This window comes from Arachis stenosperma, chromosome 8, assembly GCF_014773155.1.
Source record: "Arachis stenosperma cultivar V10309 chromosome 8, arast.V10309.gnm1.PFL2, whole genome shotgun sequence".
NCBI lineage: Eukaryota > Viridiplantae > Streptophyta > Magnoliopsida > Fabales > Fabaceae > Arachis > Arachis stenosperma.
The window spans coordinates 15281439-15353527 of NC_080384.1; the positions used below are offsets into that span (position 1 = coordinate 15281439).

The 72089-nt window shown below is 37.3% G+C and overlaps 2 protein-coding genes across 2 annotated transcripts; both read left to right on the forward strand.

Moving 5' to 3' along the window:
* The first annotated feature begins 40543 nt into the window (after positions 1-40543).
* On the forward strand, positions 40544-43674 carry LOC130945446 (heparanase-like protein 3). The gene is made up of 9 exons (XM_057874161.1): positions 40544-40588; positions 40678-40719; positions 40975-41131; positions 41375-41603; positions 41701-41892; positions 41998-42123; positions 42434-42547; positions 42624-42695; positions 43618-43674. Exons 1-7 carry the CDS (start codon positions 40544-40546, stop codon positions 42486-42488), a joined length of 846 nt encoding a protein of 281 aa, XP_057730144.1. The 3' UTR covers positions 42489-42547; positions 42624-42695; positions 43618-43674.
* A 5841-nt stretch (positions 43675-49515) lies between these two features.
* On the forward strand, positions 49516-51440 carry LOC130943963 (ethylene-responsive transcription factor RAP2-13). The gene has a single exon (XM_057872072.1). It carries the CDS (start codon positions 50080-50082, stop codon positions 51124-51126), a length of 1047 nt encoding a protein of 348 aa, XP_057728055.1. The 5' UTR covers positions 49516-50079; the 3' UTR covers positions 51127-51440.
* Positions 51441-72089: the final 20649 nt, after the last annotated feature.

Below are 72089 nucleotides of genomic sequence, written 5' to 3' on the forward strand. Positions count from 1 at the left end.
TTCCTTTCTAGTTATATTACTTGGCATGGCCATCTTAATCACTTTATAAAATTTATGATTCTGTTTCATCTCATCTAATTTTTTAAAAAATATGAAAAAAAAAGACGAGAATGAATTCTTGACTTAACTAAGAGATATAAATATAATCCAATACAATTGGTACTTTATAAATATGTTCGGTTGTTGAGTGCCGGACAGTTCTGGTGGATATTTGAGGGAGGTGAGAACTCTTCAATCGTGGCCATGCTGGGTTCGGATCTGTCGAGTAGCCGAGCTCTTGCTGCGGGAGAAAAGAGGGGGTGCCACCTGCAAAGACACTCCGACGCCCTAGTCAGTCAGTATACAGGTGGAGAAATGGTTAGGTGAAAAAGTGTGTCGTACCTTGGGGGAAGGGCAGGTCCTTCCCCATTTATACCGTGTCAGAGGTGGGCCCTTCAAGGACAGGCCCACCTTTCTCGAAGCTTCCTCACAGCTGCAGTGGAGAGCTGTCAGGGACGCGTGTCCGGGTCGTGTAGTGAACCGTATGTGCCCGACCGTTCGGGTCGGGTCATCCTTGGGTCGGGTTGACCCGCAAATGGCCTGGGCCAGGCCGTAACAATGCTCCCACGCGCCAATGGTAGTCGTGGGAGCTATCAATGGCGTGTTAATTCACGTTTCGTTCATCCTCGTCAGGTCGGCCGCTCGTGGGAGGGACGTGCCCCCTATGCGCGCGTCTCTTGGTTGCCCAAACAACCGTTTCGTCGCCTCGTTTTTCGCGCTGGGCATTGAATGCTCATAATGGGGTGAAAAACCCTGTTTGCAAAGACTATTTTGCCCCCAGGTTTTTCGCGCTTTCTGGGAGGCAGTTTTAAACAGTCAGTTTCATTTCTTTACCTTTTACACTTCTGCATACTCCCGTTTCTTCTATTTTCCTGCTCTCTTCTTCAAAAAGTTTCAAAGCGTTGTTGCAGTGCCCTCGTGCATTCTCTCTTCATCCTTTTTAGCTCTTACAACCAATTCAGGTAGTTCTTGAATCCTTCTCTTTTCTGCTTCGTTCTTACATGCTTGTTGTTTGTACTTGCTTATCATTTTTGCTGTCCTGCTTGGTTTTTGTTGTGATGTGGCCTTTCGATGCTGGTTAGATGTGTTAGGGGAGGGGTACCATTCCAGGATAGGTTTTGTTTGGGGCTTTTACATTTTTAACTGTGTTTAGTCTTAGTTGGGGAGTAGTGGGGGTAGTATCTGTATTCGCCCCGAGCACCCAACCTCTTAGACTGACTGGATGGTCCCCCCATGTAGGTATGGCTCGCACGACCTCCCGGGCTTCCCCTTCTCCCGCGGCGTACGATCCCTACGCCTGGGTCGTTTCCGACGTAAAGAACTCTCCTAACCAAATGGGCGAGGAGGAGCTCACCAAGTTCCGTCAAGCCGAGTACTTGTGCGGAGGGACCGATGAGGAAGCCACTTATGACGTCTTCGTCCCGGCTCCTCATGAGCGCTTGTACGAGCTCAATTTCAACGCTCCCCGAGTTGCTGATTGAATTTGGTTCTATAAATCCATGTTTACTCAAGTTGGGGTTCGTATTCCGTTTTCCGCCTTCCAAATGGCGCTTCTAGGTCGGGTTTCCGTGGCGCCGTCGCAGTTGCATCCAAACAGCTGGGCTTCAATCCGCTGTTTCGGGATGGTTTGTGAATACCTTGAGCTGCCGGTGTCTGTAGATGTTTTTCTTTTCTTTTTCAATCTTACAAACCCTTCGAAGGAGGGGAAACATAAGATGGGGTTCATGTCCTTCCGGTCAGCCCAAGGTCGGAGGATTTTTGGTTTATTTGAGGACTCCTATCACGGTTTTAAGGATAAATACTTCAAGGTCCGCCCTGTTAAAGGTCGTCATCCCTTTTGGTTGTCGTTGGAGGGGGCACGCCTTATCCCGACTTATTGGAGCTTCGGGGCAGGGTCCAATGCCTTTGTTAAAGTATCCTATAAGGGCATGTCTGCGGTGGACAGGAGGATTACCGATGTGTTGCTGGCAGTCTTTGGGAGGAATCACGTGAATCCTCACCTCCTCATGGGTGACCGGGAGGCCGGTCGTAACTATATTTGTGAGAAGTCTTTGCTTGTTTGTCTTTTAGCTTCTTCCTTTTCCTAATAACTCATTGTGACTAACCGACTTCTTTTTCTTTTTACAGTGGGAATGTCTGCCGAGATAACGGGTCTCCCTAACTTGTTCCAAACCTTCCTGTGTGCAAGTGACGACGAGGGAGGTAATGAGAAATCTGCTGCTGAGAAATCTGCTGCTCCCCCAGAGGACAAGGCCGCTTCGGAGCAAGGGGCTGTGGTCGGCGAGACCGGCACCCCGGCTCAGGGTGCCTCGGTTGAAGGTGACAAGGTGGTTCACGCTTCTCCCTTTCGCGAGGTGGTCGGCACTGGGGGTTCGACGTCTAACCCTGATGCCGATGACGAGGTTGAGGAGGTTCCTAGCCTCAAAAGGAAGAGGAAGACGTCCTCCAGTTCCGAGGGGGTTCTTACCGTTATGGAGAGGAATTTCGACGCCGGGAACTTTATAGATTCTCAGCTGATTCCTGGTACCGAGGAGCATTTTCATGAGTCATCCCTTGCTGGGCAAGTGAGGTGGATGTATCGCACCCTCTTGCGCGGCGCAGTGATAGCTTGGAAAGCCGAGTTCGAACTGTCCGGGATAGAGTCCCTTCGTAGAAGGTTGGAATCTGCTGGGAAGGCTAATAATGAGCTTAAAAGTGAAGTTGAAACTCTCCGGGAGCAGCTGACCCAATCTAATGAGAAGCTTGACGCCGCCAAGAAGAAAGCTACTGATGCCGAGAAGAAGGCCACCACCGCTGAGAAGAAGTTGGAAGAGTCAGACGCCACGGTTTCACGTCTTGTCGAGCGCGAAATGACTTTAGAGAGTCAGGTCGGCGCGGCACAGAAACGGGTGGCCGAGATGGAGAAGGAGAAGCAAGCTGCGGAGGCTGAACTGGCAGCGTTAAAAACAAAGTATAAAGACGTCGTCAAGCAGGGGAAGGGGGCGATCCTGGCGACCGAGGAGGCCCTTAAAGCTCAGGTCAAAATTGTTGCTCCTGATTTCGATACGTCGGCGATTGGCGTCTTCAAGGTGATCAAAGATGGCAAAATTGTTGACGTTCCTAGGAAATGAATCCTCTTCTTCTGTGTAAAACTTTTGGTTTAGCCGTTTCGTTTTGGCTTTTGTGAACAATTGACTTTTTGGGTCGTTTGCCCACTTTACCGTAGTTAATACTTTCTTATTTGCTTGGTTGTGTTATCGTTTTTATTAACCGTTATTGGTTTGTAGTCTCCGTTCGTTCTGACGCATTGACGATATTCCGGCTGAGCTGGGTTGTGGCTTTTTAGTGTAGCCGTTTGCTATTGCGGTAGTTGACGGGCTCCCGGGGTGATCAGTCCCGGGGCCGCGCCTCATTGTCGGGTTGCGATGAATTCGCCTGCGTAGTGGGTTGTCCAGAAAAGGCGAACAAAACAAAAGAGAGAAAATTTGCACGAGTATATCTTATTCGGTAATTGCATAAAAGGCCCATAGGACATAACGAAAAGTACAAATCCGCGAATTAACTACTTAGCTCGATTGGTCGGTATGTCGCCTCATGCACTAGGAGTAGAATCTTCTCAAATTGTTCGCGTTCCATGTTCTTGGGACTTCCTTGCCATTGAGTCTTTCTAACTTGAAAGCACCTTTGCCCATCACTTTTTTTATTCTGTAGGGGCCTTCCCAGTTTGCCGCCAGCTTGCCTACTCTAGGGGTCGGTAAGCCGATGTCGTTGCGCCTTAGGACGAGATCGTTCGGTTCAAACTCCCTTTTGAGCACTTTGGTGTTGTAGCGCATGGCCATTCTTTGTTTCAGCGCTGTTTCCGTCAAATGGGCCATTTCTCTGGCTTCATCTATTAGGTCCTTCTCCACGGCTTCCTCCACTCCTTTCAAAAGTAGCCGGGGGCTCGGTTCCCCGATCTCCACGGGTATTACCGCATCTAACCCGTATGTCAGTCGGAAAGGAGTCTCCTTAGTGGAGGATTGTTCGGATGTTCGGTAAGACCAGAGGACCGAGGCTAGCTCGTCGGCCCAAGCACCTTTTTTATTATCCAATCGCTTCTTGAGCCCTAACAGAATATTCTTGTTCGCGGACTGATGATTGGATTTTTGACGGTTTAGAATTCACAAATGAATTCTCGTTGCAAGTATAGTTTCTAAACCAATCACTAATCCTTTCATACAAAAAGTTGTTTGTCACTAAAACAAACCCCTAAATTTATAAACCGAAGTATTGAAACCTCGGGTCGTTCTCCCTAGGAATTACAATAAAGTGTCTTGTTATTGGTTGTGAGTTATTTTGGGGTTTTTGATAAGAAGCATGAAAGATAAATGGCAATGAAAATAAACTAACAACTATAAAAGGCTCTTGCCAAAGTATGAAAATTAGAAGTCCTATCCTAGTTATCCTTCTCAATTGTGATGAGAATTGTTCATTGCTACCACTTAGTTAACCCTTACTAAATAAAGGAAAGTCAAGTGGATGAATTGACTTGAGCCACAAGTCCTAGCCAACTCCCAAGGAAAGATTAGCTTTAGTGCACTCCAAACCAATTAGCAATCTCTCCAATTATCAATCAACAAAGGAATTAGATAACTCAAGTGTCACTAATTACTCTACCTAGGCCAAGAGGAACAAAATCTATACTATATCTAGAAGAGGCATTTCAACAAACACATAAAAGGCAATAAAAGTAAACAACATAAATTGCAAGAATTAAAGAGAGATCTAACTACAAAGGCAAGAGATCAACAATAGAAAGGCAAGGAAGAACAATTATTATGAATTACCTCTTATTGAATTGAAAGAAAATGGAAGGAACAATAGTAGATCTACAATAAAGTATAAGAACAATATAAAGAAAATTACAACAAAGGAGTAGAAGAATGATGAATGTAACAACAAAGAATTGAGAAGTAGAAGTAGAAGAGAACATGAATTAAAACCTAGATCTAAGAACTAAACCTAATCCTAATCCTAATTCTAGAGAGAAGTGAGAGCTTCTCTCTTTAGAAACTAACTTCTAACTACTAAACTAAGCTAATGATTAAAAGTTTGTAAAAGTATGTGAAGTATGTTCATTCCCCCTTCAATCCTTGGCTTAAATAGCATCAGAAATGAGTTGGATTGGGCCCACAAGGCTTTAGAATTCGCTGGCCACGTTTTGCTTTAAGTGAACCAGGTGGCAGCAACGGCGCGTGCGCGTACTATGCGCGTGCGCGCCACCATACGTGTAGTAACTATGGTAAATCTTATATCGTTTCGAAGCCCCGGATGTTAGCTTTCTAACCCAACTAGAACCGCATCATTTGGACCTCTGTAGCTCAAGTTATGGTCATTTAAGTGCGAAGAGGTCGACTTGACAGCTTTCCGGTTCTTTCATTTCTTCATGAGTTCTCCAACTTTTCATGCTTCTTTCTTCATTCCCTTGATTAATCTTTGCCTCCTAAACCTTAAATCACTTAACAAATATATCAAGGCATCTAATGGAATCAAGAAGAATTAGATTTAGCTATTTTGAGACCTAAAAAGCATGTTTTCACTCTTAAGCACAATTAAAGGAGAAGTTATAAAACCATGCTATTTCAATGGATAAATGTGGGTAAAAGGTTATAAAATCCCCTAAAATCAATACAAGATAAACCCTACAAATGGGGTTTATCAACCTCCCCACGCTTAAACCAAGCATGTCCTCATGCTAAAACCAAGAGAAAGCAAAGGGATCAACATTTATTCAATGAAAACTAACTAAATGCAATTTACCTATATGCAACTATCTACATGAATGCAATTGCTTGGTCAAAATAAATCATTTCCCAAGAAGCATATATGCACAAGGGCTAAGGACTAGCAAGTCTAATCCACAATTGAATCGAGTTATTAAATTTTACAAACTTGCATGAAGAGATGATTGTAGGTGGAAACATGTAATTGAACATCAAACCCTCACCGGATGTGTTTGCACTCTATTCGCTCAAGTGTTTATGGTTGATTCTCTCAATTCTCTCCTAATCATGCTTTCCAAGATTTGTTTTTCTTCTAACAATCAACATATATTTCATGCATGCATACAAGTATCATGAGGTCTTTTCTTTGGTTGTAATGGGGCTAGGGTCAAGGTAGGATGCATATTTGGTCAAGTGAGCTTGAAGTTTGAATCTTTAGTAAGCTTAAACTTTCCACTTAACCTATATAATAACCTATACAATTAAGTTCTACTCTAACTACCCATTTTTCTCACTTTTTCACATACTCATGCATCCTTTTCATTTCACAACACTTATGCATTGATTTTATTGAGCTTCACTTTAGGGCATTTTGTCCCCTTCTTATTATTTTTCTTCTTTTTCTTTCTTTTTTTTTTCTATTTTTTTTCTTTTCCATGTTATTTTTTTTCTTTTTTTTTCTTTTCTTTTTCTCATTTTTTTTATATACAAGAGCATCAATGCATAAGGTCTATACATTTAATCAATACATGAGTACGTACCCAATTCCCAATATTTCCAATAATAATACAAAACTACCCTTTTATTCACCCAATGTCCCAAGGTTCCCACACTTGAATGATACACACACACACTAGCCTAAGCCAATCAAAGATCCAAATTAAGAACATTTATTGTTTTTCACTTTAAGGCTTGTAATGTGCTAAATTAAGAACAAAGTGGGTTAAGCGTAGGCTCAAATTGGCTAACAATGGAATATAAAGGGTAAGGCTATTTGGGTAAGTGAGTTAATTGAAATGATGGCCTCAATCATATAAATGCATGAATACACAAAATAATGGACATAAAGAATCAAACAAATCAAAGATTACAATCATAAGAAGAGAATAATGCACACAAGAAGGAAAAATAAGTGGTTATAAGATGTAACCACACCAATAGGCTCAAGACTCACTTGCTCGTATTCTTAGCTCAAAAACATAATCCACAAGATATATAATTCAAGCAAGTTATATGAAAAGTTTTCACTCAAATCAATTGAGGTGCCCCATAGATAGAAATCTCGAAAAAATTTTCATTATTTTGACTAAGTTTATTGTGTATATATATGAAAAAATAAGAAAATGCAACAAAAATCCTAAAATCCTAGAATGAAATGCAAAAGTGTTGGGATTAGAAACTTGTCACCCAAAATCGCCGACCGGTCGGACGACCTCCCCATATTTAAAAGTTTGCACCGTCCTCGGTGCACTTAAAGATGAGCAAGGGGGTACGGCGACTCTCCGGATTGCTGCGTGTTCTTTCTTCCGCTTCCATGTTTGCTTGTGGTGCATTGTTCATGAAAAAAAAAACAAAAATATAACACCATAAGATGAGAAAATATAAAAGCAAGGAAGCATACATTGTTGGAATGAGGTAATTCACTAGAATGAGGTGAGTGAATTAGTGTGACATTGATGGCAAATAAGTGTGTGAATTCTAAATCAGGCGCCTTTTAGAACACACATTAGCACAAAAGTCATGTCACAAAAGAAGCATGTACATCACTTATCCTAGTGTGCTTGGGATGCGTTAGGTAAACTTGTAGGGTAAAACAAGCATTAAAGAAGCATGAAAGCATTCAAGTCAAACATATGGATGGATATAATCATGAAATACATTGCATTAAGGTAAATGCTCAACATCATCCATCAAGAGATTGCCTAATCAAAGAATACGGTTTAAATCACATGGTGGCCAAATCATGCAATTCAAAAGAATTACAAGCTCGAAGACAATTCTCATCACTTGGTATTTTTTTTCAAAAGGTAAGCATGAAAAACTCAAACCAAGAAGCAAAATATAACCTCAACAATAGAGTCCAACAAAGAATATTTAAAACAATTATGCTAAGATAGCATTCAATTAGTAATAAGCAGCAATGTATAGTAAGCAAAATCCATAATCCAACACTTATAATGGAAAGAGAGAAAAATGAAATAAAAACTAAACTAAAACTAACTAACTAACTACCCAAATAACTAATTAACTAACTGAAATAAATGGTTATCAATGGTGTTTGGAAGTGTTGGATGAGGTGTAGAAGAAGGGAAGAAGAAAGGGGAAGGAAAGAAATGGAAAGGGGAGAAGAAAAGAGAAGTGTTGAGAAAAGGGGATCCACGCGTACGCGCACATGGCGCGCGCGCGTCGATGGCTTATTTCGAGAGTGGCGCGTACGCGTCATGTGCGCGTACGCGCAAGTGGTGTTTGTGCCTTAGGCCTAATTTCGGCACAGTGCAGGCCTAACTCTCGGGTCAAGGTATGGAAGGTGGAACTTCTCAATCCACGCGTACGCACGCATGGCGCGCGCGCGTGGATGGTCAAAAACGCTTGATGCACGCGTACGCAGGCAGTGCGCGTACGCGTGGATGGTGCTCTGTTTTTCAAAAAATTTTGCTATGTTTTTGCACCAATCCAAGCATTCCAAACCTCCAAACAGCTACCAAAATACCATAAAACCTTATTTAACATACTAAACTACCAATTAAACTCATTAAAACAATCAAAACAAGAATTTAAACTAATTCTACCAATATGTACAAAAAGGTAAAATGAAACGAAGTTACCATGGTGGGGTGTCTCCCACCTAGCACTTTTGTTTATTGTCCTTAAGTTGGACTTATGGGGAGCTCCTCTCAAGGTGGCTTGTGCTTGTATTCATCTTGGAACTTCCACCAATGCTTGGACTTCCAATAAGCTCCATTATTCAAGATTAATATCTCCAAGCTTTGATGGAGTTCTTCACAAACCATGGGCTCCCAATGTTGATCCTCATGTGTTCCCGGATCCCATATTTTGTCTTCACACCCATCTCCAAGTTGATTATCATTAATCCATGTGGGTGGTGAGCAAGGTGAATTCTCAACAAAGTGACCAAACATCCTTCTAGACCCATGTACTTTAGTTATACACCAACATTTGCTATCAAGCTTTGGACATGTGACCATAATAAACCTAGAATGATGCTTCCAACCACTAACCATCTCCTTTTTACTCTTAAAGCCACTAATTTTTTTAAGTTGACCATCCGTCTCAAGCAAACCATATTCAAGGGGAATAACAAAGCTTAAGTATAAGGAATTTACCCACTTGAATGAGAGAATGGATGGTGGTGGCTTGGGAAGAGGTATCTCCACTGTGCTTGCAAGCTCTACTCCCTTGTTTGCTTCCTTGTCAATCTCCACCTCTTCATAAACTTCTTCATTCTCAATCCTTTGTTCATCAACTTCATCTAACTCTTCTCCATCACTCAAGTCATAAATGGGAGGTTAAGAGAAATCTACTTCCACATCATTTTCAAATTCATTGGGAGAAGGTTCTTCAAATTCAAAGGATTCTTCACCAAGAATATTGGATGCATGATCTTCATCACCAAGGGAACTCAATTCTTGCTTGATTCTCTCCAAGTCTTCATATGGGATATGCCTTAGAGGTTGTGCACATTCCTCCTCAACATCAACTTCAATCTTCTTGGAGGAGTTTTCTATAACTCTAGGTTCCCATGGAGGTTCCGCATCTCCTAGGTCTTCAACCATTTCTTCCTTTTCTTCAATAATCATAGGCTCCTCCAATTGTTCTAACACAAAGTAGCATTTCTCCTTTTCCTCCGGAGTTTCCAATCTCTCTTTCATGCTATGTTCCTCTTTAGATTCTCCACATGTAGCCATGGGAGTTCTTTGAGTGTCCAAAAGTTGGGATGCTAGCCGGTTTACCACCTCATCCAAGGCGGTCATGAATTGTTGCACATCCCTTATCATCTCCTCTTGTCCTTGAAGAAGAACACCGAGGGTTTCATCCATTAGAGGTTGGGGTGGATGGGAGGGTTCATCATATTGGAGAAAGGGTTCATTATAGGAAGGTGGTTCTTCTTGGTAAGGTGGTGATGTGTATTGAGGTGGTTCTTGGGAGTAGTAATCTTGGAATTGTGGTTCCATGTATGGCTCATATGGTTCAAAAGGAGGTTGATATGGTGGGTAAGGATCATGGTCATATGGAGGTGTTTGTTGAAAATAGGCTTGTGAGTGTGGTTGAGGGTCATGTTGAGGATATGACTCATAGGCATATGGTGGTGGTTCTTGAAAATCACAAGGAGATTCACCATAGCCATTGGATTGATATGCATCAAAAAATGGCTCTTCTTCATAGTGCATTGGTGGAGGTTGTTGCCATGAGGATTGATCATATGCATGTGGCTCCTCCCACCTTTGGTTATCCCATTCTTGATACACATCTTCATTATAGTCCTCATTTCCTACAACATGTTGATAACCAAACTCATAGCCAAGGTGAGAATTCATGATAGCAAGAGGAAATAAGAAACAAAAACTAATAAGAAATAATGAAACAAAATACTAAGACTAGCAAAAACTAACAAGCAATCCAAAAATCAAGTTATTCACAATATTCACATATATACAATAACCAATAACACAACACCATTGCAACTCCCCGGCAACGGCGCCATTTTGATGATTAGATTTTTGACGGTTTAGAATTCACAAATGAATTCTCGTTGCAAGTATAGTTTCTAAACCAATCACTAATCCTTTCATACAAAAAGTTGTTTGTCACTAAAACAAACCCCTAAATTTATAAACCGAAGTATTGAAACCTCGGGTCGTTCTCCCTAGGAATTACAATAAAGTGTCTTGTTATTGGTTGTGAGTTATTTTGGGGTTTTTGATAAGAAGCATGAAAGATAAATGGCAATGAAAATAAACTAACAACTATAAAAGGCTCATGGCAAGGTATGAAAATTAGAAGTCCTATCCTAGTTATCCTTCTCAATTGTGATGAGAATTGTTCATTGCTACCACTTAGTTAACCCTTACTAAATAAAGGAAAGTCAAGTGGATGAATTGACTTGAGCCACAAGTCCTAGCCAACTCCCAAGGAAAGACTAGCTTTAGTGCACTCCAAACCAATTAGCAATCTCTCCAATTATCAATCAACAAAGGAATTAGATAACTCAAGTGTCACTAATTACTCTACCTAGGCCAAGAGGAACAAAATCTATACTATATCTAGAAGAGGCATTTCAACAAACACATAAAAGGCAATAAAAGTAAACAACATAAATTGCAAGAATTAAAGAGAGATCTAACTACAAAGGCAAGAGATCAACAATAGAAAGGCAAGGAAGAACAATTATTATGAATTACCTCTTATTGAATTGAAAGAAAATGGAAGGAACAATAGTAGATCTACAACAAAGTATAAGAACAATATAAAGGAAATTACAACAAAGGAGTAGAAGAATGATGAATGTAACAACAAAGAATTGAGAAGTAGAAGTAGAAGAGAACATGAATTAAAACCTAGATCTAAGAACTAAACATAATCCTAATCCTAATTCTAGAGAGAAGTGAGAGCTTCTCTCTTTAGAAACTAACTTCTAACTACTAAACTAAGCTAATGATTAAAAGTTTGTAAAAGTATGTGAAGTATGTTCATTCCCCCTTCAATCCTTGACTTAAATAGCATAAAAAATGAGTTGGATTGGGCCCACAAGGCTTTAGAATTCGCTGGCCACGTTTTGCTTTAAGTGAACCAGGTAGCAGCAACGGCGCGTGCGCGTACTATGCGCGTGCGCGCCACCATACGTGTAGTAAATATGGCAAATCTTATATCGTTTTGAAGCCCCGGATGTTAGCTTTCTAACCCAACTAGAACCGCATCATTTGGACCTCTGTAGCTCAAGTTATGGTCGTTTAAGTGCGAAGAGGTCGGCTTGACAGCTTTCCGGTTCTTTCATTTCTTCATGAGTTCTCCAACTTTTCATGCTTCTTTCTTCATTCCCTTGATCTAATCTTTGCCTCCTAAATCTTAAATCACTTAACAAACATATCAAGGCATCTAATGGAATCAAGAAGAATTAGATTTAGCTATTTTGAGACCTAAAAAGCATATTTTCACTCTTAAGCACAATTAAAGGAGAAGTTATAAAACCATGCTATTTCAATGGATAAATGTGGGTAAAAGGTTATAAAATCCCCTAAAATCAATACAAGATAAACCCTACAAATGGGGTTTATCACGGACTCCACCTGTCTGTTTGTCTGGGGGTGCTCTACCGAGGAGAACTTCTGTCTTATGCCCAGGCCGGTGAGGAATTCCGTGAACCTTTTGTCGATAAACGGTGTACCATTGTCCGAGATAACGACTTCTGGAATCCCGAATCGCGTTATCACCTGCCTCCACATGAATTTCTTGCAATTGGATGAGGATATGCTGGCTAGCGGCTCGGCCTCTATCCATTTGGTGTAGTAATCAATGGCGACTATGAGATACTTGACTTGCCCGGGACCGACTGGGAAGGGCCCCAAGAGGTCGACTCCCCATTGCGAGAATGGTCAGGAGGACGTTAACAGGCTTAACTCGGAGGCTGGTGCCCTGTGGAAATTGGCGTTCTCTTGACGCTTGACACATTTTCTGACGAATTTTTTAGAGTCTGCCATCATTGACGGCCAGTAGTATTCAGCTCGGATTAACTTTCTTGCTAAGGCTTTGCCTCCTATGTGGTGTCCGCAGCAGCCTTCATAGACTTCCCTGAGGACGTAGTCCGTCTGGTCGGGGTGTAAGCACTTCAGTAGGGGCTGGTTGAGCCCTTTCTTGAATAGCTATCCTTGAATGACCGCGTATTTGGCTGCTTCCCTTCTCAGTTTCAAGGCATCCTTTTCATCGTCGGGGAGTTTGCCATTTTCTAGGAAGTTGGTGATGGGGTCTAGCCATGAAGAGCCCAGCCTTGACAGATGCAGGGTGACCGCTGGCTCCCTCGTCATGCCTTGGATGAGAGACCGGTTGCCTTCTCCCGGTTTGGTGCTGGCCAATTTTGATAGGAGATCCGCCCGTGTGTTCCTCTCTCTGGGCACGTGGTGGACCGTGACCTCCTCAAACCTTTGGCTTAAGTTCTTGAATTTTTCCAAGTACTTTTGTAATAATGAGTCTCTGGCCTGATAGCTCCTGTTTACCTGGGAGGTAACGACCTGCGAATCGCTGCATATTTCCAGCCTTGTTGCTCCGACTTCCGCTGCTAGGGTTAAGCCCCCTATGAGGGCTTCGTATTCTGCCTGGTTATTCGAAACGGGGAATTCGAACCTGATCGACTGCTCGTATACGACTCCGACCGGGCTTTCCAGAATGATCCTGGCGTCCCCGGACGTCTGGTTGGAGGCTCCGTCCACGTGGAGCTTCCACCGTGTGCTCGTTTCTTCGGTTGGATCTCCCGTTACTTCTACTAGAAAATCTGCCATCGCCTGCGCCTTGATGGCCTGCCGGGGTTCGTATCGTATGTCGTATTGGGAAAGCTCGATGGACCAGGTCATCATCCTTCCCGCCAAATCGGGTTTTTGGAGTACTTGTCGGATTCCCTGGTCCGTTCTTACGACAACCTGGTGACCTTGGAAGTATTGCTTTAACCTCCGTGAGGAGGTCAAGAGTGCTAGAGCTAGCTTTTCTAGTTTGCTGTACCTTAATTTTGCCCCTTGCAGGGCTCTGCTCATGAAATAGACTGGTTGTTGAGCCCTCCCTTCTTCTCGCACTAGAACTGCGGCCAGGGCTTCTCCTGTTATGGCAAGGTATAGATATAATGGCTCCCCGTCCTTTGGCTTCCCGAGCACAGGGGGTGCCGCCAGGATTTTCTTGAAGTGCCGAAAGGCTTCCTCGCATGCGGGTGTCCATTCGAACGCTATCCCTTTCTTCATGAGGTTAAAGAAGGGTAGGGCCTTTGTTGCCGACGCTCCGAGAAACCGGGATAACGAGGTCAGTCGCCCTGCCAACCTTTGGACGTCCTTGATACACTGGGCTCTTCATTTGGAGTATCGCTTGGCATTTCTCCGGGTTGGCTTCTACCCCTCTCTGAGTTATCATGAATCCTAGGAACTTTCCAGCTTCCATGGCGAAGGCACATTTGAGGGGATTCAGCCTCATGCCGTGTTGTCGGAGAGAAGCGAATACATTTGCTAGGTCATTCAGGAGGTCATCGGGTCGTGTTGTTTTCGCGAGGATGTCGTCCACATAAACTTCTACTGTCTTGCCTATGAGGTCGCGGAATATCTTGTTCATCAGCCTTTGATATGTTGCCCCTGCGTTTTTTAGGCCGAATGGCATCACCTTATAACAGAAGGTTCCCCCCGGCGTTATGAACGCCGTCTTGTCTTCGTCTGGACGGTGCATCGGTATCTGGTTGTAGCCGGAGTAGGCGTCCATGAAGCTCAGATAACGGTAGCCCGCCGCAGCATCGACGAGCGCGTCTATGTTAGGGAGGGGGAAACAATCCTTAGGGCATGCCTTATTGAGGTCATAGTAGTCTACGCACATTCTCCATTTGTCGTTGTGCTTTTTTACTAGAACTACATTCGAGAGCCATGTCGAGTAGTCTACTTCTCGTATGAAGCCTACTTCTAGGAGGCTGGCCGTCTGCCTGGCCACCTCCTCCGCCCTCTCCCGCGACATCTTTCTCCTCCGTTGGGCTACCGGGCGTGCTTCCGACTTTACGGCCAGGTGGTGTGACATAATTTTGGGGTCTATGCTCGGCATGTCGGCCGGTGTCCAGGCGAACAAATCCCTATTGGCCCTTATCATTTCGACCAAGGGCTCCTTCAGCTCATGCGGGAGATTCTTGTTGATGAACGTGAATTTTTCCTCCGTGTCACCGATCATGAATTTTTCCAGGTCCCCTTCTGGTTCCGGTCTGGGTTTGTCGTCTACTCTGGCGTCCAGGTCAGCTAGAAACACGCCGGACGCCTTTTTGGATTTCTTCCTTAGGGAGAGGCTGGCATTGTCGCAAGCGACTGCCGTCTCAAGGTCTCCTCTTATGGACCCTATAGATCCGTCATCGGTAACGAACTTCATGACCAGAAGCTTCGTGTTGATTATCGCTTCAACATCGTTAATTGTTTTCCTTCCCAAGATGATATTGTAGGCGGTGGAATCTCGGAGGATCACGAACTCAGCCATCGCCGATCTCCGGCCTTGAGTCTGTCCCACTGAGATCGGCAGGGATATTACTCCATCAGGTTTGATGAAGTGGTCGCCCAATCCAATGACCCCGTGCTAGTGAGTCGTCAGGTCGGCGTCCCTTAATCCCAGTGTGTCAAATACGTTGCGGAACATGATGTTTGAGTCAGCCCCCGTGTCGACAAGGATTCGTTTGACGAGACCGGTTCCCACTCTGGCCGTGATGACCATGGGTGGGTTTTCTGGGGCGTCGTCGAACCACTGGTCTTCCGGACCGAAAGAAATGGAGGGGGGCTTTTTAGAATTTCGCACCACCGAGGAGGAGACCGCCAAGACCTTAGCATCTTTTTTGTGCGCCGATCACGACCTTGGCGTGGCGTTTTTGGCCGTCACCACGTTTATCACGGTGAGGCCGTGGTCTCTGTCTTCTGGCTCTTGTCGCCGCTTTGCCGAACGGGTTTTGCCTTCTTCGTCTTGGTCGCGATAACGCCTCCTCGGCTCCCTAATAAGATGGGAGAATTCTGCTAGCTTACCTTCCCTTATCGCTTGTTCTAGTGCATCCTTCAGGTCGAAGCAATCCTGTGTTTGGTGACCATAGCCTTTGTGATAGTCACAATAGAAGTTCTTATTTCCTCCTGTACGGTCCTTGAGTGGTCGGGGTTTCGGCAGGATTCCTTTCTCGGCTATTTGCTGATAAACTTCCACGATGGGAAGAGTGAGCGGAGTGTAGTTGGTGAATTTCCCGACCCGGGGGAATGGCCTGGGTGCCTTGCTTGGCGCTCCTTCCCTGGCTTGTTCCTTTAGTCTTTCTCCGTTACCTTGTTGCCGAGGTTGGCTGTAACTGGACTGCCGTTTATTGGCAGCCACGACTTGGCTGACTTCCTCTTTATTTATATACTCCTTGGCTACCATTTGGATCTCGTGCATCGTCCAAACTGGTTTTGTGGTAAGGTGTTTTCGAAAGTTCTCGTTGAGGAGGCCGTTCGTCAGGCAAAGGCTGGCCACCGAATCGGTTAGGCCGTCGATTTCCAAGCACTCGTCGTTGAACCGATCCAGGTATTTTCTGGTCGGCTCTCCTTGTCTCTGGGTTATCCCCAGAAGGTTGATCGGGTGCTTTGCCTTTGCTATTCGTGTTGTAAATTGGGCCAGGAAGGCACGGCTGATGTCCGAGAACCCGTAGATTGACCCTTGCGGGAGGCCGTTAAACCATCTGATCGCGGGTCCTGCCAGGGTTACCGGGAAGGCTCAGCACCTCACCTCGTCCCCTACTCCCTCCAGATTCATCCTTGCTTCGAAGGCCGTGAGGTGTTCCAGAGGGTCTTGAGTTCCATCGTACCTCATGTCTGTTGGTTTGTCGAAGTGCTTCGGCAGCCGGACTTCAAGGATGGATCTGTGGAATGGGGTGGCACCCATTATGACGGGTTGTCGTGTCCTTGATAAACCCCATTTTTAGGGTTCATCTTGTATTGAATTTAGGGTATTTTGATAACCTTTTCTCGCATTTAACCTATGAATTGGCATGGTTTTGTAATCTCTTCCGTATTTGTGCTTAATTGTAAAAACATGCTTTTTAAGCCTTATTTTGATGAATTCTAATTTCTCCTTGATTCCATAAGATGCCTTGATATGTTTGCTAGTAATTCCAGGATTGAAATAGGCTAGGCATGGATCAAAGGAAGCAAGGAAGGAAGCATGCAAGTGGAGAGAAGCACAAAAAGCCAAAGAATTGATCTCGGCCATGCACGCGCACGCGCACAAGGTGCTCGCGCGCACATTGCAAAACAAGCCAGGGACGCGCACGCGTCGACGACAGCACATGACCTCATTAATGCAGCACGTGCCTGGCGATTTGAGAGGGTTTCTGAACCCATTTTTGGTGCCAATTGCTAAGGGAAAGGAATAAAAGGATGAAGGATTAAGGGGAAGGCATCAATCATTCAATTAAGGGAGCATATAGAATATACTTAGGATTAGTTTAGAGTTTTAGAGAGAGAAGCTTTCACTTCTCTCTAGAATTAGGATTAGGTTTAGTTCTTAGATTTAGGTTTTGATTCAACTTCTCTCCTACTTCTACTTCCCAATTTATTGTTGTTCCATTCATCATTCTTCTACTCTTTTGTTGTAATTTCCTTTATATTGCTCTTATACTTTGTTGTAGATCTACTATTGCTACTTCCATTTTTCTTTCAATTCAATAAGAGGTAATTCATAATAATTGTTCTTCATTGCTTTTCTATTGTTGATCTCTTGTTTTTGTAGTTGTAGATTCCTTTAATTCTTGCATTTAATAATGTTTACTTATATTGCACTCTATGTGTTTGATGAAATGTCTCTTCTAGATATAGTGTAGGTTTTGTTCCTCTTGGCCTAGGGAGAGTAATTAGTGACTCTTGAGTTATCTAATTCCTTTGTTGATTGATAATTAGAAGTTGCTAATTAATTTGAATATCTCTAAAGCTAGTCATTCCTTTAGGAGATGATTAGGGCTTGAGGAATCAAATTGATTCCTCCACTTGACTTCCCTCCATAGTTAGAGGTTAACTAAGTGGTAGCAATGAACAATTCTCATCACAATTGAGAAAGGTAACTAGGATAGGATTTCTAGTTCTGTCATCTTGCCAAGAGCTTTGTTAGTTGTTAGTTTATTTTCATTGCCATTTACTCTTCATGCTTCTTATCCAAAACCCTAAAATAACTCATAACCAATAACAAGACACTTCATTACAATTCCTAGGGAGAACGACCCGAGGTTTGAATACTTCGGTTTATAAATTTTAGGGGTTTGTACTAGTGACAAACAACTTTTTGTATGAAAGGATTATTGTTGGGTTTAGAAACTATACTTTACAACGAGATTTCATTAGTGAAATTCTAAACCGTCAAAAAATCCAATCATCAGTCCTCTCGGACCTCTCTCCCCCATCAACGCGATCTCATCTCGTGCGGCGCGTTTCCTTGCCTCGGGAGTAAATGATTGTATCATTTCGTCTTCTCGGGATGGGTGATTCTTCACGGGTGCTCTCCGCTTCCGTTCGGGATGCGGAGGCGTGTCGCACATGGCTTCGGTGGGAGTCTCTCTCTTGGCTTTCAGGAGATGGGGTGTAGCTGGGGTCAGTGGTTTGTCGGTCGCGCTCCTGGTCGGCCAGCTGCCGTTCCAGGTTTTGGACCCTGTGGCGTAGCTCCTGCATTATTATGGCGTTGTCGCCGCCCGTTCCCCCGAAGGGTCGCGTCCTTGTGTATGGTTCAGCGCGTTGTCGGGGGGACCTTCGCCGTCCTCTTGGTGAGGCGACGGAGGCCGCCCCCTCTACTCCGGCTCCTCGGTCTTCTTCTCCAGGGCCCGGCACAACGTCCATTTAGGGAGTCCCCACAGACGGCACCAATGTTCGGTTGTCGGGTGCCGGACAGTTCGGGTGGATGTTTGAGGGAGGTGAGAACTCTTCAATCGTGGCCGTGTTGGGTTCGAATCTGCCGGGTAGCCGAGCTCTTGCTGCGGGAGGAAAGAGGGGGTGCCACCTGCAAAGACACTCCAACGCTCTAGTCAGTCAGTGTACAGGTGGAGAAATGGTTAGGTGGAAAAGTGTGTCGTACCTTGGGGGAAGGGCAGGTCCTTCCCCATTTATACCCTGTCAGAGGTGGGCCCTCAAGGACAGGCCCACCTTCCTCGAAGCTTCCTCACAGCTGCAGTGGAGAGCTGTCAGGGACGCGTGTCCGGGTCGTGTAGTGAACCGTATGTGCCCGACCGTTCGGGTCGGGTCATCCTTGGGTCGGGTTGACCCGCAAATGGCCTGGGCCAGGCCGTAACAAAATATAATCCAATACAGAAGATATTGGCGACACAAAATTAAAAGCAGTTAACGTGGGAAAAAACTAACCACTTAAAAATATGTGTATTCTTCTTTTTTTATAAAGAAGTTGGATTTTTCAAGAAAATTAATTTAAAAAAAAATCATAGAATTAGGGAAAGAACTCACTCAGAAAAAAAAATGAAGATTTTTACACTTTAGTCCAAAATTTTTTGTATTTCATATTAAGTGTCAAATTAATTAATGGGTCTCTCATCTTATAAATTCCTAACTCTTTCTTATTTTTTTATTGTAAAACTAATTTCATACACTTCTCACACTTGCAATATTAACATGAATTTCATAAGCTTATGACCTCTACAAAAATACGAATAATTTCTTTGACTAAAACTTTATAAGAAGCTAGAGTAGTTTTGTTCCTAGATATTATTAATTTGAAGATAATTGTAATAAAACACTTGTTGAAATCAATAAAACAATTTATATTGAATAAGAAGTATATACATAAAAAATGTTAAATAATAGGAGTAAAGACTAGATAAATATCTGTTTGGATATCATGATTGGAATCCAAATATATATCTGAATCATAAATTTGAGAGTTGCATTATTATGGGTCAATTCCATTTCTTGTTAGGTGTCTAATGCTTGTGGCGCCAAGTATGTTCAAGTTGAGACATTGTTATCTGGGTTCAGCTCTTCAGGAGATTGCTAGATTTTGTTCCCGACAAAGGTGGCAAAAGCTTCACCGTTAGAAGATTAATGAAATCTTTTGTTGAAAACATTTTAATTAATTGAAGGAATGAAAATCTAAAAGGTCAAGCCTGATCCATCACTTTCTCTTTAGACATCCTAATCGCAACAGAAGATCGAAACAAGTCCTTAGTTTACTACCACTCTTTCTCTATTGATACTATAAACACATATTCGTTTTTCTTTGTCTGGTTAACAATGTCTTCTATATTTTCAGAAAAAAAAAATATTTCTAATATTTTAAAAGTATGAAATACTGTATTTTTTATTAATTAAAATAATTTTAAATTTTTATTTTATATAAATAGTTCAGGTTTAAAAAAATATCTTACTAATGAGATAAATTACTGTTTTATAAGATTCTAATTAAAAGATTCAAAACTTCTTAATTTGTGTGTTGTCTCTAATAGTAAATTATTTTTTAAAGAGTATTATATTCTGTATATTTTTTTCAGTGTTGTCAGAACCGGACCGACCCGGCCGGTCGGACCGGAAAACCGGTGAACCGGTGCCATAACCGGTCCGGGTGAGTCATCTGACCGGACAAGGAATCGAACCGGAAAGACCCGTATTGAACCGGCCGGGTTTGATCAGAACCGGTGAACCGGCGGGTTTCGTTTAACTCGGACCGGTTCGAAAATTAAATTTTTTTTTTGTTTCATATGCTGGAAACGACGTCGTTTCTTTATTAAAAAAAAAAAAAAAAAAAACTTGCTGAAGTGCTGAGTGCTTGTAAGCCCCGTAACCCTAGCCTCCATCCCCTGTTTCACTTTCACACTTCCCCTTCCCATTCCCAAACTTTGAGAGACCACCATGGCACCATCACCATGAGAGCTGAGAGCTGAGAGATAGAGAAGTGCGCCACTCACTCAGCCCCGTTCAGCTTCAACCAGCGCGGCACTCACCTCACCACCGCATCCAGAGCAGTGCGCCACTCACCACCGCCAAGAAGGCAGAAGCCCGTCCACGGTCCATCGTCGCCTACTGCTCGTCGCTCTTCTCTGCTCGTCGCTCCGGTCACCCGCGTCTCTGCTCGTCGCTCCGGTCACCCGCGTCTCTGCTCGTCGCTCCGGTCTCCCTCTTCTCTGGTCTGGTCTCTGCTCGTCGCTCCATTCCTCCAGCTCCAGGGTTCAGCCGTCCAGCCAGGTAAGTAACTAAGTATTTTTAATTTTTAAATTTTTTGAAGTTAATTGATTATTGTAGATTGATTATGTATGTTGGTTACTTGGTTCTGTTTGATTTGTGTTAGAATTTAGATTGTTGGTTGTTCAAATAATTTTAGGTTGTTGATTTCTGTTTAATTTAGATTGTTGATTTCTGTCCAGATGAGAACATGAACAATTTTAGGTTGTTGATTTCTGTTTAATTTAGATTGTTGATTTCTGTCCAGATGAGAACATGAACAAGACCACATGTTTTTTTGTTTGATGTTTAATCTCTCATTTCTTGATTTATTTTTTTATTTCTGTTCAGTTTGTTGATTATCCATTGTTGGTTGCTGTTGTATATTATTCTTAGTAGTTAGTGCCTTAGTGGATTGTTGTGTATTATTATTGGAGATTAGTCATTTAGTCCTGGATCCTGGTTGATTAGGAATTTAGGATGGCTTCATCAAATACACCATCAGAAACACCAACTTCTCAGGAACAAGGATCAACTCCTGATCCTTCAATTGGAACTCAAAAAAATAGTAACAGAGGAAAAACTGATCCTGCATGGGGCCATTGTAAACAAGTTTTGGATAAAGGAAAAACTGCTTTGGTATGTATTTATTGCGAGAAGCTTATTAGAGGTGGAGGAATTAACCGGGTTAAGCATCATTTGGCTAGAAAAGGCGGAGATATTGAGGCATGTCGAAAGGTGCCAGCTGTGGTGAGACACCAATTCAATCAAAACATTGAAGATCTTCGAACCAAGAAAAGGAAAACTCAAGAAGAATATGCAGAAAGTTATGGTGCTTGTGATGACGTTGAAAGGGAATTTGATGAGATTGAACGTAATGAGATGCGACAACAACAAGCATCAAGAATTCCAGCACCTAGCTCTAGAAAGGGAGTTGGAAAACAAGTCAAGGGATTACAATCCTTTTTTCCACCGGCAGCAACACCTGGAGCTCAACCAAGTATTAAAAGTGTTCTCCAAAGCAAAGAAATTGTGGAGAAGTGTGATATTGCTATTGCAAGATGGATGATGGATGCCTCTGTGCCATTCAATGCGGTTAATTCAGCTTATTATCAGCCGATGATTGATGCTATTGCAAACATGGGTGCAGGGTATAAAGGGCCTAATTACCAAAGAGTTCGTGGATATTTGTTGAGTAAATTGGTTGAAGATGTAAAGAAGATGATTGAAGGTTATCGTGTGATTTGGAAACAAACTGGATGTACTATCATGGCTGATGGATGGACTGATCGTTGTAGACGTACTTTAATTAATTTCTTAGTTTATTGCCCTAAAGGAACTGTTTTCCTAAAGTCAGTTGATGCTTCTCATATCTCGAAAACTGCTGAGGCTTTGTTTAAGTTGCTTAGGGATGTTGTGTTATTTGTTGGTCCTGAGAATGTTGTACATGTAGTGACGGATAATGCTGCAAATTACGTTGCTGCTGGAAGGTTGTTGGAATCGGAGTTTCCTAGATTGTATTGGTCTCCTTGTGCGGCACATTGTATTAATCTGATGTTGCAGGATATTGGGAAGTTTGTGGAAGTGACTGAAACTGTGTCACAAGCTTCAATGATTACGAAATACATCTATAATCACTGCCATCCTTTGTACTTGATGAGGCAGTTCACAGGCGGCCGAGAAATACTTCGTCCAGCTCCAACTCGATTCGCCACTAATTTCATTGCTTTGCAAAGCATTTTGGCTCAAAAGGATGCATTGAGAGCTATGGTGACATCTAGAGAATGGACAAGTTCAGCTTACTCTAAAGAAGCCAAAGCAAAAAAGTTTGTGGATCAAGTCTTAGATTCTAAATTTTGGAATCAATGCACTGATATTGTTAAGCTTACGGAGCCACTTGTTCATGTATTGCGTATTGTGGATAGTGAAGATAGAGCTGCAATGGGTTTCCTTTATCAAGCTATGTATAAAGCTAGGGAAGACATGGTGAAGAGGTTTCAAAAAAGAAAGAGGGTTGTTGAACCTTATTTGAAGATTTTAGATTCACGTTGGGATTTACAACTTAAAAGAAACCTTCATGCTGCTGGTTATTGGTTAAATCCAGCTTTTCGATTTAATTCTGCAGAATTTGACAAGCACAAAGACACAATTTCTGGCCTACTAGATGTGATTGAGAGGTATGCTTATGGTGATGCTGATTTGATTACTAAATTGACAAGTGAGAAGAGAATATTTAAGAATGCTGAAGGAGACTTTGGGAGACAGTCTGCAATACGTGAGCGAAGCACTGTGATGCCTGGTAAATTTTGTATTAAAATTAGTTTTTTATGATTGTGATATGTTTAAGATTTGATTTTTATGATTGTGATTGTTTTCTTTTTATGTTAAGATCAATGGTGGGAATCTTATGGATGTGGAGCACCAAACCTGCAAAAGTTAGCAATTCGTGTTTTGAGTCAAACTTGCAGTTCTTCAGGTTGTGAGCGTAACTGGAGCATTTTCGAACACATTCACTCAAAGAAAAGGAATCGGTTAGAGCATCAAAAGCTTAATGATCTTGTTTATGTTCATTACAACTTAAGGCTACAACAAAGGTACTTTTTTATTATTCTTTCTTGAAGGCATTATTTAAAATTTTTAGTCATAATAAGAATAATCAAGTTAATTGATAATATAGGAACCGAATGAGAAAGCAAAGTTATGATCCAATTTGTCTTGATGCATTTGAGGATCATTCGGAATGGATAATGGAAGATTCACCACCATTTTTAACTCCTGAAGAAGTTGATGCTTTACGGAATGATCTTGCAAATATGTCTCTTCAATCAACTTTAGATGATTTGGGTATGTTGTTGTTAGGAATGAGTTTGTAATGCTTTAACCAAATATTTTGCCGTATTATTGATTATGATTTGTGAAACATTATTGAAATGCTAGATGAATTGAATCTGGAAGATGATCGAGATGATGGTGAAGCTAATAATACTTCTGTGGAAAATGCAAATCAGAATGAAACCAATCAGGATGTAGCTCCAGATTTGTCAGATGAAGAAAGATTTCCAGACTTTGAAGTTACTCCTTGGATATAATCCATGAATTGTTGTTTTCATTATGTTAAATTGAGTTGTTCATGATGTAATAGACTAATAGAACTAAATTTTATGTTTATTCTCGTATTACTACTTATTTTTAGAATTTGAGATTTAATGTTTATTAAAATATTATTGGAGATATGTTTTTTAACTTTTAATTTTTAAGTTTTTAGCTATTTTATACATTTTACTTATGTGGGACCGGGTTAACCGGTTCAACCAGTGACCCACCGGTTGAACCACTGATCCAGTGACCCAGTGACCTGACCGGTTCGATCACCGGTTCGGTTCTGACAACTATGATTTTTTTAGAATATATTAGTATTAACTTGACATGTGATATTTTTATTTTTATTGTTTTTGGACATTTTTTTTTACTTTTTATAATATTTTTTAGTCTTGACAAATCAATGATTAATTTTTTATGGATCTGAACTCTACTTAAAGCAAGATTTAAACTCTTAATATTTGTTTAAATAAATTATTTTTTTATTTTTCACTGTATCTCCCAACCGATAAATCAAGAACTAATCTGTCGCGGATTGAGTTCCATTTAAGAGTCTGCTGCTGGCCAATAAATTGCTGTATACACAAGGCGGAACTCGAATCCCCAACACTTGCTTATGCAACGAGTGAGCTGACTCGACCAACCCAAGTTGGTTCAATCAAAATTACTTCTTTTAGCCTTTTTTTTTTTGTCAAGTAAATTGGACAACCCTTAAATCTAGGTACCTCATGGATTGGATAATCCACAATCCTAGGTATAATACACATACCCACATACTTCTCATATACTTACCAATTTTTTTTTTTTTCGGTTGGAGTTGATAACAGTTGAGTCCGAGACTTTTGAAATGGGGATGGACGAAATACCGTGTGAGCTAAGGCTCATTGGCTTTTTACTTTTTTAGCCTTAACTCTTGCAAGCTTCCGGAGAAGGAATCAAAAGATCAAAAATAGGATTTAAGCCATTTAGGCCCACCCCTTCCCCAACGACTTCCAATGTTGAGCCCAGCCCAAATATCCATATGAACATATAATAACCCCAATGTTCACGCATACCAAAAAAAAAATTTTTTTGGATCTGGTCAAATTCATATGCATAAAAAATATTAAAAACGAAGAAAATAATCAAAAGTTCAAAACTGATCCTAAAGCTAAAAAGTTTCAATTGGTATGTACGGATAATATAAAATAATATTTAAATTAGTGGATGATCCGTCCAAAAAAAAAAAAATTAGTGGATGATTTATTAAAAAAAATTTATATGCACACAAAAAATAATTAGTGATTATATATTTATGTCTAAATATATATTATTTAATTTATTTTTAATATATATTTTATATTTTAACATATATTTTATACCAATAATCGATTAAATAATTTTTTTTAATGATAGTTTATTCAAATACTCTTCTTTCTTTCCTTTTTATAATACAACCATACATAAGATGATTGTGTGAAGTTCAAAATTTCACACAAGCTAAATCCAAACTAAAATATTGTGTGGTTTACAATTTTTTAAAAAAAATTAAAGCATCCGTGACCTACTATTAAAAACAAAATAACTTGACTTGTCTAACACAAAATAAATAGATATGAATGATAAAGAGCTTTTTGGGTTTGGAGAAGTGTTGAGAATGAGACATGAGTGTGAGGTTCTTAAAGAAGGACATGGCCATATGAATGCCTGGGGGCCCTTCTCCCTCTTTGACGGAGTCAACACTCATACTTGCGGGTGTCGGCAGCCATCAAGTTAAACCATGGAGTTACAACACCACTTTAATTACAAGAAGAAAAAAAAAAGTATTTTTCTCTTTATGGTTAATAAAACTTTAATGGATGTCACCTCCCTCAATTTATGGTTAAAGTATTAGTTCAAAAGATCAAACTCAAACTGAATATAATATATTGATTACCACACTTTACCTACAGGTTCATGTTTGAATGCTTTCTAAAGCAGGATGTGTATAACTATAAAGTAATTTGATTTCTAAAATATTATTTAACGTCTTCATTTATATTTAAAGGTTTAATTATTCGGTAGTTTTTATAGTTTTATCAAAATTTTAATTGAGTTTTTATATATATATTTTTTAATTAAATTCTTTTCCCATATCAGATTTTATAATTAAATTTTTACTGTGACAAAAATATTAAAATTAATAAAATATTTTATTAAATAAAATAAAATATTTAATAAAATATTAAGTATATTCATTTTGTTTGATAAAATATTTTATTAATTTTAATTTTTTATTATAATAAAAATTTAATTATAAAATTTAATATAATATAAAAATTTAACTAAAAATTTAAAAAAACTATAAAGTCCATAGAATAATTAAACATTTTTTAAGAGAGATAAATGTGAGTCAATTTGATTAACTTGTTGTTAACGTTGTTAGTTCATTTAAATGTTAACGTTAACGTGTCACTGTTAGGATTTAGGTGAGGTATCACGTAAAATTTTAATATGGCACCTAAAATGCGGGGACGGAGTTAGGATTGACTTAAGAGAGGGCAAAAATTCAATTCACAAGGAAAAAGGAATTAAAATAAAATTTAGAGACCAAATTAAAATTTGGAGGATGCTTCATGTACGTAAAATGTCTTTTTATAAAGATATTTATGTATTGTATTATTATTAATAAATAATCGGTTATTTTTAAATTTCTCAATAAATTAGAATAAAATTAATTTTTTTATAACAATAATAATGAATTCAATTGTTATTAAATCTAGTCGAACTGACCAATTTACATAACTAACTGGATTATAATATTTTTTATTTTTTTTAAAATAAAAATCAGAGATATATTTATTTTTTATCAAAAAATTTAAACATAATTCAGTTTAGATTGTGTAAATTGGTCGGATCAAATCGGATCTAATAATTATAGTACAGACAATTAGATGTATTATTGTTATTATAATAAATCGATTTTATTCTGATTTATTAAAAAATAAATTATTAACCGATTTAATAAAGATATCTAATAATATCATGATATATATAAACATTCTAAAAAATATATTTTTAGTGTCTTTATCAAAATGCTCACCTTAAAATTTATATGTGATTACAAGAAGAAATTGAAGATTGGAGGACATGAAACTAAAACAAGGAATAATTTAACTTATATAGTAAATTATTAAGTGGTATATAATCTTTACACACAAGACTTGAGAAAAAGACAATAAGATGAGTAATGCACTAAATGCATGACTAGATAGCTATATATGAGCCATTCGATTTGATGGTAACGTCTAGTAATTGCTTGCAATTGGTCCCATTCATTTTGATTGTTCTTGAGGAAATATTATTTTCCTCAAATATCACACTAAATTGTGTGTGAAGAAGATCTTTCAAGCCTACAAGTTTTACCATCCTGTGTTCACATCAAATGGTTGAAATGATAGACGAACAACTCTTTTTTGTAAATTACACCTAGTCTTAAACGCTTCATTTATGTTATTTAAAAGTTGATAAACGTGCACAATAATTTCTTGGCTCCTTAGTAATATAGATCACTCTACCTTCAGAATTTTAAAAACCATGTTAACGCCAAGTAATTTAGCACTAACTTGAGAGAATAATAATGGTATGTATTTATGAATCTATAATATAACCCTCCACAATAAAATTGTTGCAAATTCTAGAAATAAAGTCTCTTTCTAAACGAGAACTTGCAGAAGTTGTTAAAACTGTCTTAGCTGCCTCAGATTAACTAAACCCACAAGCAATGATGAAGGAATTTTTACTGTTATAAAATAAAAAAATATTTTAAAAAAATATCTTTATTTTATTTTTTAAAATTTTTATTTATTTATTTTTTATAGAATTCGGTAAAGTTCGTCTAAGCCTAACTGAACATCAGCAAATGTAACGGACTAACGGTCTATGACTTAGACGAATTTGCTAAAGAAAAAAATACAGATAAACAATAAAAATATTAAATAATGTGAATAATAGATATATTAAATATTCAATTTACTAGGTGTTTGAATGGTTATTTTAATATTAGAGTTTAAGAAATAATTTAAGAGTGGAGTATTTTTTTTACTTTATTATATCAATTTTAGAACTTATTATTTACGTTATTTACAAAAATTATTGTCTACCTAATAAAATCCTTCATAAAATTGGCTTAGCCTTGGGTGGACTTTCTTGCCGTACACACTTTTTTTTTATTATTCTTTTATTTTACATCATAATTAAATATTCACTACGTAGTTCTTCTAGAGGCTAGGCGAACTTTGTTAAATTTTAAAGTTCATCTAGAACTTAGACTAATTTCTCTAAATTAGAAAAAAAAATCCTAACAAATAAAAATGAAATAATTTTTTTTAGAAATGTTTTTTTTATATCAGTAAAAAAATCCTATTTTGAGGTCAAGAGATATATGGACAAAAATGAAATGGAATTAGAGTGAAAAAAGGGATAGCGTTTCTTTCTCTGTGTTTGTGGAAAGAGGGGAAAAGCAAAGGAAAAAGTTTGTGGTGAATTAGTTAAATGACAAAAGAAGGAGTGCTTTAGGCGCATGATACCTGCTCTCTCTTTAGAAACATTCCAACCTCTTCCCCCAAAAAATTAAATTATGAATATGAGTTCTTTCACCTTTATTTTGATTCTCCTATGCGCCTCTAAACTATAAACCATTCAAAATGACAAGAATAGATACTTTCCTCTGTAACAAATTTAAGTTGTTGAATAATTAGTTTGCATGTTTGCTTAAAAAAATAGAATTTAAATTTATTAATTTATGATAAACTTTTAAATAAAATTTTGATTAGCAATAAATTAATTCTTGTCTTATAGAGTTTAAAAATATCGTGAACAATAAAAAAAATACTGAATTTATTATTGACAAAATATAAATTTTATTTAATATATATGTTAATAATACAAGAATATTAACTTTGTGAAAGCTTAAACATTACAATCAAATTAAAAAATGAGAAATGTTAAATGATCAATATAATTTATAATTTTTGACAAGCAGTTAGTCAATAATGTTTAAAAATATATTATTAAATTGCTAAACTAAAAAAAATTGGCTTGATAATTAAAAGTGACAAAAAATTATAAATTTTGCTAGCTTTTCAACAAAAGAGAAGCAAGAGTTGAGGACATATAACGGAAGATGTTTCTGAGTTACAAGAAGTGGACTGGTTTTGATCTTTTTGGTTGTTGATGGCAATATCAGAGATGATAGGAGATTAAACTTTTTAAACTTTTTTTATCTTTTGTTTGTTGCTTTACTTTAATGTGTTGAGTTTTCTTTATTTCAAAAAAAAAATATTATAAAACAAATAGATATTTTGTAATTTAATAATAAGTATATATTTAATCACGATAATCTCTATAATTTGTAAATAAGAGTAAGATAAATAGAGAATGGTAAAAATAATTGAAGTGTTTGTTCCTTGTCCTAAGGGTTTGGAAAGAATAAAAAATGGTGGAAGCATAGAAGGAAGGGAGGAATGGGATATACGATAAAGATGCATGTGAAAAAAGTTAAACTGATTGGTGCCCCCACCAAATCTGGTGGAAATATCTTTGGCTGTGACTTGAAAACGACGCATATTTGAAAATGTTACTCCCATTTGCTGAATGGTCCCAAAAATTCAATTCCTAAGCTTATAAACAACGCAACCCACATGACACCCCCATCTCTTTCCAGCTCAACAAGTTGAATTTTTCTCAGCAACGTGACAAACGTAACTCATCAATTCTGACTTTAATTTCTTCCAACCTATATAAGCTCTTGTTATTGAATCAAAGTTGCATTATTGGTTTTTATATAATGAAATATCATACTCAATTTTATTTGAATCTGCATGGCCATTAACAAAATTCTGATACAATTTAACTGAATCTTTCCAAAACAGCTAGATGCTTTCAATCCGTGAATTTTATGTGTTGATATGTTAAAATCCTGGTGGTTAGATTGCACGAGAAAAGTAACACAAATCATGAATAACAAACAGTGCTTTGCATATGCACGAATTGGAGAGAAAAGTAACACAAATAGGAATCACATCACACTCCTTCATTGCTGAATCAGAATATGGGGCAGGTAGCCTTCACTTGAACACAAATTAATAAAATGGAACAAATTTTGGAGTTAAAAAAAAAAAGAAAATTCTTTCTCGCATATTATTGCCAAGGTTAAAAAAGTAATAAAATATAGCTTTCAATGCAAGAAACCCACCTCTATATTTTTCGGGTTTCAGTTTTACCTAGGAGATTCATCTTGAAAATTACACTAAAAAGTTTCTCATACAAAGGAGAATGTTGTATAAAAGAGGCGTAAAACGTTTTTTTTTTTTTGTGAAAATATTTAGATGTTATATTATTATTTTTAAAAAACTTAGAATAAAATCGATTTTTTTATAACGATAACAATAAATCTAATTGTTATCAGATCCGGTTAAACCAACTAATTTACATAATTCACTAGATCATAATTTTTTTATTTTTTTAAAATAAAAATTAGGAATATATTTGTCTTTTTATCAAAAAATTTAAACATAATTTGCTTTAAATTGTGTAAATCGGTCGGATCAAATCGAGTCTAATAATTATAGTGCGAACAACTAGGTTTATTATTGTTGCTATAATAAACCGATTTTATTCTAGTTTATTAAAAAATAAATTATTAACCGGTTTAATAAAAATGTCCAATAATATTATGACACATGTAAATATCTTTAAAAAAATGATATTTTTAGTATCTTTATCGAAGTCGTCTCTAAAATTTAAATCATGTTAAGTGCATATTAAAATTTGTTACTAAAATAATTTATTAGTATAAAATATATATTATTTACTGGTTATGAGTTAAAAAATTAATTTCTTTTTTTTATCGGAAATGTTTAATTTGATAATTAGAAAGGAGCCAACCATCAATAATTATAAGAGAAAAGTCTAAATTGATATTATTACTATCTTTGTTTTATTAGTTATTCGGATAACTTAAAACATTTTATTATAGTAATTATTGTTGATTGTTAGTTTTAGTTGTCCAATAATTAATATTTTCCATCTTTTTATTATGCAGTAATTTTTTATTAGCTAATACAATAATAAAATAGAGAGTAGCTTTTTATTTTAAAAAGTATTACAAAGTATTAGAGTTGAGATTAGGTAGGTTTAATTTAATGCCAAAAACTAGTTTAAATGTTTAGGAATATCTCACATTTATAAACTCCCTAAAAATTTTATCATTAAGAAATGTAACATTTATAATCTACTAAAAAATATAAAATATATATAACTTATGGATGCTAAGAAAAGAAAAGATAATAAAGTAAAATTTTTCGAAATGATGACAACAATTTGGCATAGATAAGGGACTATTTACTTAAATAAAATAAAAACATTAAATTTACACGATTTTTCTAAACTAAATTGTAATGAAGAATAAAAAAACTAAACAGAAATGAGAAAGTAAGATGTTAAAACTGTGAAAGAAATAAACAAATTCAAAATAAATTAGATTGATTAGCATTTTTTTGTGAAATTTAGTGTTATTAATTGACAAAAAAAATTTAATATTATGTGCTTAGGATAAAATTGATTGCAGTATTTAAATCCAATTCAATAAATAGTTATATTTTAAGTTTTGAATTATATTAATTGATTATTTGTTAGCTAGCTAGCTAATATTCTCATAGTTCATTTACTTATGCTTTGCTTTCCTTATTTTAAGGGTCAGACTTTCATATATCTTTGTTAATTACTCTTCATATATATGTAAAAAGAAAATTAATGAAATCTTAATTTCTTATTTTGTATTTTTAATTTTTAATAACCTTAAAAAACAAAACCCTAAATATTAAAGTAATATACAGCTAACTGGGCACTTAATTGAAGTAACCAACATCCCATACTTTATTTATTCGGGGTTGTCTTGATTGACTGAATTTGGTCAACTAGTTTAACCACCATATCTGTAGTGAGTTTACCACATCTCCTTACCAAAGTGAAAGTGTTTACAGTATTATGGACATTAGAAAAAATAATCTTACAAATAAATACTCTATCAATACTTATAAAATATAATGGTAATTAGTTATAATTCAAATAATATAATTTTTTTATATTTATTTAAAAGTCACGAGTTCGAATCTTCTCATGAAAAAATACTTATAAGATATTATGACCTAGTCTCCCACTCTAATACCCAGATAAAAAAATCCCATACCCGTTTTGCCAGTCGTCACAGATATCATGCGCTGGTATCCGTGCAAGGATGTGGACACAATTGACATTTTGAGTCCTAACAAAATGTAATAAAGTTTAGATTTATCATAAATTAATTTTTTACTTATATAGAAAATAAAAAAATGTATTTAATAAAATAAAACACTAAGTATGTTCTAGTGTCTAGTTTTTTTTTAATGAGTAGCTATTATTGCTAACTCGAATATGATTTTACCTTGAACAAAAGTTAATTCAATTAAATCATTATAAAAGAATGAAAAATAATAAGATATCTTTCATTTTGTATAGTCAGCAGGACAGCAATGATTGTTAATTTAAGTATGTATTATCTTATTTCATTGTATATGATTGTTTTTTAAGAAGATTAATATTATACGTACAAAATTTTTTATTTATTTAAATAATTGGTCTAATATTTTTTATCATTCTTATTTATTTATTCATCTAAATTGTATTATTCAATTTAGTTATATTTAATTGAAAAAAAATTTGTATATATAATTTTTTTAGAATATCTACTGTCATTGTAATGATCATTCTTTTTTGTAAATAACTTAGCGAAAGATAAACAAGTGATTATAAATTATTTTTAATGTAAAAAAATCAATTCTAAAATCTGGATTATGAAATCATGTGATGAGAAAAAAGCTAAGTAATCATATTTTTTTTAACTTAAAAAAGTAATCTTGGAGTAATACTTCAATTAGTTCAACTTTGTTTACAGAAAAAGAATTTAAAAGTGAGTTCAACTTGAAATAAATTACACCTTAAAATTCTAGTAATCATAGCAATTTGAAGGAAAAGTTTAAAGAAAAAAATAGCAGTGAAGCATTTCCGAATCGTGGAATCCGAGATTTGGCATGAGATACATACACAGCAGTATTGAAGGCGCAGCTAGTGGCGCCGCAATTCAAGACGCCAACGTGGCACGTGCATGTTCATACTTGATGCTTCAATCTTACGCCGTGAACCCCGCCAACACTCAACCTAAACCCAACCACGGTCAACCCAATAGCCTAACCATGGTTAAAAATTGTCATCGTTATTATTGGTGCCGAAATTGAGTTGACCCCACCAGTGGCTCAGTTGAATTGAATGAATGCCTCTTTGGTCTTTTTAGTCTTTACCCTTCTCTGTAGTGATTCATTCAATCCCTTAGGCCATAGCCACAGCTGTGTCTATCTATGCGCCACGTGTCCCAAATAATTGTAGCCACTTACCATTTTCCTGGTAACAGTCACTCTCGCATGTTACACTTACGTAACTATGACGTCACCATCTCGCAATAGTTCGCTCCTCCCTCCTACACATTTTTATTTTTAATATTGGGTTAACAGTAGTATTTTTTTGAATTGTGATCTATTGTTGTATTTTTTAAAATATAAAATATTTAATTACGGAATATAAATTAGACCGTCTAATTTTTAAGAGGTACAAAAAATAGATCGTTTGATCCGATTTGTGTACTCTAAATTTTTTTAAATCCAAATTGAACGGTCTAATTTGTGTACCTTCCATAATTTTAAAAAACATAAAAAATTATCATATTAAAGTATAACATATACCCTACTTCCTTATCTAAATTTTTTAACCTCCCTCCTACTCATCTCATCATACACTTACCTTAATATTTTTTTTAGTTAATATTTTTAACATAAAAACTTTTAAATTGGAAAACTAAAGTTTTTAAATGAGATCTGCTATCCATTTAAATTTTTTTAACAATTAACTTTAATTAAATTGGTTTAAATTCAACAAAAATCAATTTTATTAATAGAGTGTAAATACTAAATACACGTTTAAATTACATAAATGTTCATACATATCTCTCATCCTCCTCTATTTTCTTCTACTTTTTTGCATTTCTCCTCCTCATTCTTCGCATTTTTCTTTCTTCTTCTTCATGTTCCTTTTTCTCTTTTTTTGCGTTCCTTCTTCTAGATTTTATTCCTCTTAAGAGAGTAAATCAAAAAGAATTTTGAGAAAATAAAATAAGAAGAAAATGAAAAAAAAAAGATGAAGAAGAAGACGAAACTGAAGATGAGGAGGAAAAATTTAAGTGAAACGAAACCAGATGAATCTAAATTAAACAAAGAAATGAACCAAAATTTTTTAAAGAATAAAAAATTTGGCTAATACTACTCAACAGCAGCATCAAGTGAACCCCAGTTAATTCACAAATGAATCAAAATTAGTTCAGATTTGAATAAAAACTAACTAAACAACCACAAATGAATAAATTTAACAAATTCAAGCGAAAAAAAACCAAATGAACATAAATTAAACTAAGAAATGAACCGAAACTTCTAAGGAATAAAAAATTTGGTCAATACTTAACAGCAGCATCAAGTGAACATCAGTTAATTCACAAATGATTCGAAATTAGTTCAAATCTGAACAAAAACTAACAAAACAACCACACATAAACAAATTCAGCAAATTCAAGCAAAACGAAACCAAATGAACCTAAATTAAACAAGAAATGAACCAAAATTTTTTAAGGAATAAAAAATTTGATCAATACTTAATAGCAGCATCAAGTGAACCTTAGTTAATTCACAAATGAATCGAAATTAGTTCAGATTTGAACAAAAAATAACTAAACAACCACACATAAATAAGTTCAGCAAATTCAGGCGAAATGAAATCAAATAAACCTAAATTAAACTAAGAAATGAACCGAAATTTCTTAAAGAATAAAAAATTTAGTCAATACTTAACAATAGTATCAAGTGAACCTCAGTTAATTCACAAATGAACAAAAATTAGTTCAGATTTAAACAAAAACTAACTAAACAACCACATATGAACAAGTTCAGCAAATTCAAGCGAAATGAAACCAAATGAACTTAACTTAAACAAGAAATGAACTGAAATTTTTTAAAGAATAAAAGATTTGGTCAATACTTAACAAGAGTATCAAATGAACCTCAGTTAATTCACAAATGAACCGAAATTAGTTTAGATTTGAACAAGCGGTAAAAAAACTCAATCATCAATAAAAACACATCGAATTCATTTCTCGATCTAAATGAACCTCAAATAAACTAAGAAATGAATCGAAATTATTTAATAATGGCACTAGAGAAAATCAGAACCAATAAAAATGTTAGCAAAATATTGGTGTTGTTGGTAATAACAATAACGAAAGATAAATATAACGAAAAAGAAAAAGAAGAAAAAGACAATGCAGCATGAGGAGGAGGAGGAGGAGGAGAAGAACCTGCATACGCGAATTTTTTAAAAAAAAAAAAGAAAAAGAAACAACGACAGTGAAACGTGTGCGCGTAAATTTAAAATAGAGTAAAGTATTGTTTTTGTCTCCAACGTTTGTGGTAAGTTTTAAAATTGTCCCTAACATTTAAAATTGACTAAATGTTGTCATGTTGTTAGGGATTTGTTAACAGAATTGACGGCGGGATAAAATTGAGATGATTTTGAAACGTTATGGATTTAAATAGAACGAAAACGTTGGGGACAAAAATAATACATAGAAATATATTTTAGTTTTATCCTTCAATAATATCATCAATTTTTACGGTACATAGTTATTCAATTAATTTTTAATCACATCTAAGAAAATTACACTTAATCATATTATTTTTATTCTAAATAAATTTATTTTTTTATAATTTTACTTTTAAAGATATTTACTCATCATGAAATATTTGTAGAATGACTAATACATAAATTTGTGGGAAAAAATGATACATATACAATAAAGTAATGTGATTTTAGTCATTCTACAAATATTTCATGTTGAGTAAAAATCTTTAAGAGTAAAATTATAAAAAATATTATTTATAATAAAAGTAATGTGATTAAGTGTAATTTACTTAGATGTGATTAAAAAATAATTGAATAATTATGTACTATAAAAAATTGATATTATTGAAGGATAAAATTAAAATTTATTTATATGTATCGTTTTTGTTCCTAATATTTTCGTCCTATTTAAGTCTCTAATATTTTAAAATCGTCTCAAATTTTTCAACCGTCAATTCTATTAACACATCTCTAACAGCAGAACAACATTAAGTCAATTTTAAAGAGTTAGAAACTTAAATAAAACGATTTAATAACTTTAGAATTTATTCTAAATATTAAAGACAAAAACAATATTTTACTCATTTAAAATAGTTAGAAGTATAATTTGAATGCAAAACTTTATTCCTCTAAATTATTCATACGCGTATGTTCAGAATTTGTCGATTTTACAAACAAGTAAAGCTTGTGCAAGACTTTACACATTTCTCATAAGTTAATTTTGGCTAAAAAATACAATGTATTAATATAAGTTTAAAAAATTAGCATAATGATATAATACTAACAATACAGTAATACTAAGACAACGAAAAAAAACCGTCATCATTTATTTTATTTAATATTTACTAATTATTATAATAATTAATAAATTTTAACTAATTTTGATTAATTTTTTTTTATTATCAAATATTTTCGCTAAACATAATACATGTTTGAAATAATATTCTATATTATAAGATAATGTATTAAATAAATTATAAACATCTTAATTCAAAATGATATATCAACAATTAAATTAGGCAATTATTATTAACAATAATAAAATTATAAAATATTTAACAGTAATTGTCCAATTTAATTGTTGGTGTAGCATTTATGTTAACATACACTGTATCATTTATGACCTCCAGCGATATCAATCTGTTATTGGCTTATTGCTAATGCTTTGAATAGGGGTGGCGGGTGAGAAACAGATTGTCAGAGTGGAAAATGTGTGAATTCATTTGGGGTGGCCCCTATCATTTAATTTTTCTGCATCTAGACCCTTCTTTAATCCTTACACCTTTTGAATTTGGCTTGTTAGTCTTATGATCATTTTTTTTTTTAGTTACATTTTAGTTACAACTACTGCCACTGCAAGGCTGTATTGTAGAGCTACTAATATTCTAATATACTAATTCTACAATGATAGTGCTACGAGTATAATAATTGAAAGTCGAATCGAATTGGTTCAACTGTTAATTAAATAACGCATATTAGCGGATGTAAGATTAAAGTATTAAATTAATCTGGGTATCCACTATCCACCAAAAACAAAAGTAAAAACGGACGCCCTCCGCATAAGATTATATTATCTTCTTAATTATTTTTAATTGCTTTCTAGATTATTCTAATTTTTTTTTCTCTTGGACTTACATAATATAGATTTTAATAATAATACGCCGAAGTTGAAACTTTGAAGCTAATTAATTTAATCAAGTATAATTGAAGAAAATGGAAGCGTGCAATGGAGGCAATAAGTAGCAAATGGCAAAGAGATGAGGCGAGCTATAATTTTTTATTAGGAAAATAAGAATAGAGAAGATGTAATTAACATCATAACATGTATTTTTAAAAGTTACAAAGGAATTTTTAGATAACTTTATATTTTCAATTTATTAAATACATAAAATTTTAAAAATTTGATTTTTTTTTAATAACAGGATAAAAACAACAAATAACAACAATAATAAAGCCTTATTCCACTAGATGGGGTCGGCTACATGAATCAAACGACGCCATTGTGTTCTGTTATGTATCATGTCTACAGATACACTGTTTATATGTAAATCTCGTTTGACCACTTCATGGATGACCTTCTTAGATCTTCCTCTGCCTTTCACCCCTTATCCATCTTCCATCTCATCCATCCTCCTAACGGGGTGTTCTATTGGTCTTCTTCTCACATGTCCAAACCACTTGAGACGCGATTCAACTATCTTTTCCACAATGGTTGCTACTCCAACTCTCTCCCTTATATCTTCGTTCCTTATTTTATACAATCGTGTATGACTACTCATCCATCTCAACATCTTCATCTCTGTCACACTCAGCTTACGTTCGTGCTCCCCTTTGGCCGCCCAACACTCCGTACCATAAAGCATAGCTGGTCTTATAGCAGTGCGATAGAATTTACCTTTAAGTTTTAAAGGCATTTTTTGTCTTATATAAAATCAGATGCACTTCGTCATTTTGACCAACCTGCTTGGATCCTATGATTTACATCCTGTTTAATCTCTCCATTATCCTATGATCCATCCAAAATACTTAAAACTTTTAACTTTTGGTAGGATGTTTTCTCCAATCTTCACCTCTATATTAGGGTTTTCCCTTCTCAGACTGAACTTACATTTCATATATTCCGTTTTGTTACGACTTATGCGCAGAACATACACTTCTAGAGCTTCTCTTCATAAGTCCAACTTCTTATTTAGGTATTCCCTTGACTCTCCCATAAGGACGATATCATCGGCAAAAAATATGCACCATGGCACCGGCTCTTGGATGTGCTATATGAGTACTTCCAAGACTAATGTGAAAAGATATGCATTTAAGGATGATCCCTGGTGTAATCCTATACCAATAGAAAATTCCTCTGTCACATCACTTTGAGTCTTCACACTAGTTGTGGCCCCATCATACATGTCTTTAATTGTACGAATATATGCGATCCTTACTCTCCTCTTTTCTAAAACCTTCCATATGACCTTCGTTGGCACTCTATCGTCACTACAAGAAAAATACCCATTCAGCCACACTTTTTTTAAGCTACATTTGAAAAGCGTAGCCTATTCTATGAATAGGCTACGCTTTTCTCCGTGTTGCCTTTTTATAAGAGAAAAGGATACACAATTGTGGCATCATTTAAAAAGTGTAGCCTTAGGTATTATAGAAATCACTTATAAAGCGTAGCCGTAGGTTGATATCTATAGATTCACTTTTTGTATCAAAGGAGACGCTTTTAGAGGGTAACCTATTTGTTAAGTTTTGGGTGCATTTTAAAAGTGATGCCTAATGTATCTAGTGCAAAAAAATTTAACACAACTCACAAACACTTAGTAATTTTTTGTTTCCTTTTCTCCCTCACTTACCCTCTTTGCGTGGTGCCCTAACCTAGAATCAGAACCCATCTCACCTCTCTCTTCTCTCGCCACTCTGTGCCTCAAGTCCGTCGCCGGCTCCTCAAGCTTTGGTCGCCCCCTTAAGCTCGTCGCCGCTCAAGCTTCGGTCGCCCCCTCAAGCTCGTTGCCGCCTCAAGCACATCGCCGCCTCGAGCTCGCGTCGCTGCCTCAAGCACGTCGCCGCCTCGAGCTCGCGTCGCTGCTTCAAGCTCATCGCCGCCTCGAGCTCGCGTCGCCGCTTCAAGCTCATCACCGCTCAAGCTCTGTCGCGCTCTATCATAGTTCGTAAGCTCGCCTTCTTGCTTCGGCCATCAACGCTTCCTCGGCCCTGAGTCTGGGTTTAGGGTTTCAGCTTCGACTTAGGTCTTCCATCAACGCTTGCTTCGTCTCTCTGCCTATGTGAGTTTTATCTTCAGCCCTGTTATTCCTCTTTCAATTTTATTGCTGTAAATTATTAGTACATCTTGAATTCATTGCTCAAAGTTGAGTTTGTTGCTGAAATTATGATTTAGCTAATGTTAATCTGCTGTAAATCATATTTGGAGAATTGAAGTTTTTTTGTTGCTTCCTGAAAGTTATCATAGTTTAGGTTTTTGTTGCTGCCTGAAAGTTATCATAGTTATCATAGCTGAATTTGTTGCTAGAATTCTAGAAGTAGAATTTGTTATCAGCTGTAAGTTGAATTTGATGCTGAACATATCATAAATGTGGTTGTTGCTGGAAGTAGAATTTGTTGCTGGATAATTGAGTTGAGTTGAATTTGTTACTGATCCTTGTTGTTGTTGTGTTGATTTTGTTCTGATTAAGGGAGGTTCTGCGATTATTTGTTTTTTAATTAAGAAGCATCATGTTCTATTTTTAATTTGTTTTTGGTTTTGATGTTTCCCAATTATTTTCGTGATCTTTGTTTCAGGAAAGTGCCATGAATGGCAGGCAGAAGGTTGAGAAAAAAGGTTTAATATGCTACTCCTCTTGATTTTGAAGTTCTTTGATCCCAGTTTCTTCAACTTTCTGTAAATTAAGCATTCATTTCCTGCTTCCATCATGTTAAGCTGTGTTTGATTGTTTTGTGCTCATCATGTTAAGCTGTGTTTGATTGTTTTGCAGTGTTACTAGATGTATATATCTCCTCACTGTTATAAATTCCTTCATTGATAATATTTTAAGTTCTTGCTTTCTTATCATCTTGTACTTTGTTCAAGAGTTGTTGTAGTTGGGAGCTCCTGAGATTGTTCCAGATTATCCAATTCTTTCTGTTGACGACCTAGCAGATCAAATAGCCGAGGTTCTCAACTTTTTTGGGTGAGTAAGTTCAAGCTTAATCTGTAATTGATTTCCATTTAATGACATAAAGAAAATTAGTTTACACCAATTTTCATTAGGCTTTGAATATTGGCAGTTGTTCGTTTTGAGAAGGCAATCTCACCCCAACATTCTTTTTGTCTGCAGTCTTAGTGCAGTAATGTGCATGGGAGTAGCTGCCGGGGCTTACATTCTTACCTTATTTGCTGTAAGTTATTAAGTTGGTGCTATGCAGCCTCTCCCCTTTTTAAATTACATTAGAGTTTCAATGATGAATCGTTCAATTTTTCTAATGGTTTTATGTTTACAATAGATGAAGGTTTTGTCAGCCTCTTCCCTTCTTGTTTTGTCAGCTAAGGTTTCTCATTTGGCGTCTGCTGTTACGAAAACATATCTTTTACTTTGGTTTGTTTGCTTTTCTAATTTTGATTCCCCTTGTTTATGAAGGGATACACTGGTGACAAAGAGAATTTGGGAAAATACGAACAGGTGTGTACTAATTTGTTATAGCCATATCATTATTTATGATAGCTAATTTAGTGTAAATCTAAGTACTCAGAGTTATATAGGATACTGTTTGTAGGCTCCATAACTAGGATCCGTCTACCAGCATTTGATTTCTTAGACCCTTTACTTACTTTAAAATCTGATAGGGAGTTGGGAGAAATGGTGGAGAAATGAAGTAGAGAAGAGAGAAAACTTATTTTAAGGGGGAAAAAAAAGAAAGTTTAACATTAATGATAGGTATATTTCAGGGCTAAGGTTATCTTTGGATTGAATGCTCTTGCTGGAAGAACATTACAATCTGGTTCTGCAGTTGGACCATGGAACTCTTCCAATGCCGAATCTTTTATCTGTTATACTGTAAGAAAGAATTACAGCATTGCTGGTTGGGAATTTGGTAAGTGTATGCTCCCTGATTACATATATGCCAAAGTAGCAGGCATCAGTGTAATTGGTTCAATAAGACTAAAATTAAAAAATGGTGGTTTTAAGACTCATTATCTTTGCCACATAGCAGGATTTCACATTTAGTTTCTAACACAAACATTGCAAGTCTTTCAAGTTCTTTTTGCAAAACAAAAATAACATGTCTCTCTTGATAGAATTAATAGTTTAAATGAATTCCTTCTTGCTTGTGCAGGCAATGAATTGTGCGGGAGTGGAGTTGGAGCAAATGTTTCTGCAGATCAATATGCTTCTGATATTGCTGCATTAAGAAACATATTTCATGATGTATATAGAGGGATCAGGCATAAGCCACTGATCATTGCTCCCGGTGGCTTCTATGATGCAAACTGGTTCCAGGAATTTATAAACAAATCTGGTAAATCTGTTGATGTGGTATCTCACCACATATATAACCTTGGAGCATGTATCATCCACCAAAAAGGAATACTACTGTTATAATATTTGACAAATGTTTATGAATTTTGGTTATAACAAAAGCTACTACTTTATTTTACATACAGGAGTTGATGAGCACCTAATTGAAAGAATTCTTGATCCATCATATCTTGATGGAGTGGCTAGCACATTCAGTGGCCTCAAAAACATACTTCAAAAATCAGCAACCAAAGCAAAAGCATGGGTTGGTGAGGCAGGAGGGACTTACAACAATGGCCACCATCTTGTGTCTGATGCATTTGTCTACAGCTTCTGGTTAGTTTAACTAACTCACCTTGAATTTTTTTATTATTTTTTAATTTTTTTTGTCATTGGAGATTCTACAAGCATTTACTCTAATGTTAATACATCATAACACATGTATTTGGATCAGCTTGGAATGTCAACAGTTTATGACACCAGAACATACTGCAGACAGAGTGTGGTTGGAGAAAACTATGATTTACTAAACACTTCTACTTTTATGCCAAATCCAGATTATTATAGGTACCAAATATTAAATTTCATAGTTGAAGGATGTGCAGCATGTTATTGTGGACTATCTCATTTTAGCTTTCAAGTGTCATTATTACAGAAAAATATATTGTGTGCTCATTTTACAAACTTGCACATACCTTTCTACCATTGGTTGAGGGTGTAGACTTATCATATGCAGATCACACATTCTATCCAATGGTGAAAAGATGTGTTTTGTTTCGATATATAAAATAAAAATGAGTACAAATTATACATTCCTTCTTTGTGAGCTGATATATCCAAGTTGTGTTCTAACATATATAGATGTTTACTTCATTAGTTGCTTGCCAGATCCGCAAGATCCGCAATTGGATTCAAGTAGGATAGTCTTTTAAAGCTTACTGACACTCGTGCTTCTAACAATAAGATGACACTGATGCACTATCTTTGCAAGGTATAATAACAATTGCACTAAAGGAATATATCATTTGATCACTTACCTTCTTTCCATTTTGCTATTTTGGCTCTAGGTTCTAGCTGATAGGTCACCTGGACTGCTTGACTTCCACTTAGACCTTGTAAGCCTGGAAGCTGCGACTAAGGTGATGATTTATGCTTGGTTGGAAAAAGAAAATTATTCAACTGCTAATTGCTAGTTTGGTTGGTTTATTGGTTCTGTTTCACTTTGTTCCCTTGTAAAACTGAGCACATATCTCCTCCTCTGACTTCTTGCAACGATATGTGTGTCACTTCCGTTTGTTTGTGACTGAAAATTGTTTGTGCAATTCTGGTTGTTGTATTTCTGATTTTGTGCACTTCTGTTTGCTATGGGTGAAAGTTATATTGCTATTTTTGGCTCTTTTCTTTTCACCATGAACTAGAAGAAACATGGGATAACTTGGTATATATGAATTTTTTCCTATTTTTTTATTCATCTGCCGATAAAAAGCAAATAATACTAGCTATGGTTATAGACTTATGGTATTAGCTAGTATTTTCAAATTAAAGTTATTAGTTTTAATTTAAAAAAATTTTACAATAGCAGATATAGTATGTATAACATGATACTAATATATTAAAATTTTAGTTTTTAGGTGCTAGTCCTAATCATGTTCTATATGTTGCTGTTGCATGTAGTAGTAGTAGTTGGAGGAGTAATAATTCAAGATTGGCTTGTGTAGGAGAGTTCAACTTTTCAAATGTGAAGAGAATAGGAAAACTTTGTGGCAACAGTTCTGATTTTGGCATTGTGGTGGGAGGCAGGGGATTTTTGTCTAGCTGCTAGGGTGATGATTTTTTAAATAATAGCTCTTTATCTTATGGTTTATAGCTTATACTTTTTTGATCTTTGAATTCTAATTTTGGATTTGTGAAACACTACTATGCATTGGTGAAACTTGTACACGGTATAGAAAGGATTAATGATATCAGTCATTGATAGTTTTCAGTCTGGTTTTTTAATTTTTATAATCGCGAATGTCATTATAAATATTTTTCTAATTACTTTTCTCTATAATTATGCAGGATAATATTGAGGATGATGATAATGAAGATTAAGTTGATTATTATTGTGATTTATTGGCTAAGATAGAGTAGTGTTGGGAATGGATACATGTATAGTTGAATAATGACTTTTATTAGAAGATACTTATGTAGGATATAATATTTTAGTTTTTTATAGAGTATTAGTAGTAAATTCTAAGTGATATCATAGTTATTTTGATATGGCTATGTTTATTTTAATGAGATGTATGAATATTTAAAATTAACATTATTCTAGTACTTTTGGATCATTATTATAAATATATTTTGGTAACAGATAATTTTTATTATTTATAAAAATTATTTAGTATAATTATGTATTTATTTTTATTTTATAATATTTAACTCATTTAATTAAAAATGCAGAATTATTATATATATATATATATATATAATAAAAAAATAATAATAACGGACCTAAGACTACATTTATATACAGTAGCTATAGTATGAAAAAAAAACGAGGGACCTAAGGCTACACTTATAAAAAGTAGCCATCGAATATGATGTGGCTACGCTTGACAGGTGATGCAATAGTGTTGAAAAGCGTAGCCTATTCTAGTAAGAATGGAAGCTGAAAAGCGTAGCCTTTGGTCCTGCACAGCATCACTTGAAAAGCGTAGCCTATTTCCAAACGCCAAAAGCGTAGCCTTTGGTGCAGAAAAGCGTAGCCTTTGAGAATAGGCAACGGCCAAATAGGAATCACCCCAAAAAGCGTAGCCGTAGCCCAAAAAGCGTAGCCGTAGCCTAAGGCATCATTTTTTTCCACTTTTGGCTACACTTTTCAAGTGTACCTGAATGGGTGTTTTTCTTGTAGTGCGTACACTTTTTCCAAATCAATAAACATCATATGTAGATCCCTTTTATTACTATGATACCTCTCCATCATCCTTCTTAACAGGTATATCACTTCGGTAGTGGATCTGTCTGGCATAAATTCAAATTGGTTCTCTGTTACTTGTGTTTCTTTTCTCAACCTCCGTTCTATCACCCTTTCCTATAACTTCATGGTATGGCTCATGAGCTTGATCCCTCTATAAGTTCCGCAACTTTGTATATCTCCCTTATTCTTGTAGATAGGTACCAATGTGCTTTTTCTCCACTCATTAGGCATCTTCTTTGACCTTAAAATCTCATTAAAAAGTTTGGTTAACCAGTTGATGTCTTTTCCTCCAAGGTCCTTCCAAACCTCAATCGGGATATTATCAGGTCCTACTGCCCTACCATTTTTCATCTGCTTTAGAGCATCTTTTACCTCGAATTCTCAAATCATTCGATAGTAATCAAAGTTTTTATCTTCTTCCCTTGTGCATAATCGACCAAGGCTCGGAAGAGTCTTCTATCCTTCATTAAATAACTCGTAGAAGTAGCTCTTCCACCTTTCATTAATCTTCTCCTCTTGAGCCAGCACCTCTCCAACTTTATCCTTTATGCACTTAACTTGATCCAAATCTCTCGTTCTTCTTTCACGGCTCTTAGCGATTCTATATATACATTTTTCTCCTTCTTTCATGCCCAAAGACTAGTAGAGACCTTCATATGCTCTTGTTCTTACTTCACTTATAGCCACTTTTGTCTCTTTCTTAGCCGCCTTATATTTCTCCCAATTATCTACATCGCGGCATAAAGACCACTCTTTAAAGCACTCCCTTTTTATCTTTATCTTTTTTCTGTACACTCGCATTCCACCACCAGGACTCCTTGTCTCTTGGTCCTATTCCTTTAGATTCACCAAAGCTTTCTTTTGCTGTTCTTCTAATAACTTCTGCCGTCTCCCTCCACATCTCTTTCGCGCTTCCATTCCCATCCCACTTTGTCTCTTCTCCTACCCATCTTAGGAAGCTTCTTTGTTCTTCACCTTTCATCCGCCACCACCTCGTCCTTGGGTTCTTCGTATGATGTCTTTTCTTCAACTTTTGCTCAACGTGAAAATTCATGACGAGCATCCTATGTTGTGTCATCAAACTCTCTCCCGAGATAATTTTACAATTAATGCAAAATTTTTGGTTAACTCTCCTCAACAAGAAGAAGTCAATTTGAGAGCTTGTCATGCCACTCTTATAGGTTATAAGATGTTCGTCTCTCTTTTTAAAACATTTATTTGCAATGAGAATGTCAAAGGTTGAGGAAAAGTCCAAAATAGTTTTACCCTCGACATTTATCACCCTGAAACCATGGCCTCCATGAATACTTCCATACCCACTCACTTCTCCTCCAATATGACCATTTAAATCTCCCCCTAAGAAAATCTTATCTGACGAAAGTATATCTTAGACCAAACTCTCTAGATCCTCCAAAAACTTTAACTTGTGTTGTTCGTCCGAACCCACTTACGGTGCATAGGCGTTAATCACATGAAAAGCACCTCCCTCCACCACAAGTTTGATAGAGATGATATGATCTCCCACCATCTTTACATCCACTACGTCCTTCTTCCACTGCTTATCCGTAATAATACCAACCCCATTCCTCTTCTTCACCTTTTCTGTATACAAAAGTTTGAAACCAGAAGTATCAAACTCCCTAGCCTTCGCACCAACCCATTTTATTTTTTGTAGGCACATAATGTTAATCTTCCTCCTTGTCATGGTGTCCACCACCTCCATGGACTTTCATGTTAGAGTGCCTATGTTCCATATCCCAAATCTCAACCTTCTATTACTCCGACCTTTACCTTTTACTTTGTGAACTAACTTATTTACCCTCGTTCGTTCACGAAAATGCGGGAACCCTTACTCATTTAACACTACATCTGGGCACTAATGCAGTGGTTCTTGCTCATTTGACACCGTACTCGAGCCATACAGCGCGTTGCTTCCAGGCAACGACCTAGCTTTAGCGCAATAATGTCTTTGATTCATGTCATGGGAATTCGACTATATTTTTATATTGGTTATCGAAGACCTAACACAACCTTACTCCTTTATCCGGGTTTGGGACCAGTTATGTACCGCAAGTGTAACATAGGCAGAGTTAAATAATAGGATAAAAACATTAAAAAGAAAACAAACTAAACAGCCACTATTCTAAAAATATTATTCTAACTGAATCAATAAAGAAGCTAAGAAAAATACATAAAAATAAAGACGAAAATATATGATAATCATATCATAAATCAAGTATGTGTAAGGCAAATTTTGTCCACACAAGAATTTGTTTTTCTAAATTTATGGTAAATGTTCTAATTCACTAATTTTTTACAAAATTTTTGGATAACTAAGATAAAAAAAAAATCCATAGAATGAAAGTTAATTAAATTTTGAAAACGAATAGATACAATCATTTTTGGGTCAATTTTCATCTTTACGTGAATAAAACTCATATTTAATGTCAGATTCAGTCCTAAAAAATGTCAAAGTTAACATTGTAAGTTACTATTAGAAATTTTTTTCATAATCTCTAAGAATTCTTTCACAAGCCGTCTTCACTTCCATACATATCCATCTTAATTTAGTTTGATGAAAGGTGGTTTGGAAGAAGCTACCGCACCAATTTTTTTATGAAGTTACACACTCTCTTCTTTAATCGAGACATCTTCGTTTGGATTAGCTAATAGCCTTTGACAAAATGCAGTGCTAGTTCATGTATCTTATTTTCATTAAAAGCTCTATCTCTTTCAAAAATAAATTTATTCTGACGAAACTATAAAAAATTTATAGTACTAACGAAAAGAAGGACCACATGACCTATTTTATATGGGTCTGAGAAGATAAATTTACCAATAATAAAAAAAATCAGGAATAAGATAAAAAAATAATCTGAATTCAGCTTTCCACTTATGCTCTTTCACGTCCTAAGTGCAACTATGCAGTCACTAAAAATGCAGAACAAAAACTTATATACAGATCTACAAATATTACATAAATTATTTGAAATCATATGTTTTTTAAAACATAGCTCTTTTGTCAATAGCGCCTCTTTTGCAACTAACAAACAAAAACTACTCTAAATTTTCTAGATTGCTTAAAATCTCCAAACCTTAAAATAAAACTCGTCTTTATCATATTTCGAGAAGTTGAGGTAGAGACTACAACCTGATTAATTGGTAAACAAGTTTTTTAAATTTGGGAGCCACTTAATTACATCTTCTCGCAATGATTTCGAGGCTTTTATATTAGTGAAAATGGGTTGCTAGTCCTCTCCGAGAACATCAGCAATGTGCTGTAAATCTCAACTATTCTTGGCAATATAATCACAAATTCTCTCATCAAGCATGCATATCTTTCCAGTTATATCGCTCTGAATAAAATCAAGTAAATTATGAACTACTGAAATCTAATGATCTTTTCAAAAGATAATATGTCTAGAAACGACTCTCTAAACTAGATTTTTTTCGAATTTCTACCACACTTGAAAAATATATTCCAAATATTTGAACAGGAATTTACTTTTTCATAACTGGAAAAGGATTAGCACCGCAACTATATTTATTGCTAGGATGATTTTAAGTGAGGTCGGATTTAATTAGACTTGAATCTGGCCTTAGAAAGTTACTGGATCTATTTTGACCCGATACAAAAGTGATCCGAAATAAATCAGATCAATTTTATGTAAAATTTGTAGATACATATTAGGAAATTTCATATACTAAAATAATAAAATTTTATTTTTAAAAATTAAATTTAACCAATATTATGTTATATTTATATCAAAATAAATTATTTTAAAATAGAAATAATATCTTATAATATGAAAAATTTTATGGTAAAGTATTAAATTGGTCTCCTACGTTTATATGTAATCCTGTTTTGGTCCTTGAGGTTTAAAGTGTCCTATTTGAATGCAAAAAAGTTTTATTTAGCTTTAATGTAGTCACACAATGAGGTTAAAGTTAAATAATTAATGGAATGTCCTACATGACAGCAGTACAAGAACAAGGTCGATAATATGAAAAGCAAGTACAAGCTTCAGAGGCACAAAATCAACCGTGATTGCATCAATACATTTATTTATCATTTTTCTTAGTTATATAGAAAACATTTCATTTAAATTAGAAGAAAAATGATAAATAAATGTATTGATGCATTTATGGTTGATTTTGTGCCTCTAGAGCTTGTACTTGTTATCGAGATTATTGACCTTATTCTTGTTCTGCTGTCATATAGGACATTCCGTTAATTATTTAATTTTGACCTCATAGTGGGACTACATCAAAATTAAATGAAACTTTTTTTGATTCAAATAGAACACTTTAAACTTTAAAAATCAAAACATAATTACATCTAAATATAAGGAACAATTTAATACTTTACCCAAAATATTAACTAAAATATAAGAATTAATATAACATTACTAATTTAATTTTAAAAAATATTTTTTATTGTAAAAAAGAACTTTAAAATTGAGCCGGGTGGTTCAGCCCAAACTATCATTAGATAAAAATAATCAATTCGAACTCAGTAAAATATTTCTTAGGTCCTGGGTCCGGATTGAATTTTGGATCATGCCGAATTTTGAACACCCGGTTTGCTGCGTCTATTAGTATACTAACGTCTGTCGTTAGATATATATTTTTTTAATTATAAAAAATTAGAAGCATAAGTAGTTGGTGTAAACGCGCATCGATATGGTCAACAAGCTTAAAGACAAAAACAAGCTTAAGAAAATGACAACGTTAAAGACACCGACAGCTGCCCGTTCGTAACGGACACGTGTCTTCGGCCAACATCACGTGGGGCACGTGGCAATATCTCATTGGCGTTTACCTTAATCAGTTCGAGCATCTCTGACGTCAGGGGAACAATGTTGACGAATCTAACCCATGGTAAAGGAGCGATAATTAAGGGAATAATCATGTAATTATATAGTAAATTATTTAGTAATTAACAATTTAACAGTGGTATTGAAGCTCGTAGTATTGCTATATAACGGAGTGAGAGCCAGAAGGACAAAAGCAAGAGCGTTGAGAGATACACACTCACCTAAAATATTTTGTCTTCATTTTCTAGTGAGCGTTAGAGAGATTTTCTTTGTGGTTCTGGTTGTGTTCATCATCTTCTTCTTCTTTTCCCCCCTCTGTTACACCCCGCTTCTCTGAATCCCTTTCTGTTAATCATCTGTCTTTCAAGTTAATGATTTTTGGGTTTGTCTTTTAACTGAAACCAAGAAGCAAACTTAGAAAGGATTTAATTTCTCGAAAGCCAGGTGTTTTCAGAATCGAGATCCAGGCTTTGTTATTTTTCTTATTTTTGTTTCTCTGAAATCAGCAAAGAGGGTTGTTTTTGATCCCTCAAAGCTAATTTTATTTTTAATTTCCCGGATTTGAAGAGGTTGTCTATTTAAAATCTCTTCCATCCTTTTTTTTAATCATCTTTGTAGAAAACATTTCTTTCTTCTTTTGTTTTTGTCTGTTATTATTTCTGTTGTTGTTGTTGTTATTATCACCACCTGTTGTTCAGTTTTTATACAGAGACGCAGGTTTAAGTAAGTAAAAGAAAAAAAATTATGGCAGCAATGATGGATTTCTACAGCAACACACAGCTTCAGTACTCAGATCCCTTTAGAGGTAGTGAGTTAATGGAAGTTCTTGAACCTTTTATTAAGAGTTCTTCCACAACACCCTCACCTTCACCTTCAACTTCTCCTTCTCCTCCTTCTTCAACTTCATCTCCTTCTACCTCTTACCCTTCTTCTTTCTACTTCCAATCTTCTTCTCCTTCTCCTTGTCTCCCTCCCCAACAACCCTGTTTCTTGTCCAACGGTTTACCCATGACCCAAAACTTGTTGGGATTCGGGACACAACCAACTTCAACTACTTCAACAACTTCTCTTCTTGGACTGAACCACCTAACCCCGTCACAGATCAATCAGATCCAGGCCCAAATACAGATCCAGGCCCAACCATGGCAAACACAGCACCTCAACTCCTGTGTTAGCTTCCTTGGGCCGAAGCCCATCCCGATGAAGCACGTGGGGTCAACAGCTTCAAAGCCCACGAAGCTTTACAGAGGGGTGAGGCAGAGGCACTGGGGAAAGTGGGTGGCTGAGATCAGACTCCCCAAGAACCGTACAAGGCTCTGGCTCGGAACCTTCGACACCGCAGAAGAGGCTGCTTTGGCTTACGACAAAGCCGCTTACAAGCTCCGCGGCGACTTTGCCAGACTCAACTTCCCTAACCTCCGTCACAACGGCTCCTCCGTCGGCGGTGACTTCGGCGAGTACAAGCCGCTTCACTCCTCTGTCGACGCAAAGCTTCAGGCCATATGCGAAGGCCTCGCGGAGATGCAGAAGCAGGGAAAGACGGAGAAGACGAAGCGGTCCAAAGCAGGCGCTGCTGGTTCCAAAGCTGCGGTTTCTAAGCCGGCGGCGGAGGACGTGAAGGCTTGTTGCAAAGTGGAAGAACTCGCAGCGTCGCCGCCCGAGAGCGATGGTGGTTCGTCGGAGGATTCTTCGCCGCTGTCAGATCTGACGTTTGGTGATGTTGATGACGTTGGGGATAATTTTAATCTTCAGAAGTTCCCTTCGTATGAGATTGATTGGGATTCTCTGTGAATTTGCTAATAAGGCCGTTGTTGATGCATGCATAAATAGTATTCTAGTTGTAGAGGGTGCCGCTGCAATGGAATTTTTGACACTTGCAGGGCTACTCCCCTTAGGTTATGCTCTATTTTATTTTATTTTTAGGCCCTTCCATAGATCTCATTATTCTGTTCATATGCTGTAGAAATCTCTATCCTTGGTCACAGCTGGTTTTTTTCTTGCTGCTTGACCTGGCTTTTATTACTTTATTATTATGTAAGTTTATTTTCTCTGTAATTCCATTCTCCCTTGTATCAAGCTTATTGTACTACTCATCTTCCTTGTTATTATTAAGCATTTTTAAGAGATAATATAATACTAGTAAATATACTATTGTTCCGTAGTTTACGAAAAGAAATACATCTAAATGATGAAAGTGTGAACACGGAATGGCCAGCGTGGTCCGAGGTGTACTATTTTTATTTTATTTTATTTGTTTTCACTATTCAACGAATATTCTGGCATATGCATTCTGGATTGAGTGACTCACGTGGTAAGTGGTGTGTGACTTCATGTTCAATGAACCTTCCTCAGTCTTCACTCCTCCAAAGCTCACTGTTTCACACACACTTCTTTCTCCTTTCCCGAGTCCCCATACCTAGTTTCCTCAACAGCTTAGGGAAATTCATTTCATCAAAATTATTCCCAATTAATTAAATATCGGCATTATTGAGAATATTAAACATAGGAGTTCACCGATTCAGATAACTCGATTATTATTAAATCGGTTCTCAAATCAATAGATAATCGGATATATTTGAATCTAGATAATTGGATATAATTGAATCTGATTATTCAATAGGATGACTGATATATTTATTTTTCACAATAAAAAGTACATTTTTAACACTTCTAACATTTTAAGTTTTTTTTTTTAGCAAAGCTTATTCATAATCATTCATCAAGATTATTTAATGGTATTGTGAGCTTAATGTTCTTTTTTCTTTTTCTTTTTTTTGATCTATAGCTGTATTTGGTAGCCCAGTTATTTCTAAAAAATACATTAAGATCATTTTTAAAGGTCTTAACGAAAATTACCAACTCCTAACCATTAATTCCAAACCTAAAACGTTTTCTCTAAGTAAAGTCGAAACCCTCCTTCTTACTCATAAAGACATGTTGAAAAATTTTTGCAAACTAAAATCCCTTGTGGCTCAGATCAATCTCACACAATTTCAATCTGGTGGTAGAAGAGGTAGAGGAAGTCGATTCAATAGGGGTGGTCGGAATTTTTTTGGCTCAAACAAATCACAATGTCAAGTTTGTGGCAGAATTGACCACTTAGTTTGGTACTGTTTTCACAGATTTGATCATAGTTTTTCTTCACCATTTCAATCTCAATCTACTCGCTCAATCTTCTCTGACAATTCTTCAAGAAATCCATCTTCACAACTGTTCATACCCTGGGTCGAGCTGTCCGACCCGGGATGTTCTACAGGCAAAGCGACCGACCTCTTCAGGTCAGGACAACCCGACCTCTTCTCAAAGAGCTCGGCCAAGTCACAGGAAAGTCCAAACAAAGGGCCCAAATAGAGGAACACGCCCCAAATCCTAAGGCAACCCAAGCCTACAGAGAGAAGGGCGGTTCCCTTAAAGATAAGATGGCCTCACTTAAATATAAGATAAGATAAGATAACTAACTTATCTTATCCACAGAAGGCCACATCTCACCATTATAAATACACTGGAGCACCCAGGTATAACTCATACTCTGATTCTACTCAATACCTGTTTAATACCCTTGCTAACTTAAGCATCGGAGTCCCTTGCAGGTACCCCCCACCCTTCGGTGACAAAGGATCAACAGCATTCTCAGTTCCACAAGTCGGACACACCAGCTCCGGCTGCTGTACACCTGCCGGACATGTCGGCTCCGACCATCACAGAAGATCTCGACCGAGATCGACCTATAGTTTCAGGTAACCCTCGGAACATTGGCGCCGTTGCCGGGGAACCTAGAAGTCATCCCATCAACATGGTGGATGACCATGACAACGACCACGACTCAGGATTGGAAGATAGAACGCCGCATAAAAATGTGGATACTATACTCAAAGATACGCCGGAACCCAACGGAGACAAAAATCCATCAAATCCGGGAGCAATAGAAGCGCTTCAAAATCGACTGGAGCAACTTGAGAAAGAAGCCCAACATCAACATGAAAAAGAAGAAGATTTACGTCGAGAGATAAGGCGACGCCGAGAATTAGAAGACAAACTTATAAAACTTGAAGCTGATCTCAAAACTAAAGCTACTCGGCCATCCACAGAAGACAGCCCTCAGAAAGATCGAGATCCATTCACCAGAGAAATCATGAAGACCAAAATCCCAAAGGATTTCAAACTTCCGGATATGACGCTGTATGACGGCACCTCAGACCCCAACCACCATCTAGCAACTTCAGAAGTAGAATGTACGTCACTGATGCCTCAGATGCAGTTCGCTGCAAAGCCTTTCCAACAACTCTCACTAAGACAGCCATTAAATGGTTCGACAACCTGCCTCCAAAATCCATCTCAAGTTTCGACGACTTGGCCAAAAAGTTACTGGCCCGATTCTCCATACAAAAGGACAAAGCTAAACACGCACCCAGTCTACTCGGGATCAAGTAAGGAGATCGAGAAAGTCTTCGCAACTACATGGAGAGATTCAACAAAACATGCATGGACATACAAAATCTACCGACAGAAGCTGCCATCATGGGCCTCATAAATGGCCTACGAGAAGGACCATTCAGCCAATCTATATCAAAAAGATACCCGACATCCCTAGATGAAGTACAAGAACGAACGCAGAAGTACATCAACATGGAGGAAAATTCTCGACTTGGCGAAGCCTCAAGGTCCGGTTCTGCCTACCGAGATAAAGAATCCAAGAAAAAGGAAGATCGCTCCGGAGAGAAAATAAAAAAATATCACAACTACACCCCTCTTAGGGTATCCTTGGTAGACGTTTACAGAGAAGTCTGCCATACGGAAAAAATCTCCCCAGCTCGGCCACTCAAAGGCAAAAGAGGAGGGGAAAATCGGAATGAGTACTGTGAATATCACCGACTTCGAGGGCATTCCACCAACGAATGTTTCGACTTGAAAAACGTCATAGAAAAATTAGTACGAGAAGGAAAGCTAGATCGGTTCTTGGCCAACCGGGACGAAGAACCAAGGAAAAGAAGGAGGGATGAGGATGTCGGACGATCTGAACGATCGCCTCGCACACCGGAAAGACATGTCCACGTGATACACGGCAGATTTGCGGGGGGAGGAATCTCCAAATCATCCCGCAAGCGACACCTCAAAGAGGTATACCATGTCGAGGGACAGAAGGAGACGCCAGACATCCCGGCAATCACGTTTACCAAAGAAGATGCATCCGGAATCATCTCGGGACACGACGACCCCATGGTCATTACGATCATATTAGCAAACGCCAACCTCCACCGTACACTAATCGACCTGGGAAGCTCTGTCGACATCTTATTCAAAACTGCCTTCGACAAACTCGGCCTAGAAGAGAAAGAGCTAAGAGCATACCCAAACAGCTTGTTCGGACTGGGAGACGTCCTAGTTCAACCACTGGGATACGTGTCGCTGCATACAACCTTCGGGAAGGGGAACCAATCTAAAATACTCAAGATAGACTACATCGTAGTCGACGTAAGCTCAGCCTACAATGCCCTGATAGGTCGGACAACGTTAAATTAGCTCGGCGCAATAGTTTCAACTCCGCATCTATGTATGAAATTTCCAACTGCAGAAGGGATAGCTACAATAAAAGCAGATCAAAAGATGGCGCGTCGCTGTTACAACAAAAGTCTAAACCTCCGAGGCGAAGCAAGAGAGTTCCACACAATCGAACTCGGTGGAGCTCAGAGACGAGAAGAGCTCCGACCACAACCCGAAGGAGAAGTAGAAAGAGTCCAGATTGGAGACACCTCGGATAAAACAACTAATATTGGCACGATCTTGAAAGGAGATGCAAAAGAATCATTGATACAATTTCTACGAGATAATGTTGACCTCTTCGCATGAAAAGCTGCTGACATGCCGGGCATAGATCCTGAACTAATGAGCCACAAGTTGGCAGTCTACCCAGGCTCCCGACTGATACAACAAAAACGAAGAAAACTTGGGCCAGAACGATCTCAGGCTGTAGAAGAACAAGTGCAAGCACTACTAGAGGCAGGGTTCATAAGGGAAGTCAAATATCCACTATGGCTAGCAAACGTCATTTTGGTGAAAAAATCAAATGGGAAGTGGCGAATGTGCACCGACTACACCGACCTCAACAAAGCCTGCCCAAAAGATCCTTACCCACTCCCAAGCATTGACGCTCTAGTAGATGCTTCATCAGGATACAAGTATCTCTCATTCATGGACGCATACTTGGGGTACAACCAGATACCAATGTATCCGCCAGACCAAGAAAAGACCTCGTTTCTTACACCTAAGGCAAATTATTGCTACATCGTGATGTCTTTCGGCCTGAAAAACGCAGGAGCCACTTATCAAAGGCTAATGAATAAAGTCTTCTCAGACCACATCGGAAAAATCATGGAGGTCTACGTGGATGACATGTTGATAAAGACACAAAGCGAAGAGACATTGCTAACCGATTTGATTCAAGTATTCGATACCATAAGGAAGCACGGCATGCGACTCAACCCGGCTAAATGCACCTTCGCAGTGAAAGCAGGTAAATTTTTAGGATTCATGCTCACACAAAGGAAAATCGAGGCAAATTCAGATAAATGCCAGGCCATACTCAACATGAAGAGCTCAACCTGCGTCAAAGAGGTACAACAGCTCAATGGGAGGTTGGCAGCCTTGTCCAGATTCCTAACAGGATCAGCAATAAGATCCCTCTCTTTCTACGCTACCTTGAAGAAGGGAAAGAACTTCGAATGGACAGCGAAATGTGAACAAGCTTTTAAAGACTTCAAAGAATTCTTGGGGCAACCACCTATCCTATCTCGACCACAAGAGGGAGAACCACTCATGCTATACCTCGCAGTAGGAAGTCGGGCAATAGCCTCAGCGCTGATTCGAGAAGACGAAAGAGGACAACAACCCGTCTACTTCATTAGTAAATCACTATAGGGGTCAGAGCTGAACTACCAGAAAATAGAAAAATTTGCATACGCTCTGATACTCACATCTCGGCGACTTCGCCCATACTTCCAAGCACTTACCATCAAAGTTCGGACCAACCAGCCCATAAAAGGGATATTACAGAAAACAGATCTGGCAGGAAGAATCCTACAATGGGCAATCGAGTTGTCCGAGTTCGACCTCCAATATGAGGCACGGACAGCCATCAAATCACAATACCTGGCCGACTTCATCGCAGAATTCACAGATATCCCGGAAATCCCCATAGAATGGAATATATACGTCGACGGATCCTCAAATAAAACAGGAAGCGGTGCGGGTGTAATAATCGAAAGCAACCAAGGAACTCAACTTGAGCTCTCCCTTAAATTTGGATTCCCGGCCTCGAACAATCAGGCGGAATACGAAGCGTTATTAGCCGGTTTGAAGCTGGCTAGGGAGGTTGGAGCTCGGAAACTCAACATCTACAGCGACTCACAAGTTGTTACCTCACAAATAACAGGAAGCTACCAAGCTAAAGATCTGACCATGAAAAAATATTTGGATAAAACCAAAGAACAGCTCGGAAAACTTGGAGAATACATGATCTACCACATTCCCCGTGAGCAAAATGCCCGAGCTGATGCACTTTCAAAATTAGCCAGCACCAAACCAGGGGGCAACAACAGAAGTCTCATCCAGGAGATACTACAGAACCCGTCAATATCGGAAGAAAAGGTCCTAGCCATAATAGGTCGGGATCAAGGATGGATGACCCCCATAATTAACTACCTCAAAACAGAAGCACTCCCTACAGATAAAAAGGAGGCAAAGAGGTTGAAAAGGAAGGCACAGTACTACACTATCATAAACAACACATTATACAAAAGAGGGATCTCAACACCTTTGTTAAAATGCGTACCAACTTCTAATACAAAAGAAGTATTGGAGGAAGTGCACAGCGGCATTTGTGGTAATCATCTTGGAGCCCAAGCCCTCACCAAAAAGGTACTCAGGGCAGGATTCTATTGGCCAACTCTACAAAAGGAGGCTACAGAGTTTGTCAGGACATGCCCACCATGCCGAAGCATGCCAACTTTCACATCGCCCCACCAGAAAAACTCATCAGCGTAACCTCACCCTGGCCATTTGCAGAATGTGGACTTGACCTTCTCGGACCTTTCCCACAGGGATCGGGACAAGTAAAATTTCTCATAGTAGGAGTTGACTATTTCACAAAATGGATCGAGGCAGAACCCTTAGCCAATGCCACCGCTCAGAGAAGTCGAAAATTCCTATATAGGAACATTATTACAAGGTTCGGGGTACCATACTCCATTATCACAGACAATGGTACCCAATTTACAGACGCAGGATTCAGAAAACTGGTGGCTGACTTAAACATAAAACACCAGTTCACCTCCGTTGAACATCCCCAAGCCAATGGACAAGCCGAAGTGGCCAACAAAGTTATATTGGTCGGACTAAAGCGGAGGCTACAAGAAGCAAAGGGAGCTTGGGCCGAGGAACTCCCACAAGACCTATGGGCGTATAGAACAACCCCCTATTCTACTACAAACGAATCACCATTCCGATTAGCATACGGAGTGGAGGCAATGATTCCAATAGAAGCCGAGGAAGGATCTCCCCGAGTAGTCCACTACAATGAACAAGTCAATTCTCAACTCCAAAGAGAAGAGCTCGACCTACTTCCAGAAATCCAAAAAAGAGCTCGGATCAGAGAAGAAGCACTAAAGCGGCGAATGGCTTCCAGGTATAATCAAAAGGTGGTGCCAAGAGACTTCACGAAAGACGATTTTGTCCTAATCCGAAATGATATTGGAACAACTCGACCCGGAGAAGGAAAGTTGGCAGCTAACTGGAAAGGACCCTACCGAGTCACAGAAGTACTCGGAAAGGGCTACTACAGACTGTCCGAACTCGAGGGACGAGAACTCCCCAGATCATGGCACGCCTGTAACCTAAGAAGGTACTATAGCTTGAAAAGGTATAAAGATCTCAAGACGCACTCTTTTTCCTGAAAAAGGTTTTTTAATGAGGCGTCAAGATTGAGACTTAAGGATACAGAAACTCCCGCCTACATATATATATATATATATATATATATATATATATATATATTTGCACTTCCTTTAAATAAAATGCATTTCAGATATTCTACAAATTCCCAAGACGCATTAATCTGAAGCTTTCATCGTCCGATTATAAAGCAACAGATCGACAGAAAGTGAAGAAAAAATTCACTGTACGATCTCGATAGGGATGATCGATCGACAAAGGTGAAAACGCGATTCATCTAAAGACCGATCATCCCGGGATAAAGTCACCATCTACAAATCGGCAAAGATGAACACAGAATAATGTAAGAAGTTATCGAAAGTGATCCCAAAAAAGGAGCCTGACGAGGTCCTATGGATTGCTATATAATAACTTAAAAAGACTGGTCGATACCAAAAAATCTGACCAAGTCATCCAAAGTTATCAGCAAATCCCTGGAAAGAGGTCTGGCCAACCCTATTAAAGAGGAATTGCTATAACTTAGAAGAGATCGACCTAACGAAGTCGGTCCCCTACAAAACAAGTTGTAAAAGTAATCCCTGAAAGAGACCTAACAAAGGTCCAAGAAAGAGGATTACAAAAATAACTTAGAAGAGATCGACCTAATGAAGTCGGTCTCCTACAAAACAAGTTGTAAAAGTAATCCCTGAAAGAGACCTAACAAAGGTCCAAGAAAGAGGATTACAAAAATAACTTAGAAGAGATCGACCTAACGAAGTCGGTCTCCTACAAAACAAGTTGTAAAAGTAATCCCTGAAAGAGACCTAACAAAGGTCCAAGAAAGAGGATTACAAAAATAACTTAGAAGAGATCGACCTAACAAAGTCGGTCTCCTACAAAACAAGTTGTAAAAGTAATCCCTGAAAGAGACCTAACAAAGGTCCAAGAAAGAGGATTACAAAAACAACTTAGAAGAGATCGACCTAACGAAGTCGGTCCCCTACAAAACAAGTTGTAAAAGTAATCCCTGAAAGAGACCTAACAAAGGTCCAAGAAAGAGGATTACAAAAACAACTTAGAAGAGATCGACCTAACGAAGTCGGTCTCCTACAAAACAAGTTGTAAAAGTAATCCCTGAAAGAGACCTAACAAAGGTCCAAGAAAGAGGATTACAAAAACAACTTAGAAGAGATCGACCTAACGAAGTCGGTCCCCTACAAAACAAATTGTAAAAGTAATCCCTGAAAGAGACCTAACAAAGGTCCAAGAAAGAGAATTACAAAAACAACTTAGCAGAGAATCGACCTAACGAAGACGGTCTCCTACAAAACAAGTTGTAAAAGTAATCCCTGAAAGAGACCTAACAAAGGTCCAAGAAAGAGGATTACAAAAAACAACTTAGAAAGATCGACCTAAAGATAAGTTATAAAAGTAATCCCGTAAGAAGAGACCGGACAAAGGTCCAAGAACGAGGATTACAAAAATAACTTAGAAGGGGACCAACATAAAGAAATCGGTTACGAGGCGCTAAAAATACAAACAAGAGCTAGGAAACTGAGAAACAAGCTGGACCCCCCCACATACACGGCCTCAAAAGGATCCAAGCTACAAGCGACAAGCACGAAAGCAACCTAAAAGGGCCAGACAGTAAAATTCCAACAAATATCATGCGTAATACGATAAAGCTTCAAGGGGTCACCCAAAGCCAACCTCAGAAAAGTGTCAGTAAGGTTGCCAAGCAGGCAACTGAAAAGTGTCAGTAATCAAACAAAATAATAAACAGTTCAAAAAACCCACAAAACGGGCCATATACACAAATATCCAAGAAAAAAGATCAACTAAGATCAGGGGCCTTCCCAGCAGCATTAGTATGGGGAGAAGGAGGACGAGTCTGCAGGGGCACAGCATCTACAGTTCCATCATCCCGGTCCAGGACCTGGCAGTCCGGATCAGATGGAACAGGAGGAACAGAGGAGGTCGACACCTTAAGAGAAGGCACTGGAGGAGGATCAGTCTCATCATCATCCTGGTCATCAGGGACAATCTTACCATCTCTCACGACATTGTCCAAACTGATGAGAGTCAAGTCGGCATCAGGAGCTACAATCCGGAACTGCTCCATCAGATTCTCGAAGGCAGCAGTTACGCTACCCACGAGGTGACCCTGAAGCTTACCATAATTAACCCGAGCTGTTTCCAAATCCTCCCGAAGACGCATCAATTCCCTATAAGCCGAGACATAGCTATCCTTATGTTTCAATGCCATGTCTTCGGCCAGCTTCAAAGAAGCAGCAAGGGCAATAGAGCTGGCCTTCTCACCCTCCAGTTCCTTCTCCACCTTGGCCAACTTCACCTCCAACTCCTCCTTCAGACCCTTGATTCGATCAAATTCTGACTTGACCTCCTCCATAAAAGATTTGGTAGCATGAACCGGAATCCCCTGAATTGTTCGAAAAATAGCCGCACCCATATGGGCCATCTTCACACTATTTTGGGTGATAAAATACAAATGCTTTAGAAGAGACACGTCGTCCATGGAAAGCCCACCATAGGGGGCAATTTGCTGGTCAACAAACTCAATGGCATCAAAGTTCGGGGCATCCAAGTTAAAAGGCTCGGATGTTTTTTGCTTCTTGCTAGGAGGGGCACCAGGAGCTGCTGTAGAAGATTGTGGAGGATCGACCAGACGAACCCGAGGAATAGGAATTACTTTCCTCGGCCCGGGAGAACTCGGAATGGGAGGTTTAACTGGAACTTGGGAAGATCCCTCGCCGACCACTTTGGCCGAAATGTTTAAAGTAGCAGTTGCCTTCTCCGCCTTCTTGAAGGCCTTCATGGAGTCACTGTTCTTAGACATCTCTGCAAACACAAAAACAACCACGACAAAGAGTTACAAAAGAGGAACAAAAAAGGAAATAAATATAGAGGCAAGTCGGGCCAATAGACAAACAAATACCCAAAGCAGGCCGAACCAAAGACGGATCGTTCAAAAATCTCTTCGTATCCAGATGGGGAGGCTTCCCCCACAAATCTTCAAGAACAACTACAAAAGCCCGCTCAACCTCACTAAGCATTTCCCATGTGTAACGTGGCACTCTTACATTCTTTTGCCACTCCAGAGGAAAAGCTGGCTCGTCATTTTCATCAAGAAAAAAAGGGGTGGGCCCCCTCAACAGCTCGAACTTTAAAAAAGTAGTTCTTGAAGTCCTTAAAGGACTCATCATACATTGCAAACACTTTATGGCCCTGGACGGACCGAAAAGAAACCCAAGAAGCTTTCTTTTTTGAAGAACCGCCAGGCTTGGCAGAAACAAACAAGTAAAGAAAAAGAGTCTGGGAAGGTGTTACATCTAGTTCACGACAGAGAAGTTGGAAAATTTTAATAAAACCCCAGGAATTTGGGTGAAGCTGGGATGGAGCAATATTATACGACCACAACAGATCAGTCTCAAAAGCAGTAAAAGGAAAAGAAACATTCAACTGGCTGAAAAAGTATTCATAAGCATAAAAGAAGGGGCGTTCTCCCTCAAAAGAAGTCGGAAAGCACACTCTCTCGTCAGAATCAGGGGCAACAAGCTCGTAATCCTCCTCACGGGCATTGTTACCACAAATCCTATGGCGCTTCCTCAGCTCTGTGCAAAATTCAGCATCCACAACAGAAACACACAACAAAACAAGGGAGTCCAACCAATCAGACATCCCTTCGGGAACTCTGGAAGACATCTCTACAATGTTATTGCAAGAAGACATGAGGCCAACTAATCCTACAAAGTAAGAAAAGAAGATAAGGGTTACTACAAACATCTCGGACAAAGGGAGAAAACAACTCGGTCAGTAGATGAAACAGCGAAAAGGAAAACCCCAAGACACAAACCAAAAGTCCTTGGGCATCTCTTGGAGGCAGTAGCAAAGCAAGGTTTCCAGAAATACTCTATAGCTTACATCCTAGAATTTCTCAGAAAGGATTCAAAACAACAAACGCTTTTCACCAAAGAAAAACACAGCAAATCATTACAAGCCTGCCAAGCAAAAAAAAACATTCCCAAACATCAAAGACGCCAAGCAGAGACCATTAAAGATGCAACCTTTTTTCAAAGATCAGGCAAAAAGCAAAACCTTCAAAAGCAAGGAACAGATGCAGATTCTCTGTCAAAAGCAACAAAACCCTAGAAAAGCCTTGACGAAAAATGCCAAAAAGAGCATGAAAGAAAGCAAAACACGTTTACAGCAAAGGAAACAAGAGCAAAGATCACAAAAAGGTTCAAAGCTTTCAAACATGCAAAAACAGAACTTCACCAAAAAACTAAAGACGAAGCTACGAAAGAAGCAAGAAAGCTAGTACCAACCTGGAAAGGGCAGCGAGCTTCAAAGAAACTGAAAATGGAAATCTGGGAACACCTTCTCACAAAAAATGCGAACAAAGAGCAATGTCGCAGGGAGAAACGTGAAACTCCAGGCGAAAACAGAAGCTCCAGAAACGCCAAATGATGCCGCAAACACAGAAAAAAGGAGAAGCGCAAAACAAAAAAAAATATAGAAGAGCGGAGAGAATGGAGAAGAGAAGTTATGAAAAGGGCAAAAGAAGAGAAACCGTTTCTGGGCTTTCAAAAATCAAAATAAAGAGCCAAAAGGAAACGGGGCACTTAATGCTAAAATTAAGGAAAGCATTAAACCCTCGCACGTTCCCAAAACGCCGATATAAAAGCGCGCGCCTTTAGAGGAAACGTTCTACATTCAAAAGCTGCTACAAAGAAATCGACAAAATGTTTGAGTTCGGCTTCACCGAAGAAGGACCGAAGTCAAGGACTCGGCCTCAAAAAAAAAGAAGACCGAGCTCAATTAGGGGCACTGTTCATACCCTGGGTCGAGCTGTCCGACCTAGGATGTTCTACAGGCAAAGCGACCAACCTCTTCAGGTCAGGACAACCCGACCTCTTCTCAAAGAGCTCGGCCAAGTCACAGGAAAGCCCAAACAAAGGGCCCAAATAGAGGAACACGCCCCAAATCCTAAGGCAGCCCAAGGCAACAGAGAGAAGGGCGGTTCCCTTAAAGTTAAGATGACATCACTTAAAGATAAGATAAGATAAGATAACTAACTTATCTTATCCACAGAAGGCCGCATCTCACCATTATAAATACACTGGAACACCCAGGTATAACTCATACTCTGATTCTACTCAATACCTGTTTAATACCTTTACTAACTTAAGTATCGGAGTCCCTTGCAGGTACTCCCACCCTTCGGTGACAAAGGATCAACAGCATTTTCAGTTCCACAAGTCGGACACACCAGCTCCGGCTGCTGTACACCTGCCGGACACGTCGGCTCCGACCAGCACAGAAGAGCTCGATCGAGATCGACCTATAGTTTCAGGTAACCCTCGGAATAACAACCATCAACCCAAGCCTCCACTCCTCCACCACCATCAAATTCCTTTCACAACCCTACAGTGTATACGGCAGTATCATCTTCAGTCATTGACGATGCTTGGCATCCAGATACAGGGACTTCACACCACGTCACTCATGATCAATCTAATCTCTTGTCCTCATCAGAATATCAAGGTCCCGATCAAGTCAGGGTAGGCAATGGAGCAGGTATGCACATTTCAAATATTGGTGATTCTTTGTTGCTTGCAAAAGATTCAAAAAGATTATTTTATTTGTGCAATTTTATTCATACACCTGAAATTACCAAGAATCTAATTAATGTTGCTAAATTTGCTGAAGATAATCAGGTTTTGTTTGAATTCCATGCCAAATCATATTATGTCAAATGTGAACACACAAAGGATATTCTCTTACAAGGCTTTAGAACTCAAAGAATTTACCAATTTGATAATGTTTCTGTCCCTAAATCTATTAGCTCTAATTCTTGTCCTGTAATTTTTTTTATTTCCTGTAATTCTCATCATGTTTGGCACTTGAGACTTGGACATGCTGATTCTAAGATTGTAAATCAAGTGCTGTCAAACTGTAACATTTCTGCATCTGTTACTAAAAACAATAATAGTGCTTTTCCTTCTTTATGTGTTCATTTTGCTAAGTCTAAAATGCATAAACTTTTCTTCTCTCCCTTAATTACCCCATATCATGCTCATTTGAATTTGGTTTATTCAGATGTTTGGGGACCAACCCCTTTAATTTTTCACTTAGAATGTTGATATTATGTAACCTTTATAGATGCTTATTCTCGCTATACTTGCATATATTTACTTGTCAATAAGAGTCAAGTCTTGCATGCCTTTAAACAATATAAGAAACTTATGAAAAATTTGACTGGACACTCAATTAAATGTTTTCAATCTGATAATGAAAAAGAATTCACATCTCATGCCTTTGAAGAATTTCTTGTTGATTCAGGTATTTATCATAGAATGTCTTGTCCATATACATAAGAACAAAATGGAAGAGCGAAAAAAAAGTATCGCCACATCACTGAAATGGGCTTAACTATGCTTTTCACTGCCTCCATGCCTCTTATGTATTGGGATGAAGCATTTTTAACATCCACTTACTTGATTAATTGCTTACCCACATATGTGTTGTAAAACAAGTCTCTCTATGAAATGTTATTTTCACATAAACCTGATTATACCTTTTTAAAAATATTTGAAAATGCTTGTTATCTACATTTGAGGCCATACAATTCTATTAAGTTTAACTATAAATCAGAACAATGTGTTTTTCTTGGATATTCACTGCAACATAAAGGATATAAGTGTTTAGCACCCACTAGCTGTGTCTATATTTTTAGAAATATTTATTTGATGAAAGTGTCTTTTCACACAATTCTTTATTTTTACCTAAAGATGCTATTGGCCCAACTAATTGTACATCAACTTCAACTATTCCTTCCAATTCTTTATCTATAATTGTTACTAACCCATCATCTAGTGATACACAAACTCATGTTACAGCTACTAATTCAACACATGTCACTGACATTCCTCCTAGTACTATCGTCCTTAAATTACAAATATTTTTACTTTACAAGTCTCATCATCAGCTCAAGTTACACATGAAGGTACTATTCTAAAAGGTTAAATTTCTATTTCTAGCACCTAAATCTAACTACCCCCTCTACAAGATAATACTAACTCTGTTAATATACATCATATGACAACAAGGTCTAAATCAGGTGTTTTTAAACCTAAAATCTTGATTGTTACTACTAATACTTTTGACACTAATACTGAGCAGCTACCAAAAAATGTTATTATTGCTCTTCAATCATCTCAATGGCTTGAGGCTATGCAAGAAGAATATAAAGCATTGATTAAAAATAATACATGATCTTTAGTCCAACTCCCTGCTAATGCTAATATAATAGGCAATAGATGGAGTTTTGCCATTAAAAGAAATTCAAATGGTAGCATTCAAAGGTATAAAACAAGGTTAATTGCAAAGAATTTTCATCAATCTCATGGTATTGACTTTCAAGAAGTATTTAGTCCTGTAATAAGACCTATTACTGTGAAAATTATTTTATCTATTGCACTATCTAAAAATTAAATTTTGAGACAATTTAATTTTAATAATGCTTTTTTTAAATGGTGATTTACAACAAGAAATTTATATGACTCAATCTATAGGTTTTGAACAAAACTCTCCTTCCCTGGTTTGCAAACTCAGTAAGTGTCTTTATGAACTCAAACAAGCACCTAGGGAATGGTTTCTCAAGTTGAGTTCAACTCTTTATTCATTTCGTTTTCAAAATACGAAATCAGACACTTCTCTTTTTGTTAAACATGGAGCCACTTATGTCATTTATTTATAATGTTTTGTGGATGACATTATTATAACTGGAGATGATACTATGAAAATTGATTCAATGGTAAAGAAGTTAAATAATTTGTTTACTTTAAAAGATCTTGGAGTGTTACATTATTTTTTAGGTATTGAAGTTCATTAACAATTTGAAGGTCAGATCCATCTTTCTCATACTAGATATATAGAGAATTTACTTTTTAAAGTGGGAATGACCTCAGCCTCACCAATTTCAACACCAATGATATCCTCCTTGCAATTAATGTCTTCAGGGTCTGAAGAGTTTGAAGATCCTTCATTATATCGATCTGTTGTTGGAGCTCTACAATATGTCACAGTTACAAGGCCAGATTTATCCTTTGCGGTGTGCAAAGTGAGCCAATTTATGCATCGTCCATTAGTGTCTCACTGGAAGGTAGTAAAAAGAGTTTTAAGATATCTTCAGGAAACTAAACACTATGGTCTTATCTTTAATCAGTGCTCAGATTATAGACTTTATGGATTCACAGACTCTGATTGGGCTACTGATCTTGAAGATCGACAATCTATTTCAGAATTTTGTGTATTTCTTGACACTAATCTTATTTCTTGGTTTTTATAGGAAGCAAACTACAATTAGTAGGTCCTCCACTGAGGCGGGATTTCGAAGCTTAGTGATGAGCGAATAATTTATACGCTTTTTGGCATTGTTTTTAGGTAGTTTTTAGTAAGTTCAAGCTACTTTTAGGGATGTTTTCACTAGTTTTTATGTTAAATTCACATTTCTGGACTTTACTATGAGTTTGTGTGTTTTTCTGTGATTTCAGGTAAATTCTGACTGAAATTGAGGGATTTGAGCAAAACTCTGAAAAAGGCTGACAAAAGGACTGCTGATGCTGTTGGATTCTGACCTCCCTGCACTCGAAATGGATTTTCTGGAGCTACAGAACTCCAATTGGCGCGCTCTCAACGGCGTTGGAAAGTAGACATCCAGGGCTTTCCAGCAATATATAATAGTTCATACTTTATTCGAAGAATGACGACGTAACTTGGCGTTGAACGCCAAGTACATGCTGCTGTCTGGAGTTAAACGCCAGAAAAACGTCATGGTCCGGAGTTGAACGCCCAAAACACGTCATAACTCGGAGTTCAACTCCAAGAGGAGCCTCAGCTCGTGGATTGATCAAGCTCAGCCCAAGCATACACCAAGTGGGCCTCGGAAGTGGATTTATGCATCAATTACTTACTCATGTAAACCCTAGGAGCTAGTTTATTATAAATAGGATGAATTACTAATGTATTAGAAATCTTTTGACCACTTTAAGTCTTTAATCATTCGGTCACTTGATCATGGAGAGGGCTGGCCATTCGGCCATGCCTGAACCTCTTTCACTTATGTATTTTCAACGGTGGAGTTTCTGCACACCATAGATTAAGGGTGTGGAGCTCTGCTGTACCTCAAGTATTAATGCAGTTCTATCTTCTTTTATTCAAATGCTATCTTAGTTTTATTCCAAGATATTCATTCGCACCCAAGAACATGATGAATGTGATGAGTTAGATAACCATCATTATCATTCTCAATTATGAACGCGCGTGATTGACAACCACTTCCGTTCTACATGCAACAGAGCTTGAATGTGTATCTCTTAGATTCTCCAACAGAATCTTCGTGGTATAAGCTAGATAGATGGCGGCATTTATGAGGATCCGGAAAGTCCAACCTTGTCTGTGGTGTTCCGAGTAGGATCCTGGAAATCCGGAAAGTCTAACCTTGTCTGTGGTATTCCGAGTAGGATTCCGGTAATGAATGACTGTGACGTACTTCAAACTTGCAAGTGCTGGGCGTTAGTGACAGACGCAAAAGAATCAAGGGATTCTATTCCAGTAGGAGCGGGAACCAACCAGTGATTAGCCGTACTGTGACAGAGTGCGTGAGCATTAGTTTTCACTGCGAGGAAGGGATGTAGCCATCAACCATGGGTGATGCCTCCAGACGATTAGCCGTGCGATTGACAACCGCATAGGATCATTTTCCCGAGAGGATTGAAAGTAGCCACCGCTGATGGTGAACCCCTATACACAGCTTGCCATGGAAAGGAGTAAGAAGGATTGAGTAGAAGCAGTGGGAAAGCAGGCGTCCTTGAGCCATACAGCATCTTCATATACTTAACTGAAATTCCTACCAATGAATCTGCATAAGTATTCTATCCCTTTTTATTTTCTATTTATTATTAATTTTCGAACTCACCATAAACAATTTTAATCTGCCTAACTGAGATCTACAAGGTGACCATAGCTTGCTTCATACCAACAATCTCTGTGGATTCGACCCTTACTCACGTAAGGTTTATTACTTGGACGACCCAGTACACTTGCTGGTTAGTTGAACGGAGTTGTGAATTCAGCTGCTGCCCCTTAGAAGCCTTCATCTCAAAATAATTAGAACATGGATCACAATTTCGTCCACCAAGTTTTTGGCGCCGTTGCCGGGGATTGTTCGAGTATGGACAACTGACGGTTCATCTTGTTGCTCAGATTAGGTAATTTTCTTTTCAAAAATCTTTTTCAAAAATTTTCTTTTATTTTTCGTTTTTCCTAACATTATTTTCGAAAAAAAATTAATAAAAATCCAAAAAATTAGAAAATCATAAAAAGCAAAAATATTTTGTGTTTCTTGTTTAAGTCTTGAGTCAATTTTTAAGTTTGGTGTCAATTGCATGCTTTAAAAATTTTTTTTTTGCATTTTTCGAAAATCCCATGCATTCATAGTGTTCTTCATGATCTTCAAGTTGTTCTTGATAAGTCCTCTTGTTTGATCTTGATGTTTTCTTGTTTTGAGTCTCTTCTTGTTTTTCATGTGCATTTTTGCATTCATATTTTCCATGCATTAAAGATTTCTAAGTTTGGTGTCTTGCATGTTTTCTTTGCATCAAAAATTTTTCAAAATTATGTTCTTGATGTTCATCATGATCTTCAAAGTGTTCTTGGTGTTCATCTTGACATTCATAGCATTCTTGCATGCATTCATTGTTTTGATTTAAAAATTTCATGCATTGAGTATTTTTGTTGTTTTTCTCTCTCATCATTAAAAATTCAAAAATAAAAAAAAAATTATCTTTTCCTTATTTCCCTCCAAATTTTCGAAATTTTGGGTTGACTTGGTCAAAAATTTTAAAAATTAGTTGTTTCTTACAAGTCAAGTCAAAATTTCAATTTTAAAAATCTTATCTTTTCAAAATCTTTTTCAAAAATCAAATCTTTTTCATTTTTTTTCTATTTTTCGAAAATTTCAAAAATCTTTTTCAAATTATTTTCAAAATCTTTTTCTTATCTTTATATGTAATTTTCGAAAATTCACTAATAATTAATGTGATTGGTTCAAAAATTTGAAGTTTGTTACTTTCTTGTTAAGAAAGGTTCAATCTTTAAGTTCTAGAATCTTATCTTGTAGTTTCTTGTTAGTGAAGTAAGTAATTTCAAAATTTTTGAATTAAATCTTTTTTATCTTTTATTTTATCTTTTTCAAAAAATCTTATCTTTTTCAAAAATTTTATCTTTTTCAAAATTGGATTTCAAAATATCTTATCTAAACTTACTATCTTCTTATCTTTTTCAATTTTGATTTCAAATCTTTTTTCAATCAACTAACTAACTTTTTGTTTGTTTCTTATCTTTTTCAAAACCACCTAACTACTTCTCCCTCTTCTATTTTCGAAAATATCTCTTTCTTTTTCAAAAAAAATTCTTTTTAATTAATTAATTGTTTTATGTTTTAATTTTAATTACATTTTATCTCTAATTTTCGAAAAATTACTAACCTCTTCTTCAAAAATTAATTTCGAAAATCTCCCTTCTCTTTTCTTCTTCTATTTAATTATTTAATTATTAACACTTCTCTCCACCTCTCTTCATCCAAAAATCCGAATCTCCCTCTTCATTCTTCTACCCCTTCTTTTTCTACTAACATAAAGGGATCTCTATACTGTGACATAGAGGATTCCTCTTTCTTTTCTTGTTTTCTTCTCTTTCATATGAGCAGGAACAAGGATAAAGGCACTCTTGTTGAAATTGATCCAGAACCGGAAAGGACTCTGAAGAGAAAATTAAGAGAAGCTAAATTAAATTATTCTAAAGGTAACCTTTCAGAAACATTAGAACAAGAGAAGGAGATGGCCGAAAATAATAATAATGCAAGGAGAATGCTTGGTGACTTCACAAAGCCAACGTCCAAGTTTGATGGAAGAAGCATCTCCATTCCTGCCATTGGAGCCAATAACTTTGAGCTTAAGCCTCAACTAGTTGCTTTAATGCAACAAAACTGCAAGTTTTATGGACTTCCATCTGAAGATCCTTATCAGTTTTTAACTGAGTTCTTGCAGATCTGTGAGACTGTAAAGACGAATGGGGTTGATCCTGAAGTCTACAGACTCATGCTTTTCCCTTTTGCTGTAAGAGACAAAGCTAGAGTATGGTTGGATTCACAACCCAAGGATAGCCTGGACTCATGGGATAAGCTTGTCACTGCATTCTTGGATAAATTCTTTCCTCCTCAAAAGCTGAGCAAGCTGAGAGTGGATGTTCAAACCTTCAAACAAAAGATGGTGAATCCCTCTATGAAGCTTGGGAAAGATATAAGCAGCTGACCAAAAGATGTCCATCTGACATGTTTTCAGAATGGACCATATTAGATATATTCTATTATGGTCTCTCTGAATTTTCGAAAATGTCATTGGACCATTCTGCAGGTGGATCTATTCACCTGAAGAAAACGCCTGAAGAGGCTCAAGAACTCATTGACATGGTTGCAAACAACCAGTTCATGTATACTTCTGAGAGGAATTCCGTGAATAATGGGGTACCTCAGAAGAAAGGAGTTCTTGAAATTGATGCTCTGAATGCCATATTGGCTCAGAACAAAGTGTTGACTCAACAGGTCAACATGATCTCTCAAAATCTGAATGGATTGCAACATGCATCCAACAGTACTAGAGAGGCAGCTTCTGAAGAAGCTTATGATCCTGAGAACCCTGCCATGGCAGAAGTTAATTACATGGGTGAACCTTATGGAAACACCTATAACTCATCATGGAGAAATCATCCAAAATTTCTCATGGAAGGATCAACAAAAGCCTCAACAAGGTTTTAACAATGGTGGACGTAATAGGCTAGGCAATAGCAAGCCATATCCATCATCTTCTCAGCAACAGACAGAGAATTCTGAACAAAACACCTCTAATTTAGCCAATATAGTCTCTGATCTGTCAAAGGCCACTTTTAGTTTCATGAATGAAACAAGATCCTCCATTAGAAATCTGGAGGCACAAGTGGGCCAGCTGAGTAAGAAAGTCATTGAAACTCCTCCCAGTATTCTCCCAAGCAATACATAAGAGAATCCAAAAGGAGAGTGCAAGGCCATTGACATAGTCAATATGGCCGAATGCACAAGGGAGGAGGAGGACGAAAATCCTAGTGAGAAAGACCTCCTGGGACGTTCCTCAAGCAAGAAGAAGTTTCCTATTAAGGATCCAAAGGAATCTGAGGCTCATACAGAGACCATAGAGATTCCATTAAATCTCCTTCTGCCATTCATGAGCTCTGAAGACTATTCATCCTCTGAAGAGGATGAAGATGTAACTGGAGAGCAAGTTGCTCAATACTTAGGAGCTATCATGAAGCTGAATGCCAAGTTATTTGGTAATGAGACTTGGGAAAGTAAACCTCCTTTGCTCATTAATGAACTAGATACTTGGATTCAGAAAATTCTACCTCAAAAGAAACAAGATCCTGGCAAGTTCTTAATACCTTGTACCATAGGCACCATGATCTTTGAAAAAGCTCTGTGTGACCTGGGGTCAGGGATAAATCTTATGCCACTCCCTGTAATGGAGAAGCTGGGGATCATTGAGGTACAACCTGCCTTGTTCTCATTACAACTGGCAGACAAGTCATTGAGACAAGCTTATGGATTAGTAGAGGACGTGCTAATAAAGGTTGAAGGCCTTTACATCCCTGCTGATTTCATAATCTTAGACACTAGGAAGGAAGAGGATGATTGCATCATCCTTGGAAGACCTTTC

What these genes read in the sequence shown, in the direction of transcription:
- LOC130945446 (XM_057874161.1), top strand. Translation starts at nt 40,544, where the DNA reads ATGAAGGTTTTGTCAGCCTCTTCCCTTCTTGTTTTGTCAGCTAAG. An exon ending in TTCTTGTTTTGTCAGCTAAG is followed by an intron (nt 40,589 to 40,677) that starts GTTTCTCATTTG and finishes TTGTTTATGAAG; the next exon opens with GGATACACTGGTGACAAAGA. An exon ending in CATTGCTGGTTGGGAATTTG is followed by an intron (nt 41,132 to 41,374) that starts GTAAGTGTATGC and finishes TTGCTTGTGCAG; the next exon opens with GCAATGAATTGTGCGGGAGT.
- LOC130943963 (XM_057872072.1), top strand. Translation starts at nt 50,080, where the DNA reads ATGGCAGCAATGATGGATTTCTACAGCAACACACAGCTTCAGTACTCA.